The 72089-nt window shown below is 37.0% G+C and overlaps 3 protein-coding genes and 1 long non-coding RNA gene across 5 annotated transcripts; 3 read left to right on the plus strand and 1 right to left on the minus strand.

Annotated features, from left to right (window-relative positions):
- Positions 1–16614: 16614 nt before the first annotated feature.
- On the plus strand, positions 16615–20054 carry LOC133726719 (uncharacterized). The gene is made up of 3 exons (XM_062154328.1): positions 16615–16933; positions 17257–19833; positions 19946–20054. The coding sequence occupies exons 2-3, from the start codon at positions 17258–17260 to the stop codon at positions 20052–20054; spliced, it is 2685 nt and encodes an 894-aa protein (XP_062010312.1). The 5' UTR covers positions 16615–16933; position 17257.
- Positions 20055–20155: 101 nt separating this feature from the next.
- LOC133726728 (uncharacterized) lies at positions 20156–22878 on the plus strand. Its single transcript, XM_062154339.1, has 7 exons — positions 20156–20477; positions 21087–21403; positions 21489–21701; positions 21804–21896; positions 21981–22097; positions 22188–22652; positions 22732–22878. The coding sequence occupies exons 1-7, from the start codon at positions 20336–20338 to the stop codon at positions 22876–22878; spliced, it is 1494 nt and encodes a 497-aa protein (XP_062010323.1). The 5' UTR covers positions 20156–20335.
- A 36-nt stretch (positions 22879–22914) lies between these two features.
- LOC133736053 (uncharacterized) lies at positions 22915–25287 on the plus strand. 2 transcript variants are annotated; one of them, XM_062163495.1, is made up of 7 exons: positions 22915–23159; positions 23255–23499; positions 23595–23765; positions 23853–23960; positions 24056–24122; positions 24715–24810; positions 24981–25287. In XM_062163495.1, exons 1-7 carry the CDS (start codon positions 22959–22961, stop codon positions 25074–25076), a joined length of 984 nt encoding a protein of 327 aa, XP_062019479.1. In that variant the 5' UTR covers positions 22915–22958; the 3' UTR covers positions 25077–25287. The 2 variants fall into 2 exon arrangements, with proteins under 2 accessions (XP_062019479.1, XP_062019485.1); XM_062163501.1 differs by lacking the exon at positions 23853–23960.
- Positions 25288–28960: 3673 nt separating this feature from the next.
- Positions 28961–31163, minus strand: LOC133736070 (uncharacterized). Its single transcript, XR_009859395.1, has 3 exons — positions 30789–31163; positions 30255–30316; positions 28961–29007 (listed from the first exon to the last, which is right to left on the minus strand). It is a non-coding gene; the product is annotated as an uncharacterized LOC133736070 (long non-coding RNA).
- Between the last annotated feature and the right edge of the window lie 40926 nt (positions 31164–72089).

The following is a 72089-nucleotide window of genomic DNA, read 5'->3' on the forward strand; positions in this document are numbered from 1 at the left end:
TGGAAAATGAGAAGGCTTGAAGATGAAGCAACGAGGCCCAAGAACTCTATGGATTTTCGGCAATTGGATCAAAGCCCACTAAAGGCCCAAGGGATTAGGGTTTGTGACGCATGGAACAAACCCTAGGAGACTCTTGCCGTCCAAGCCAAGAGGAAAAGGAGGAAGTTGCCGTGATATTCATGAAGAAACCCTAGAGAATTCGGCAAAAAGATATTCTAGGGAGAGTTTTATGGAAAGAAAAAGTGTGGACATCAAGAAAAAGCACCAAAAGGCGTCTAGATTCATTCCTAGAAACCCTAAGTATATTTTGGCCGAAATTGCAAGAAGAAAATCAGAAAATAATCAAGGGAATTCGGCAAGAATATATTAGGGAATCTCCATGGAGTTTTGTGATTGGTTGGATGACACACTAGGGCTTACTTGGCAATTTCTCATTGGTGGAAGCTATGTGGAATTATTAACTTAATTCCTTGGAAAATAAATCAGAAAATATGTGCTTGGGGACCAAGTTTGCCGTGCTCCTATATATACTCCTTTATTCACAACGTCAGGCTCCTCCTCTCCATACAATTTACAACTTAGAAAAATCAGAAAATCCCTTTAGCATAGCCGTGAGTTTCTCCATCCTCTAGAGCAAGCCACGAGTTCAAGCAAGGCCAAGGAAGAGAAGAAGAAGCCGTGACCTATTCCTCCACCATCCACCATTGAAGACTTGCTTTCAAGCTTCAAGGATCACAACGAAAATCATTCATCCTCATCTTCCATCCACGGTGTAATTCGACCTCTACTTTGTAACCTTTGCTTTGAATTTCGTTGGTTTGTTCTAGTTGACATACATGTTTGAATGAATATTAATTTCTGGAATTTTTATATGATTGAATGAAATTTTCAGATTTATATTATTGTTCTTCGAAAGTTGCTTATGTGAGTTTGGTTAATTAAATTTGCGTTATAGATATCTTTTGTATTTTAATCTTATGTGGTTGCAAACACTTAGGGTTTTGATATGAATGTTGCTAGGTTTAAGAACATAAAATCGACTTTTCGTTTTGTGTAAACTTGAATCAAAGTAGTAAAGGTTTTGTACAAAGATCGAATTTAATTAACGAGGATTGCAATTAGGTGGACTTTTCCATACTAAGTTGTACACTTGAGTTGATAGCCTTTCTAGGTGTTTATTGCGTTGAACATGTCATGCTTGACTAGCTTTCTAGGGCTTGAATGCATGTTTGATAGGATTAGTCTTTGTGCTTTCACTTAGATTAATTAGCATTGAAAAGTAAAATATGGGAAATCATTTGCTTTCGAATGTTTCACATGATCAACTCCTTTCTCATGACTTAGATGAACAATATTAGGGTTTGAATCAATTTTAATCATAGTTTCGGTTTTGATCTTTGTTCTTTCATTCCATCTTTATTTTTATGTTTTTGCATTTTAATTATTTTGTTTATTTAATTTATTTTCGAAAACCAAAAACAAAATCCCCCCTTTTTGTGCAAAATGTTTATACTTGTGAATATCTTTGTGAATATTATACTTTGTTTTTATTTTAATTGTTTTAATTGTTTGACAATGACAGGTGTACCCTCAATCACCGGAATAGAACGATCCCTATTTGCTTATACTACTAACGATATTTCAGGGTTAAATTATGCGCTTGCTCAAAGCGTATCATAAGCCTAATCCTAAACCCTAGAAGCAAGAAGTTTGGAAAATCACAGTTCATGAACTCTATTTGAAACAAAGTGATCAAATTGTCTGAATAAGTGACTAGGGCTTTGAATCTCACTAGAACAATGCATTTAAAGATTTTGAAGCCATTTCACTCAAATCCTAAGCCAAATGATAGGAGCATTTTAATGCGACGTTTTACTTGCCTTTCCCTGCATTTCTTGCGTTATTTCCTTAATAAAACTCTGTTTAGGAAAGTTTCCATTCTTTGATTGGGAAAGTTCCTATTTGTAGAAAGTTTCTATTTTTGTAGTTTCTATTTATCATTTTTAGTAAGTTTCCATTTTTCGGTAGTTTCTATTTTTCATTTTTAGAAAGTTTCCCATTTTCAGTTTAGGAAAGTTGCCATTTTTCATTTTAGGAAAGTTTCTATTTTTCTTACTAGTTTCTATTTTCAGGACCTCCGAGCTAAAAAGTGGAAATGAACTCACAAATGGAAAGAGGAGCTTGCGAAAGACAAGGGGATCAAAAATGAGAAACAATGGACCACAGAAATGAGCAGAAATGAAGAAAAGAAGTTTTCCTGCTTCAACCAGGAAACCCTGCGAAAAGGAGGAAAGCTTACCAATGAAGTTTCCAACGTTACTATGAAAAAGAAATGGAAAAATGAAGTGTCATGACGTTGGAAGATGACAAGGCTTGAAGTTGAAGCAACGAGGCCCAAGAACTCTATGGATTGCATAGGACTTTCGGCAAAATGGATAAAAGCCCATCAAGGCCCATGGAATTAGGGTTTGTGACGCAAAACCTAAACCCTAGAAGAGTTTGCCGTGAAGTATCAAGAGAGAAACAAGGAGTTTGCCGTGAAGAAAATCAGAAATTAAAAGAATATTTCGGTGAGATTTTCTAGGGCAATTTTTATGGAAAGATAAACCCTAGGAGACTCCTTGCCGTCCAAGCCAAGAGGAGAAGAAGGCTTTGCCGTGTGAATCAAAGAGAAAATAAAAGATTTCGGCATAGAGATATTCTCTAGAGAGTTTTAAGGAAAGAAAATATGTGTGGAGACCAAGAAAAGATCAAAAGAAGTCTAGATACATTCCTTAATTCTCTAAAGGAAGTTTGGCCGAATTGAACTATGAAAATCATAAATTATCTCAAGGTATTTCGGCCAAGATATTAGGGAATTAAAATTGGAATTTTGTGATTGGTTGGAACACATCATAGGGCTTACTTGGCACCATACCATTGGTTGAAGTGATGTGGAAATTTCTGATTGCTTTGTGAACCCTAGCCGTGCTCCTATATATACATCTCATTCTCAACGCAAAAAGGGTCCTCTCTTCCATACAATTTACACTTTAGAAAAAAATCAGAAAAGTTCTCTAGAATAGCCGTGAGTTTTTCCATCCTCTAGTCATCTCCACGGAATTCAAGCAAGGCCAAGGGAGAAGAAGAATTGCCGTGAGCATCATCATCCACCACCATCCTTGAAGCTTGCTTTCGAGATTCAAGAGACTACCACATCATTCGTTCATCACCATCTTCATCTCACGTTGTAATTCGACCTCTTCTTTGTAACCTTTGCTTTGAATTTCGTTGGTTATGAACTAGTTGACATATGTGTTTGAACAATTATTAATTTCTGGAATTTTATGATTAATTGAGAAATTTTCAGATTCATATATTGTTCTTCGAAAGTTGCTTATGTGGGTTTGTTTAATTAAATTTGCGTTATAGATAACTTTTGTATTTTAATCTTATGTGGTTGCAAACACTTAGGGTTTCGATATGAATGGTGCTACAATTTAAGAACATGAATCAACTTTTTGGTTTTGTGTTCTTAAATCGAAAAGTAGTAAAGGTTTTGTACAAAAACCGAATTTAATTAAAGAGAATTGCAATTAGGTGGACTTTTTCATACTAAGTTGCACACTTGAGTTGATAGCCTTTCTAGGTGCTTATTGCGTTGAACATGTCATGATTGACTAGCTTTCTAGGGCTTGAATGCATGTTTGATAGGATTAGTCTTTGTGCTTTCACTTAGATTAATTAGCATTGAAAAGTAAAATATGGGAAATTGTTTGCTTTTAACGTTTCACATGATCAACTCCTCTCTCATGACTTAGATGAATAATATTAGGGTTTGAATCAATTTTAATCATAGTTTTCGGTTTTGATCTTTGTTCTCTCATTCCATTTGTATTTTTATGTTTTTGCATTTTAATTGGTTTGTTTACTTTATTTATTTTCGAAAAACCAAAAACAAAATCCCCCTTTTTTCGTGTACAATGTTTATATTTGTGAATATCTTTGTGAATACTATACTTTGTTTTAATTTTAATTGTTTAATTGTTTGACAATGACAGGTGTACCCTCAATCCCCGGAATAGAACGATCCCTATTTGCTTATACTACTAACGATCTTTTCAGGGTTAAATTATGCGCTTGCTTTGAGCGTGTCACCAAATCCTAAACCCTAGAAGCAAGCAGTTTGGAAAATCACTGTTCATAAACTCAAATTGAAACAAAGTGATCAAATTGTTTGAAAAAGTAAGTAGGGCGTTGAATCTCACTAGAACAACGCATTTAAAGATTTAGAAGTCATTTCACTAAAACACAAGCCAAATCCTAAACCATAGAAGTAAGAAGTTTTGAAAATCACTGTTCATAAACTCAAATTGAAACAAGGTGATCGAATTGTTTGAAAAAGTAAGTAGGGCTTTGAATCTCTCTAGTACAACGCATTTAGAGATTTTGAAGCCATTTCACTCCAACCCAAAGCAAATCCTAACCTCCAAAGCAACAAGTTTGGCAAAACACTGTTAGTAAACTCTAATTGAAACAAAGCGATCAAATTGTTCGAAAAAGTAACTAGTGCTTTGAATCTCTCTTGAACAACGCATTTAGAGATTTAGAGGCTATTTCACTCCAACCCAAAGCAAATCCTAACCCCCGAAGAAAGAAGTTTGGAAAATCACTGTTCATAAACTCTAATTAAACAAAGTGATCAAATTTTCTGAATAAGTGACTAGGGCTTTGAATCTCACTAGAACAACGCATTTAAAGATTTAGAAGCCATTTCACTCAAATCCTAAGCCAAATCCTAAACCCTAGAAGCAAGAAGTTTGGAAAATCACTATTCATACACTCAAATTGAAACAAAGTGATAAAATTGTTTGCAAAAGTAAGTAGGGCGTCGAATCTCACTAGAACAACTCATTTAAAGATTTAGAAGTCATTTCACTAAAACACAAGCCAAATCCTAAACCATAGAAGCAAGAAGTTTTGAAAATCACTGTTCATAAACTCAAATTGAAACAAGGTGATCGAATTGTTTGAAAAAGTAAGTTGATAGGAGCATAAAGTGCGACGATATTATTGAGTATATGCCCCATTTTAGCCTTGTTTCTCCCTTAAGTTTCGTGTTTTGAGTCATCGAGTCATTTTAAGAGTATTGTACAGTGTTTGACGTGAAATAAGCAGAAAAAGATAAATTCATGAAAAATCCTAGCTGGATCAGGATTCCTCGTTTTTGCGGTCTTTACATTTTAATTCCCTTTATTTTCTCTAGAAAATTCTGATATTCTCCTGGTTGTTGTAGGAAACCTTGGCTGGTGGAACTCTTGGAAACAACAACGATGGAGTCATAAAATAAAGCATTTAAGACATTTGACCAAGCAATGAACAAGGAGAATAAAGGAGAAAGACGTTTTTCAGTTGTGGAATAAAGGAAAAAGATGTTTCAACTGGAAAATAAATAAAGGAGAAAGACGTTTCAGCTTGTTAAAAGACCCCATAATGAGAGGAATTAAGGCCATAAAGGAGACGTTTCAGTTGGGAAATTAAAGGAATTATGATGCAATCCCATCCGTCTAATGATGAACGGTATGATCGACAAAAGCCAACCAATGCTCCCCTATAAATAGGCAACATCACTTCCTGGCCAAAAGCTATTCCAAGACTCTGCCCAATTCACTCCTTAAACTTCCATCACTTACAAGACCGTGACCACCATCCAGCCATCATTCTACGCAGTTCTTAGGCGCTGAGTCAAGGACGCTCCACCACCATAGTAGAGACGAGTTCATCACCTTGTTGCCAAGCCGCTGAGGAAAGCTTCAAAGTGTAACTATGACTCTACTCACAATTTTTGTTTCGGTTTTGTGTGTTTGGAGTTGCGAGTTGTGTAATTGGAGACATGAGATTTTCAGAATATTTTTATTAATATTTTTGAGATTTTCAGTTTATTATTGAGTTAATTTCGAGAATTCTTTTATGATCACTACTACAAAAATCTTGATTCGGGACACCCGCTTCATTTTTACAATGACACATAATTAAAAAAATGTCTTTATATGTCTATTACGACATGATAGACTGTTTGGCCTTTAATTAAAACAAAGGCCCTCACTCCTTGAACCAAAGGCAACGTCCTTATATATGTATAAGGACAAAGTAATGATTGAGTCTTAAAACATTTAAAATGAGCAAAACACGCTGATATCTCACTTGGCTTGAGGTCTAGAGTTCGATTCCCCTACATTTCTAAAAGTTTTGAAGACTTTTTACTTCTATCCCCGAATCACACACCGATTGAAGAAACAAAAACCTCTCAGCGCCAAAGCGCCAAATCTTTCCTGTTCATCTTAAGTTTCCCTCTACAATTTTTGAGTATCCCCAAATCTTCTCTCTGCAACACTTGAGATTTGTACCCAAATGGCAATATACCAAATTCACTTTCCCCCTAATCCTATTCACTTCATCAAACCTAACATTCATATTTGTGAGCAGAAAAGAAAAAAACTTACCTTCCTCTCTGATCATACGAACACCGATTATCCAAGCCTCCGGGTTACCTCCGCTTTGAGTACGCAAAGTTCTCGTAAGGTACCGAGTTCCCAATTTTCTATTGTTTAAGTAATTGCTTTGAATCTGTTTCTGGGTTGTTTATTTCTTGGATTTATTCATGATTTGGATTGGGTATTTTGAGTTCGTTTTTACTTTTCTGCATGCATCTTCGTTTTAGGTTTTGTTATATTTCATTACTGTTTTGTTTGTTTGGGAATTGATATTGACTCTGCAATTAATATCTACAGATGACTTGATTGTTGAGAACTGGTGAACACGCTTAGAAAGATGAAGTAGTTTGTGAGATCAATGATACGTGCAAAAGCATCGCCAATTTAAACCCTGAAAATGTCGAGCGTTAGTATAGGATAAGCAGGGATCGTTCTAAACCGGGGATTGAGGGTGCTAACATGTGAGAACAAATTAAAGAAAAGAATTTACAAGTCACGAAATTAAAGAACAAACATATACAATTTCACAAAAATATTTTACAAGTTACAAGCATGCTTAGAATTAGAACAACAAAGAAAAGAGAGAGAACATACATACATTCACACGAATCTAGAGAACAATGAACAATAGAGAGCAACGAAAATCACATATATATACACAAAGAATTCGAAGGAAAGAGAGAAAACAAGTTAGAAAAGGTTTTGGAAATCCTACTCCTATTTATACACAATTTACAAGTCCATATCACATAGGGAATCCATATACAACAAGGATTACTAGTTATTATCTACTTAGAATTACTTAATCTACAAGAAAACAAAATCCCTAAAAAACACCAAGAGAATCCCTAAATTTTAGCAATCCCTAAAAAACACAAAACAAATCCCTAAAAAAAACCAAATTAATTCCTAGAAAACACTAACACATATTTACTATTCACGGAGACACTATTCACGAATTTTAAAAACATTTTTTATTTATTTAATTATCTAAGTTAACATGCTACCTAAAAACTCTAAGTTAATTTTAATTATTTACACATATACAAAAACACATAACAAACGAAACAAGGGGGGGTTTTTGAAGATTTAAACTATAATTTTCGAAAACAAATAAAAGATTAAAAACATTTTATTTACATAGGTGGGAAAAGAAGAATTTTTGGAAAACAATTTATCAAGAACCTTTCAAGAACAACATATTCATGCATCCCTTAATCTTGTTAATTACCATGGAAAGATATCAACCAAGAAACAAAGTTACAAGCGCCCAATGTCCCTTATATGACTTCCCTTTACGCAATTGATCGACGAAGCGCCAAACCAACATATTTCAAATGCAAGTATCACACAATCGAAGCGACTCATAATCTCATGCATTCAAATCATTAAGAGCAAGTGAAAGTTTAGTCAATAAACATGCAAATTCAAGTACTCAAAGCGAATCTTTTCATTACATGCATAATCTGATCTCGACCTTTGTACAAAGCCTTTACTACTATATCGAATTAGGGTCCCGAAGCGTTTTACCTAATTACTAGCTCCAATTACATGCAATCATCCTAAGTTGGCCACCAAAGAACAAGAACACATAAAAGTTATCTATAAAACAAAACCAGATTATCATTCCATATTTCGGCAATTAATCAAGATCAAAAACACACAAACACATCAATCATAGAAAAGCATATCAAAATTGCATCCAAAATTCAGAAAGTTAACTCATGGTTTCGGTTTTACACAAAGAAAAACAAAAACAGAATTTCTATCTAACAAGTCACAAAACCGAGAAGAAAACATGATGAAGATGGTAAGAACAACCCTTGACTACGTCCCAAGGTCCAAAGCAGATCCAAGGCAGCAACACAAGATGAAGATCACGGCAAAGGATGGAGGATGGCACGGCAAGAACTTGCAAGATGCGAAAACCTGAAACTCAAGAGCAAACCGGTGAGAAACGAAATTGTGGAGAATATGTGTCAACCTTGAGACGTCTAATACACAAGGTATATATAGGAGAACGTCCCAAGGCACTCCCAATTCGTTTCTACTTGGTTTCTCCAAAGTTGTGTTGATTTAGGACTTGTTTGGCACAAAGTAGATTTCCGGCAGTCTTGACCTCAGTGTACTAAAACGGCCATAACTTCCTCTAGAAAATAGATATCGACGAGCTGTAAAATGTTCTGGAAACTAGACATCTGTAGCTTTCCAACCATATAAAGATCATAATTTTCTGAGCTCTGAGCGATTTTCTATGCTCCGTTGAAGTTGACTGATCTGCACAGGCAGTAATCCGAATCTGTAATGGATTTGACTTTTAAAGCATAACTTAAGTCTAATTCGGTTTTCCTTCACATCACATGCCTCTCACATGTCTTCCACGCCTTATTGAAGAATGAAACGTCAAGAACTCCCTAGAACCTTCAAGAATCTCACGGCAATTCCAATCCATACTCAACTAGAAATCCAAACTCCACATTGCTTTGAAATCCGAATTCCTTGTTGCTTTCTCTTCCATGTGCACGGCATATGATCTTCTTGAGACTTCTAGATACTTCATGAACGTTCCCAGGCTCTCCTAGTATGAGTAGAACTCCATATGCAAGTAGGTTTCCTAGTTGAATACTGCTTCCTTTTCCGAGATGCTTCTACACTCTTCCGGAACCTTCTTGAGTAATAATCCTTATCCAACAGGGACTCCTTGTCATACTAGTATTCCTTATCTGAGTAGAATTGAGTTTCCTTGTCCAAGTAGAACTCCTAGTCCAAGTCAGCTTCAGACTCCTACTTCAACTGGGATTCCTTTTCCTAGTCAAACTGGGAAAACTTCCATTTCTTCATTTCTTTCCATTTCTGCGCCACTTGTGCCTTCCTTAGCCATTTTTGGACTTTGAGACTCCATTTTACCTGCAAAACACTAACTAAGTTAAATTGATCAAGAATAAGGAAATAACTTAGCAAAATATAGGGTTTAAACATTATAAACGTCGCATTTTATGCTCCTATCAAATTCCCCCACACTTAACTTTTGCTAGTCCCTTAGCAAAATCAACATAACAAACCAAAAAGACTAAGAAACAAAACAAAACAAAGAACTAACGAAAATACCAAGTATAGAAAACGAAAAACACAAGGACTCAAGACTCAAGAAAAACGTCAAAAACACTTAAACAAAATCAACACAAAAACATCACAAACAAAGACTCCAACGTTGACACACACAATGACTTCTAAGCCCTTTAACATATTGTCTCAGCAATCTCATACTTTCAAGTCGCCAAGATTAGCACTTAACCAAGCATCACATCTTCAAGATATTCGAGAGTTAATTACAAAATATAATCCACATATAAGCATGTAAGACTTGGGGGTAAACAATGGTGATGGGGGTTCTCAACACATTTCAAACAAGTCATGATTCAACCTCACATAGATATATCACTCTTTCTTCTCTCAGATTCAAGGTTCATGCTTAAAAGCTTATCACTCAAGTATATGTGAAAGATTACGAAGTAGATCACATACAAAAGAAACGAAAGCATATATATTTTTTTCTTTTAAAGATCTCATGAAAGATATCAACCACATGCACGAATGAACCCAAGCCATAAGTTCAACAGTTATAACTCATCTCCACATCAAAGGCTGTCCCATCTTAAGGATCAAAGAGGTCTTACAATTAAGGTTGTAATGGGGCCAAGGCTTAGGGTTAAAAGAAACGAAGGGATAGGAAAATCACAAAGTATCCTAAAAACCTAGCAGAGCACTTGTTGATGTAGAGAGACCACTTCGAAATCCACCAAGCATAGCAAAACGTCATGTCCTCCTTCTTGGGCTTATAAAAGGGCCAAGTGTCATCATGTTGGGCCCAAACTTCATTCTAACCTTCTTTGAACAAGTGTGAATAGGACAAAGACCAAATTCTTCAACAATGGGCCTTCAATTCAAAACAAACTCCAAATCCACAAAGTATAGGGGACTAAAATCCATAGAACTTAAACAAGAATACACATTTTTTTCTTTCATTTAATTGCCGAAACATATTCTTTTTCTTTCGAATTTTTTTATTTTTCTTTTCTTTTTCGGCAATTACATACAATTTTTCTTATGGACAAGTCTACCCCCACACTTGAACTTCTTCATGCCTTCAAAATTCATCCTTGACGCCAAAACTCCAAGCAAAGTCTCAAAATATGCTCCACTAAGTCTTTAGAACAAAGGGTATGGATATAACTATACTAAGGTTAAGGGTTAAGGAATTTTGAGGGTGATGAAAGAAAAGGCTTAATGTAGGCTCAAAGGGGTTAAACTAGGGGGGTCCCACGACGGGCACAAATAGGGACACAAGATATATTTGGCAATGGTGGTAAAAATCCTAAGTAAGTACCTTTATCCTTTCCAGAATCAGGGCCATATATTGATTATAAATGTCTCAACAAGCATAACAGTGAATTCTAGCATTCTATAGTCCATTAAAGAGCTATGGCATGTAGTCAATCAAGATGAAAGAATAATGAGATCAACAAAATCATCGCCAAGAAAATAAGAGTATAATCATTTTTTTCGTTAATCACTCACAAAGAAAGGGCACATGGCTCAAATTCTCACTTAGGGTTGTTATGAATCACAACTTATCTTCCACATGTTCATATTCTGTACCAAAGTTACGCATGCACCATATCTACTACACATTCATATGCTTTTCATAAATCATGATTAACCAAAGAATATCATCAAACATTATCTCAATCTTGTGATCCTCTTTTAGCCTTAATTTCAGAGATATAAGCACATCCTAGACAGTTAAAAGGGCATCCTAAGACTCGATCACAAAACAAAACACCACAAAAAAAAAACAAAAAGATTTTTTTATTTTTTTATTTTTTATTTTTTTTTATTTTTTGAACAGTGACGATTTTTTTTATTATTAATAAAGTGACGAAAATAATTTTTTTTTTTTTTTTTTTTTTTTTTTTTTTTAAGACCACAAAACTAGCTATCTAAAAACAAAGTGAAACGTTAAACCCTTCCCCCACACTTAAATCATACATTGTCCTCAATGTATAAACAATTATAAAGCATGCAAAGCATCAATCAAGCATAGAAGAATAGTTAACGCAACAAATCCTAAAAGAAAAGCAAAGTTGACGAAAATAAAAGAGAAGGGAAGAGTTCAAGAAAGCAAATCTGCGTTGATGGCTCCTCCACAGCTACGGATGAAATGGGTTGCCTCCCATGCAGCGCTTAATGTTTAAAGTCTTTCAGCCTAGACTTGCACCTTCATTTATTCCTCTGGTTGTGGCGCCTCTTGGAGGGGTACATCCTCCACATTGTGCCCCACAAACGCCTCATAGTAAGGCTTAAAACATCATATATATATACATTCATACACATGGGCAACGAAAATTTTAGTGATTAGTTACAATCTTCTACAATTTTCGAAATAATCAACTTCAATAAGAGATCTTGTAAGTCAAAGTTTAGACGTGCGGCCCAGAGATTCTAATGTTAATACAAGTCTCCCCTCCTAAATCTTTTGGTAACTCTTTTCACACAGAGCCAGGTAGTAGAGGAACGATTTTGGCGGAGCTCAGCTCACTTGATTGACAGGGGACGAGACCCTTTGTCAGCACTTCTCGTATCCAATCAACCTAGACACTTTGTGCTACTAAGGTGCGCCTACTTGATAAAGAAGGTTGCTTGACAAGTATTAATAAAAGAACTCTCACCTATTCCGTTATGACTTACTTTCTTCTTACCAAAACCAATTATCTCGAAAATTGTCTAAGTATATGACTTTAATAAAACATCATGGACTATTGTTTTGGACGTGCGGCCCAAGTCCTTGTCTCCACACATATTTCTTCTCAAATCCTTTGGGCAACCTTACTGAAATGGCCAGTGCGGGGGAGGACGAGCACGAGAGGTAGAAACCATTTTGGCACAAGCTACTCCCACATTGTGGTTTACGCTCGTTTGATTGCCTTCTGGATTCAAAACCCGTCATGAACGTTGTCCCCTTCCTAGTCACCATCTCACATAGGCTATACTTACTAGGATAAGGGAAAAATTAAGTGCAAGACATTTTTCAAGTGTTGACAAAAACCGCCCACAACCTTAAGAGACCTAAATTAGGTGCTAATAAGGGGTTAAGGCTAATGTCAACAAAAGAGACTTCACCTATTCCATAATAGTTCATAATCCCTTACCAAAATCATACCTTAGTGGCGTTTTCATCACATGAAGACTTTTCAATCCCCGGCAACGGCGCCAAAAATTGATACGTGCAAAAGCATCGCCAATTTAAACCCTGAAAATGTCGAGCGTTAGTATAGGATAAGCAGGGATCGTTCTAAACCGGGGATTGAGGGTGCTAACATGTGAGAACAAATTAAAGAAAAGAATTTACAAGTCACGAAATTAAAGAACAAACATATACAATTTCACAAAAATATTTTACAAGTTACAAGCATGCTTAGAATTAGAACAACAAAGAAAAGAGAGAGAACATACATACATTCACACGAATCTAGAGAACAATGAACAATAGAGAGCAACGAAAATCACATATATATACACAAAGAATTCGAAGGAAAGAGAGAAAACAAGTTAGAAAAGGTTTTGGAAATCCTACTCCTATTTATACACAATTTACAAGTCCATATCACATAGGGAATCCATATACAACAAGGATTACTAGTTATTATCTACTTAGAATTACTTAATCTACAAGAAAACAAAATCCCTAAAAAACACCAAGAGAATCCCTAAATTTTAGCAATCCCTAAAAAACACAAAACAAATCCCTAAAAAAAACCAAATTAATTCCTAGAAAACACTAACACATATTTACTATTCACGGAGACACTATTCACGAATTTTAAAAACATTTTTTATTTATTTAATTATCTAAGTTAACATGCTACCTAAAAACTCTAAGTTAATTTTAATTATTTACACATATACAAAAACACATAACAAACGAAACAAGGGGGGGTTTTTGAAGATTTAAACTATAATTTTCGAAAACAAATAAAAGATTAAAAACATTTTATTTACATAGGTGGGAAAAGAAGAATTTTTGGAAAACAATTTATCAAGAACCTTTCAAGAACAACATATTCATGCATCCCTTAATCTTGTTAATTACCATGGAAAGATATCAACCAAGAAACAAAGTTACAAGCGCCCAATGTCCCTTATATGACTTCCCTTTACGCAATTGATCGACGAAGCGCCAAACCAACATATTTCAAATGCAAGTATCACACAATCGAAGCGACTCATAATCTCATGCATTCAAATCATTAAGAGCAAGTGAAAGTTTAGTCAATAAACATGCAAATTCAAGTACTCAAAGCGAATCTTTTCATTACATGCATAATCTGATCTCGACCTTTGTACAAAGCCTTTACTACTATATCGAATTAGGGTCCCGAAGCGTTTTACCTAATTACTAGCTCCAATTACATGCAATCATCCTAAGTTGGCCACCAAAGAACAAGAACACATAAAAGTTATCTATAAAACAAAACCAGATTATCATTCCATATTTCGGCAATTAATCAAGATCAAAAACACACAAACACATCAATCATAGAAAAGCATATCAAAATTGCATCCAAAATTCAGAAAGTTAACTCATGGTTTCGGTTTTACACAAAGAAAAACAAAAACAGAATTTCTATCTAACAAGTCACAAAACCGAGAAGAAAACATGATGAAGATGGTAAGAACAACCCTTGACTACGTCCCAAGGTCCAAAGCAGATCCAAGGCAGCAACACAAGATGAAGATCACGGCAAAGGATGGAGGATGGCACGGCAAGAACTTGCAAGATGCGAAAACCTGAAACTCAAGAGCAAACCGGTGAGAAACGAAATTGTGGAGAATATGTGTCAACCTTGAGACGTCTAATACACAAGGTATATATAGGAGAACGTCCCAAGGCACTCCCAATTCGTTTCTACTTGGTTTCTCCAAAGTTGTGTTGATTTAGGACTTGTTTGGCACAAAGTAGATTTCCGGCAGTCTTGACCTCAGTGTACTAAAACGGCCATAACTTCCTCTAGAAAATAGATATCGACGAGCTGTAAAATGTTCTGGAAACTAGACATCTGTAGCTTTCCAACCATATAAAGATCATAATTTTCTGAGCTCTGAGCGATTTTCTATGCTCCGTTGAAGTTGACTGATCTGCACAGGCAGTAATCCGAATCTGTAATGGATTTGACTTTTAAAGCATAACTTAAGTCTAATTCGGTTTTCCTTCACATCACATGCCTCTCACATGTCTTCCACGCCTTATTGAAGAATGAAACGTCAAGAACTCCCTAGAACCTTCAAGAATCTCACGGCAATTCCAATCCATACTCAACTAGAAATCCAAACTCCACATTGCTTTGAAATCCGAATTCCTTGTTGCTTTCTCTTCCATGTGCACGGCATATGATCTTCTTGAGACTTCTAGATACTTCATGAACGTTCCCAGGCTCTCCTAGTATGAGTAGAACTCCATATGCAAGTAGGTTTCCTAGTTGAATACTGCTTCCTTTTCCGAGATGCTTCTACACTCTTCCGGAACCTTCTTGAGTAATAATCCTTATCCAACAGGGACTCCTTGTCATACTAGTATTCCTTATCTGAGTAGAATTGAGTTTCCTTGTCCAAGTAGAACTCCTAGTCCAAGTCAGCTTCAGACTCCTACTTCAACTGGGATTCCTTTTCCTAGTCAAACTGGGAAAACTTCCATTTCTTCATTTCTTTCCATTTCTGCGCCACTTGTGCCTTCCTTAGCCATTTTTGGACTTTGAGACTCCATTTTACCTGCAAAACACTAACTAAGTTAAATTGATCAAGAATAAGGAAATAACTTAGCAAAATATAGGGTTTAAACATTATAAACGTCGCATTTTATGCTCCTATCAATCAATTTTGAAATTGCATCTTGGTAAGTGTCTTCTCTTCTCATGGAAATATGGCAGCTAAAGGCATGTTCTTTTCTTCTTCTATTTTGAGATGATCCATTTAGAAAATGTACAGTCATCGTGTTAAATTTCACTACTTCTAGGACAACATTTCAGTTTCAATATCAATTATAAGATAGCAATCTTATGGAATAGAGTTTAGGAATTTGTTATTTTGTGCAGTTCTAATGGGGTTCCTTGATTTAAAGTAGACATATTCAGCATGGAGTTTTGTGTAAGGTTTGAATTTTGTTATTTTGTTACATAGGTTCCTTTCTTGAATTTGATTGAGGTGTAAATTCTGACTGGGGATACATACTCAAGAAAAACTTTCATTTTATGTACTGTGCATCTCCTGCGAGACGGCCCAAATAGTATGTTGAAAGAGATAGGAGTGTTTCTTCATGCTTTTCTTTTTATTGTTGTAAGCCTGGTTAAGCTACTGGCTCTTATATTTCTTATGGAGTTTGAGATTTGTTTTTTTTTTTTTTCTCTATGAATGGCCCAACTAGTTCGTTGTCTATGACTAAAGAAGTAAGGTTCATGAAAATATGGGAAATAAGAATGCATTCTTAGGTCTTGTTGTGTTTTTAAGTCAAAATGTCATGCTTCACATTTCGATACTGAAAATTTGAGCTAGCTTTTGGCTAAAAATAAACAAGTACAGAGGAAGCAAGTCTTTTGTAGTGACAGCATGGGGTTTCCTTACTAACGTGAGTATTGATTGGTGCATGCAGCTGCCTCATCTTAGATACCTTGCCTCATCGAAGAGATTTCTCCTTACTTAAATCAAGCTCTAGGAGATTTCTCCTCACTAGGATCTATATCGAGGAAATTCCTCCTCATTTGAATCAACCTCAAGAAGATTTCCCCTTCACTCGGATCTGTTTCGAGGAGATTTCTCCTTCAACCTGGAGAAGATTTCCCCTCACTCGGATCTCTCTCAAGAAGATTTCTCCTTAAAGAGTTTCTTTTGAATCCAATAGAACATGATAAGGTCTGAAGAGATTTTTCTCTTCTACTAGGATCAGCCTAGAAGGGATTGCACCTCATCTAGATTTTTCTCGAGGAGGTTTCATCTCACTCGTATCTTTCTCGAAGAGCTTTCTCCTTACTTACATCAAGCTCGAGGAGATTTCTACTTACTCAAATCTTCATCGAGGAGATTCCTCCTCATTTGAATCAACCTCGAGAAGATTTCCTAACTACCCTTGAATCATCAAGTTTTCAGAACACATGTTATTATAGAGAAGGTTTTGAGTTGCTTTTGCCCAAAAAAGGAAGTACCTCCATACATGTAAATTTTACTATTATTTTTGTGAATAGATAAGTTCTGCACACTTGTTTATGGCCTTATTGTTCTTGAATGTAATAGAGTAAGATTATGATTAGTCTTGTTGCTTATGATAACAGGTTGGTGGCATTGAGAGGAATTTAGATTACGAGAATCTTTCCATAAAATTTTCTGGAGCAAACTTTGATTGGATTGGAAAGGTATGCTAATTCTAATTCAATATACTATATATATATACAATTTACCTAATTGACTTATATAAACAATAATATTAGAGGAATTCAATATATATATATATATTGTACATAGTTGATATTGCATCCCTTATTTTTGCCTTACTTGAATGTACTTTCTGCTATTTCATATATGTTGTTTTCTGATATATATATGTAATAGATTATAATCATTCAAAATTTGGTCAAATGAAAAAGTAAAATAGTCATAACTCTGCAGCCCCCTTACTACTAAGAGTTAGAGTTGGTCTTGTTATTACTAATAATTAGTTTGTTATTACTTGTCTTAGAATGGATAGAGCTTGGATCAAAATGGATAGGAGATCACCTGAGTATGAGGTCGGGGTTGATATGTTCTTAGATTTTGTTAGTCGTCATGCGAGTGATCCTAACCAGATTCGTTGTCCGTGCTTGGATTGTGGGAATGTTAAACCTGGTACAATTAGGACGATAAAAGATCATCTGTTTTGCATTGGTATCATTAATACCTATGATGTCTGGTATTATCATGGAGAAGATGTTCCAAGTTCAAGTAGTACAAATGCAAAGAGGGAGAATTATAAGGAAGACCATTTTAGAGACAATACTGTAGAGATGGTTCAAGCTGCACATGAGGATTTTGTTAGTAATCCAGAAAAATTTGAGCAGTTACTTGTTGATGCTGAGAAACCAATCTACCCTGGTTGTGTAAAGTTTTCAAAGTTATCAACTCTTGTGAGATTGTACAACATGAAAGCAAAGGGTGGGTGGCCTGATGTTAGTTTCTCAGAACTATTAACTTTCTTGGAGGAGTTACTTCCAGCCAACAATGAAATGCCATTGAACCTTTATGAAGCGAAGAAAACATTATGTGCATTAGGCTTAGAATATGAGAAGATACATGCATGTCCAAATGATTGCATTCTATACCGAAAGGAATATAAGGATGCAATTGCATGTCCCACTTGTGGTCTATCTAGATGGAAGGTTAAGAAGACTTCAGATGAGACTTTAAGTGAGAAGAAGAAGAAAGCCCAGATTCCTGCAAAGGTTCTTTGGTATTTCCCCCCTATTCCAAGATTTAGAAGAATGTTTCGTACTAAGAAGACAGCAGAGAACTTGATTTGGCATGCTCAAGATAGGGAAGATGATGGTAAATTACGTCATCCAGCAGATTCTCCCCAATGGAAGCTTGTGGACTACATGTGGCCGGAGTTTGGGAGTGAGCCAAGGAACCTTCGACTTGCCATTTCAGCTGATGGGATAAATCCTCATAGTTCTCTTAGCAGTCGTTATAGTTGCTGGCCAGTTATAATGGTGAATTACAACCTTCCACCGTGGTTGTGTATGAAAAGAAAGTTTATGATGTTAACAATGTTGATTTCTGGTCCTAAGCAGCCGGGCAATGATATTGACATTTATTTGGCACCCCTAATTGATGATTTGAAAACTCTTTGGGAGGTTGGTGTAGAAGCTTATGATGCATATGCTCAAGAGAGGTTTGTATTAAAAGCTGTTCTTTTGTGGACCATCAATGACTTTCCGGCATATGGGAATTTGTGTGGATGTAGTGTAAAGGGGTACTATGCGTGCCCAATATGCAGTGAAAAAACACATTCCAAATGGCTAAATTCTAGTAAGAAAGTGTCATATACTGGTCATAGAAGATTTCTTCCCCGCAATCATAGGTTTCGAGCAGAAAGCAATACTTTTTATGGTGAGCAAGAGTTTGGATCAGCACCTGAGCCATTAACAGGAGAGGAAATCTTACAAAAAGTTGAGGGGATCAAATATGAATGGGGTAAGAAGACCGTAAAACTACATCAGGAAAAAAAAGCAGCCAAGGAAACAGTGAAGCTAGGAAAAAGGAAAATTAGAGATGGAAAGAAATTGGCAGGAACTAAGAATAAGGTGAAAAAAAAGAAAGATGATCTTAAATCTGCTTGGAAGAAAAAATCAATTTTCTTTGATTTACCATATTGGAAAGAGTTGTATGTTCGTCATTGTTTGGATGTTATGCATATAGAAAAAAATGTATGTGAGAGTATTATTGGCACATTGCTCAATATCCCTGGAAAAACAAAGGATGGTGTGGCAGCTCGTGAAGATCTCATTTCTTGTGGTGTACGGGCTGGGTTGGCACCTAAACCGGGGAAAAGAAAGGCTTATCTTCCACCTGCTCCTTATACATTATCTAAGGACGAGAAATTATCAGTTTGTGATTGCTTGGCTGAAGCTAGGTTTGCAAAAGGATGCTGCTCCAATTTCAAAAACCTTGTGTCAATGCAAGATTTGAAACTCTTAGGCCTTAAATCTCACGACTGTCATATGCTGATGCAACAACTTTTTCCTGTTGCAATTCGTGCTGTTCTGCCTAATCATGTTAGATATGCCATTACAAGGTTTTGCCTCTTCTTCAATGCCTTGTGCAGCAAAACAATGGATATCATCAAATTGGATGCAATGCAAGATGAAATTGTGGTGACTTTGTGTTTGCTTGAAAAAATTTTTCCACCTTCTTTCTTTGACATAATGGTCCATGTTACGGTACATCTTGTTAGGGAAGTACGCTTATGTGGACCTGTTTACCTGCGATGGATGTACCCATTTGAACGGTACATGAAGTTTTTAAAGGATTACGTTAGAAATCGTAATCGTCCGGAAGGATGCATGGCAGAATGTTATATTGCAGAGGAAGCCATTGAGTTTTGCGCAGATTTCTTATCAGATGTTAGTACTGTTGGAATCCCGTTAAAGACCTATACTCTTCAGAAAGGAATTGATACACCACTATCAGTTGGACGTGTTCATAAGCCTGGCAGAAAGCTATTGCGTCAAGCACATCTATGTGTTTTGATTAATACACCTGAAGTTATGCCTTATCTCATGTAAGAGTTCCTGCATATGTGTATTTTTTACTTAACATGTTTGATATTTCTACTCCTTCAATATAGTTATAAGTAAAAAGGAACTAACTGACATGCCTTCATAATTTTTTAGTGAGCATGAGGAGTTGTTGAAGATTCAGCATCCTAAAAAGTCAAAAAGTGAGAAGTGGCTTCGAGATGAACAAAACAGAACTTTTCAAGATTGGTTAAACAAAGAGTAAGGACTTTCCTTCAAAGCTAAGATGCTCAGATTTTTTTTATTTGTTATTATTATTTTTTATTTAAACATAAAAAATAATCATTCAATTATGTACAGGTTGAGAATGAGCTTGCTGATCCCAATAATGACATATCTAATACTTTGAAGTGGATAGCAGAAGGGCCTCGGGAGACAGTGAAAAAGTATGCTGGATATTCTGTAGATGGCTGCCATTTTCACACAAAATCTCATGATAGTTCTCATGTCCAACAAAACAGTGGAGTGACTTTGGTAGCAAAGACAATGCAAATATCCAGTTCTAAAGATAAGAATCCTAAGGAAGATGATATGACTTTCTATGGAACGATTCATGAGATATGGGAGGTCAATTATAATGATTTCACACACACAATATTTAAGTGTGATTGGGTGAAAAGTACAACAGGTATCAAAACAGATGAGTTTGGGTTTATATTAGTTAACCTTGGTAGCATTGGACATAAGAATGATACCTTTGCAGTAGCTAGTCATGTGAAAAAGGTATTTTACATTAAAGATTCAAGGTGGTCAGTAGTACTTGCAGCTCCTCATACGGATTGGCTAAATGAAGATGATTTGGGGGACACAGCAATTGATCATCCATGTTTTACTCAAGCATTGCCACCTTTTGAATCATTTGATGCAATGCCTGAGAATGAGTTAGTTTATGTACGAGATGACTGTGAGGGCACATGGGTCGAACACTATGCTTCGTAATCTGACTTATTTACTACTTGAATGGACTTTTGTCTATAATGGTGGTATATGTAAAAGTTTTTCATATTATTATCTGCATATTAATTGTTTTGCATTTGCCCATCTCAGTATTAATGTTTGAGGAGTAAGGCTTAATATGTCCCCTCCTATGTGTAAAATTGATGTTTTATTAAATGGAAATGTTATAAAGTTGTTGAATTTATTTTATGTGCTCATGTAGCAGTGAGTTATTTATTTATTTATGAATTATATGTTTGTACATTGTCTTTAATGTGTTATTGTTTGTAGAATCTTGCAGTTCTAGCCAAGATGAAACACTTCGAAGACAATCCTTTAGAAGATGATGATGAATATACAGATGAGGATGCAGATGACCAGGCCACAAACAAGAGGAAAGGGAGAGGTCCAACTTTGATGTCAGACTTGGTCCATCGTAGGGGCCATAAGGGTCGTATAGAAGTTGGATATAACACAAAGGGACAGCCAGAAGGCAAGCATGGATCAAATTTAGCTAGTTTCATTGGAGTAATGGCGCGAAGCACTGTTCCAATTATATATGAAGATTGGAAAGTGGTACCAGCTTCTTTAAAGGATAAGATATGGGACATGGTTCTGGTCAGTATCTTTACCATCTTTTTTTTATGCTTGTATTTCATTATTTGATAAAAAAATGTGAACTTTTTTATCTGCCAATTACCAGAAAGCATTCATCGTGGATATGAATAGTAGGAAGCATGTCATAAGCAATGCTGGAAAGGCATGGAAATCATTCAAGAGCACTTTAACAACATCATATATACTGAAATTCAAACATCAGCCTCTCAAGCTGAAGACTCCACCGTCTGGCTATGATTTCATCCTTCAAGCACATTGGGATGCCTTTGTGAAGTCTCGATTAACAGAAGAATTTGCGGTATGTATAAATAAATGAATTAGAGTCAAAATGTTTTATTTTATTTATGTTACTTATACAATATGAATGATTCAATTATTGGTGTGGGTGTGACTTTGATAGGAAATTAGAGAAGCTGCATCAAGGAGGCGAGCTCTCCATGTATACAATCATCGAATGTCTAGAAAAGGCTATGCCAATTTGGAAGAAGAACTAGTAAGCTCTGATTTTGTTTGTAGAATTTTGGCATGTAACTTTGTGGCAATACTATAATCTGAGCATTATTTTAATATTGAGCAGAAATTGGCGTTGGGTGACCAAACTGATATTGATCGATCAGTTCTGTGGAAGAAAGCACGTGTTGATAAAAATGGAAACTATTCAAATGAGGCAGTGAAACAACGTGTTGATAAAATTGTAAGTCCTTATTATTTAGATTATTAGTATTCCAATAATCTAATTACAGATGTATACATAACCTCAACAATGAGAACTTTATGCTTACAGGATGAAGTGACTAAACATGTTAAGGATGGTATTATATCAACAGCTGGTAGTAATGACATACTGACAATGGCTTTGGAAAAGCCTGAATATTCCGGTCGTGTAAGAGGTGTTGGAAGCAATGTCACACCTATTTTGTACTTCAATACTCCAAGGTGTCGATCTCAATCCACCCAAAATCAGTTGTTGCAACAAATGGAGCAAATGCAGAACCAGCTTTTAATGTTTACTCAATTGCTACAACCTGATCAATTGTTAATGATGCAACACATGGTCCAAGGTAGCCGTGTGTCTGAGAAATCTAGTTGCTCAGTTCAGAAGGACAAAGTTGAGACATTATCTAAGGAGGAGGAGTCTAGGGTGGAAATGATGAAACGAAAAGAGAAGAAGTCTAAGAAAGCTACATTTAAAGTCAATGTACAAGAGGCTTTGAAGACTAGTACTAAAATTCCAGAAGAAATCGAGCAGGTATGCTACTTTTGTATATTTCATTTATTTGAATAAAATTTCATGATTGATTTAACAAATTCATTAATTTTTTTCCAAGGTAAAGCAACACAATAAAGAAGAATCAGCTTTGAAACCTGGAAAAAACAAACAAGATGGCTATACAGAGGTTCCCAAAGACAAGCCACAAGATATTGAAAAAGTACATATAATCTTTCAGATGCTTAACTACATTTATAATAATTAATAAAAATGATGTAAACACTTTTTCTTGGCCAGTCAAAGAAGTGCAAGTTAGCTGTGGGGAATATCAACAATGTTGTTGCAATGGGAATGGTGATTCCGTTAGATGGACCAATTCATGGAGTGCCATTAGGGGATGGTAACGTACGAGTTTCTGTTGAAGTACCTATTAAGGGTGAGGCTCTTCTGCCAATACCTATTGGCGATGAAATTGTGACTCTTAGACAAGCAATTGGGACTCATGTGGCTTGGCCTCGGAATCTTGTTATAGTGACCAATGAAAAGGTATGACGTACATTATGGGATTTTGTTTTCTATAAATAGTAGCGATTTTCTATGACCATCATATATATTAATCTATTTCTTTGTGTCACTGTTAGCCCAAGCTAAAGACTCCAAATGCATCATTTAAACCCATGTTGCCACAAAACTTGTACAAGATGCCTCTATCTGTACGATTTCTATTGCAATTTGCTAGGACAATGCGAGAAGAAAAACCATTGAAGGTGGCCATTGATTCTGGTGTCTTTGGATATGAACAAGAAACTTACCTTAACAAAGATGACATCATTGAATTTTGTTCGATGGAACCACTGTCTACTGTTTGCATGACAATCTACATGAGGTTAGGCTATAACCATGATTTTTAAGTATCTACTTCATTCAAAATTGTTAGTATTATCTATTAAGATGTTAATTGTTGGCTTTGTTTTGCTTAAGACATCTATGGTCATCATTAAAGAAAGATCATAAGGATAACTTGTATGGATTTGCGGATCCATCTTCCTTCTCTCATGATTCTGGAAAACGAGATGAAAGATCGTTTGCGTTGTCAGTAAGATTAGAGAAAAGCAAGGAACAACAATTGATTTTTGCTCCTTACAATTTTGGGTAAGTTAATCTAAAATTTCCATGTTTAATTTCATTTAGTTTTGTGTGTGACAATAAAGAGCTGTATAATTCATTTGTTTCATGTAGGTTTCACTGGGTTATGGTTGTAATTAATCCTTATAGTGATATGGTGTATTACTTGGACTCTCTTAATCCTGTTGACATAGATCATGGATTAAAAGGTGTTATAGACGTGTACGTAATTCTCTTACTTTGTTATGTGAGATTTCATTTGGTTTTGACACATTATTCTTAGTGTATAATGTGTTCATATACACGTGTACGTGCAGTGCTCTAAGAATGTTTAATGCCCAAAAAGGAAGGAATCGGAAAAATGCTATTTGGAAAATCATACAGGTTATAATCTGTTCAAATTATGATCTCCATATTGACTGCTGTAGTTTTAGTTCAGTTCAGTTTTAAAGCCGAAGTGCCTTAGACTAATACACCTCTTCGTTTCTCTATCTCTCTTTTTCCAAGTGTTTGTTTCTTTCAGTTTCAGATGTGTTGTTGTAGCACCTGACTGTTGAATCTATTATTGTTATTGTTAACAAATGCAAATGTGAGATGGACAATAAATGCCAAAATATGCATGGACCATATTATATAATTGATCTATATAGCTTGTTGCTTATATGTTGAATGATAAATTGACAGGAGATGTTCTATGAATGATGTTTGGAAAGTGTTTATACAAGTATACACACCTTACAAGAGAATCTTCTTTTTGAATTCATATTTATCTTACTTGTTTGTGATTAGGAGTATGCCTTCTATTATGATGATTTGTCAAATTCAATGACTGATCATCATCTCTAAGCATGTCTATCTTTAACTCATTATTAGGAAAGAGGGAAAAAAAAAAAAAAATCTGCCTTCTTATTGGTATTCCATCTTTCTATATATCTATAGTGATATGCTTACCAATTTACTTAACTGAACTTTGTAGTGTCCTACTCAAGCGGGAAAAGTGGAATGTGGATATTACGTAATGAGGTTCATGAAAGCAATCATTGAAGATCCAACCATATTAACAAGAAGCAAGGTTAGCTCTTAAATGATCAGACTAGCTAGCATAATTACTATTGCAATTAAAAATTGTTTCTATGTTGGTTTTGGTAAAAATAACAAGACTATTGTACATGGTTGCTGGTATTACTTGTGGAAACAAAGAATAAAAGGACATTTATTGCTTTATATTGATTGTTGTTGCAGTTCAACAACCAAAGTTACAATCAAGAAGAGATAGATGATGTTCGAGTAGAGTGGGCTGATCTTGTTGAAACATTACTCCAAGATGATGTAGAATAGTTTGGTTAGTATATTTTGAAATGTATATATTAAGCTGAGTTTTTGTGCATGCCCATGTAAAGTTTAGATCAGCTAGCTTTTTGTAAGCACTAGAAGTACATGTAATGTGATCTCACCGAGACTTGTGGTTGGCATGTGTATTTTGGATGCCACGAGGCTTGGGATAATTTGTACACATTGCTTGGAATCTCCATGACAAAAATAGTGCGTCCTAATAGTTAATAGAGGACATTTATTTGTCCTTTTTTTTTTAAATCATATAATGTCTACAATGACGTTTTTTTTTAATTTAAGGACACACACTGCGTGTCCTCGTATATAATATATGACAGTTTTTTTTACCTTATAAAGACATCTTTTGCTAGTCCTTCAATATATACAATGACATCTTTTTTGGCTAAGAGGACATTTTGAAAATGTCCTAGTAAATATTTCAGGACATTTTTTTGAAGATTTAAGGACACTTTAAATGTGTCCTAATAAACTTTACATGACGTTTTTTTAAGTTTTAAGGACGCTTTTATCACGTCTTAGTAGACATTAGACAACATTCTTTCAAAGCTACAAGGACGTTTTTTAAGTGTCCTAATAGATATTTTAGGACGTTTTTCAAACGTCTTAAAAAATGACTTACAATGACTCCTTGATAGATGACGTTTTTTTTGCGTGTCATCTAAAGTTTTCAAAGACGTTTTTCGAACGTCCTTAAATGCTTTTTTTGTAGTAGTGGATGCATGTTACAATATTGTGCCCTTTTATGTGTTTAGGTAATTTTCAGAGTTAGGTTCATAAGTTTGCATGCTAGAATAATGGTGAGAGTTCTTGTGTGTTTGCTTAATTTGCCAAGAGTAATTATTATTTGTTAAGGCGCTGAGTTAAACAAGTAGCAATTAGTTCTAAAAAGTGGTAAAAATCATGTCTTAATGATTAAACGATTCTGGAAATTACGTGTTAAATTCTATTTGTAATGGTTAATTTGCACGTGTGAGTTGATTCGAGGGTTAGATAATACTACTAGTTAAGAGAATTACGCTGAGTGTTTTCGAAAATTAGTAGTATTAGGCTTGGTAAGGACTTTTCCGATCCAAGCCTACATTAGAACAAATCAGATAAATGGATTGATCCGCTGAGGCTTTTCATTTGGGCTCTTATCTATGCATTCAAGATGGGCACAGTTTTGTAGCATGTTGAAATGAACTTCTGAGTGGTATTGGTCAAGGTTAGGGAAGTCGATCATTGTATATAGTTTTATTTGTTTTGTTTTTATTTTAAGTAGATTAGGAACCAAATCTCAAAACCCCCATTTTATTCTTTTATTTGTTAATTGACCTTTTTGTGTAGGTGTACCCTACAATCCCCGGACTGAACGATCCCTGCTTATCCTATACTGACAACTACATTTTGCAGGGTTAAATTGTGAGGCTATTTTAGCCGCATCAATTTTTGGCGCCGTTGCCGGGGATTGTTAAAATCCCTAGTACTTAAAGTGTCATCGATTTTGTTGTTTATATAGAATGCATGCTCAATTTTTGTACTATACTTGTGGAATGGTGACAAATTGCGATTTATGTTAGGCCAAGCTATAATTGTGATTTAGTTTAAGTTTTATGAGTGTTACAAAATTAAGCATGTCTTTTATAATTGTTGTACAATTTGTAGAAGTTTTTAAGCATGTTGTAAATTGTATATTGTAAATTGTAGAATGAGTTTTTTTTTTTTAAGCATGTTGTAAATTGTATGTGTTTCACTTAGATTAATATACTTAATTGTTGTAAATTGTATGTTGTCATGAATTTAGTTAAATACTTAATTGTTGTAAGTGTGTACAATCGTATGAGTAGATAAGGGCCCTTTTGTTAATATTGGCCTAAACCCTTCATTAGTACCTTGCTAAGGTCTCTTGAGGTTGAGGGCGGCCTTTATTAGCACTTGGAGAACGGTCTAACACATAAGTTAATTTCCCAGCTGAGTAAGGGGCGCATGCGGATGGTGTCTTAGATTGGGACCCTGGGTGATGGGTTCAATTGGATCTCAGAGATACTATAGAATGAGCGTAAACCACTATGTGGGAGTAGCCGATAGGGGCCTAAACCTCAATGAGGGAGTAGCCTCCGTAGTATCACCAAAATGAGTCCTCCCTCTCACTTACCTCTTAATCTGGCCATCCAGCCTTCTGAAACAAAGGAAAGAGACTTATGTCTAGGCGACTATCCCTATATCGTATCTCACCAATAGTAGTGGTTTCTATTGGGCTCGACTTACAACTTGGAATCAATTGAGATATTAACTATGTTTATAACAAACTCAAAAAAAAAACAAAAACAAAAAAAACAAAAAAAAAAAACAAAAATTGTTGTGTGGCATGCTTAAGGTATATTGGATCCTCTGTTCCAGTACCTAAGTATGTAAATGTAAAAGTAACTTAGAAAGTTAAGGAAGGGCATAATGTTTGTATCTGAACCTTGTATATGTTACTAACACTTGATTGCCAGAAAGTTCTGTTATTCCAGTCCAGACTCAAGCTATTCCCAGGTAAACTTCGTTCTCGTTGGATTGGCCCATTTGTAGTTACTAATGTGTTTGTTCATGGTGCTGTAGAGATCAAGAGTGAGAAGACGGGGAAGGAGTTCAAGGTTAATGGGCATCGTCTCATGCCCTACTATGAGTCCCTGGTGGAGCACACATTGGAAGAGATACCCCTCCAGGAGACACCCCAGGACATGTGAATAAGGAGAAGAGTCTAGGCTGAAGGACTATAAATATTAAGCGCTGCATGGGAGGCAACCCATTTCAACCGAAGCTATGGAGGAGCCATCAACGAGAGTTTGACATTTCTATCCCTTCACTTGCTTAGGCTGAATTGTACTTGTGTCTTTGTTTGTTTATTTTACCCTTCCCTTATTTTCGTAGCCCCCCATATTTAGATATACCATATTTCTTGCCTACATTGAGGACAATATAGATTCTAAGTGTGGGGTGGGTTTACACCTTTATTTTAGTTTAGTTTATTTTAGTTTATACCATTATTTTAGTTAAAAAAAAAATTAAAAAACAAAATGTTGGTCTTATAGAGTCTTTTTGTTTGTTTGAGTCTTAGGATGCTCCTAACGTCTAGGATGAACATGTCTCTGAATTCATGGCTGAAGGTTTTCACAATCGAAATAGGACTTAATTGAATTCTGTGGTTAATCGACATTGTGATACTTGTATGAAGATTTGAGATAGGATTGTAACTTGGTTCATTAAGCATGCTAGGATTAAGTCTAATTCATTTGACCCTAAGTGAGCTGTTGAGCTAAACTACTTTCTTTTCGAGTGCTTTATTGATAAATTCAGAATTTCATGGCTGTATTTGCAAAACCTCATCATTCTTTGAAAATCCAATGATCATGTGCCATAGATTTTAATGGACGAGAGAATACTAGAACTCGACTGTTGTGACTGTCAAAACTTGTATGCCATAATATGCACTGATCCTGGATAGGATAGAAGGCATTAGGGTAACCACCATAGCCAAACAAGCATGTGTCCCCAATTGTGCCCGTCGTGGGTGACAGGACCCGCCCTAGATTTCACCCTGAAATCCGAAGAGGCCCTGCGGGGCCCACTTTAGAAGAAATTCTACCAACAATTTGACAGAAGTTCCACTAAAAATGGACAACCCAAAACCTGTAGAAAAATATCCACACTTCTAAATCATCCATCCTTATTCTCCTGGAGCCACCCTGCTCCCTATATCACAACATCTCACATCTCTCATTTCATAAACAATTCTGAATTTAAGAATATTAATCTCATAGGTTATCAGAGCAATCTAATGTACAGGCGAACAAGAGAATAGAAAGCAAGATAAATGACCGATACTTTTATAATGCGGAAGCTATGCCTCAACCCCAAGTACGCTCGACCTCAAGCTAAACTGGCCTGCAAACTGGGCATTTAAAACCGAAGGGCCCAGGGGAAAACATTTAAAATCCGTTAGAGTGAGTGGACGAAAAATAAGTAATTTCGAATGAATAAGTAAAACTTAATGTTTTCCCAAGTTATTCTCTAAAATCTCGCATGCAGTAACAATCTTGAAAAATACTTTTAATCATCATCTTTACTGCAATCTAATCGCGTAGAAATAAAACATCTTAAAATCTCATCCTCAATCCTTATAAAAACATCCTTTTCAAGAGGCTTGCTTGATAACTCGAAAGGACTGCTGTCTAGTCATCCATGCCATCTGGGAGGGACTGCCACCCAGATGACGCATCGGAAGGGACTGCCAACCGGAATAGGAGGCGGTGGTAGAAGGGACTGCCAACTAACCACAGGTAGTAGACGGGACTGCCGACTAACTACCTCATGTCATCTGGAAGGGACTGCCACCCAGATAACGCATCGGAAGGGACTGCCAACCGGAATAGGAGGCGGTGGATAGAAGGGACTGCCAACTAACAATCTCATGCCATTTGGGAGGGACTGCCACCCAAATGACGCATCGGAAGGGACTGCCAACCGGAATATAGTCTGGAAGGGACTGCCAACCAGATTATTACCTAGAAGGGACTGCCAACTAGGTAATATGCGCATGCGCCGTAAATAACCTCCTCAATAAACTGGAAACAGCCTCTTACAATTACCTGCTTTCGGAAATAAACTCGATAATACTTCAATAAATCATTAATAATCCACTGAAAGCATAACTCAGGATTATCCCGCTAACTCATACCTCAATATCTCAATAAATCCTCGAAAGCATAAATCAAATACTCTGTAAATCAATAAATGTTTTCGGAAAGAAAACTCAATCTTACTTCAAGGCTGAAAAGCTCAAAACTCAATAAATCTCGATAATTCAACTATGCTCAAATATTTACTAAATCCTTCGTACTCGTATATCATCGTATCAACTGATATTCGAAATCAATAATTCTCATAATATTTTCTTAATCAGTCACTTCCCGAAAATCATTTCTCAACTCAATAACTCTTGAATAACTATCTCAAAAATCTACTAAAAGCCCTCGGGAAGGAATTTCAATACTAATCTCGTAATTCATGAATAAATCCCGATAAATCAACGCTCAATAAACCATAAAACCCAATAATTCAAAACATAATTTAAATCTCAATTGGAAGGAAATAATAATACTGCATGCATAATTAATTTAAAAACAAATGTCCACTCACAGTACTATTTAGGCGATCACGCATACGAGTTCCTTCATCGAGCAATAGTTCGGTATATCGCCCTGTACACAATTATAATTCGTGAATAACTATTCAACAATTAAATACGATTCTCAAAATCAAATCCTCATAAATCATCTCGCCACTTCTTCTCTGATTCAACCCAAATTTTACCACTAATACCATTTCGTTAATTTAAAGGTTCCAAGGCAGAACCGAGAGATATCCGACGGCCGGATTCTCGTAATTCGATAATCGAAACCCTAAACTTCAAAAATTCATAATTAATTCCAAGCTTCTCCAAAATTCACCAAATTTCATATACAAGCTCTACAATATTTATAGGATTTAACTAGCTAAAAAAAAACAGAATATAAATCACTGTTCATACACCGCACTATTCACCGTCGCACTATTCATGCAGCTACACTGTTCATGCGGCGGCCAACTCCTCCTCCGGCCACCAAATTTCAACCACAGAATCATCTCAACATTCTAAGCACTTTTCATAACTGTGACCAAGTGAGAAAATACCTTGAAATGCTCCAATTTTGCCGATGAACACAAACCCGGAAATCTCCAAACCCACAAATTTGGAAATCCTTCAAATTCACCTTCCAAACGTGGAATTTCCAACTAGAAGTCTTGAGGGAAGATGATCAGTGACCCGAGGCGCTCCTAATAGAGCCAATTTCACCGCCGAAGATAGCCGGAAACTGGAGAATTTCGCCGGAGAAGCAAACAGCTACAGTAACAATGCTTGCATAAATTCGGGGTTTGCCGGCCAAATCGCCGATACCCACTGGTACCATCGTGTAGAGGAGGAAGAGACGGTCCAAGGACAACTGGAATCACGTTAATCGGACGCCGGACGGTGAAGAAATCGGAAGAAGAAGGAGAGAGGGCGACGCGGGGGAAGAGGGAGAGAAAATCGGGGAGAGAGAAAATGACGAGTTACCACAGTAACTCGTCCTATTTATAGAAAGTTACCATGAACAGTAATTTACCTTTTCGCTTATAACTTTCGCATACGAACTCCGATTTTTACGTACCACATATGCACGCGCTCGGTTTAACGTCCTCTACAACTTTCATGAAGAACATTTTCTCAAATTTTGACCCGAACAAAAAGCCAACTTTTAGGGCCTCTAAAATGTCGAAACGGAGCCAAAAAAGTAAATGTAAATGTCGTTTACCCATCGAAAGACTCGTAAACTGGTAAATTTAGGTTCGGGACGTCACAATCTCCCCTCCTTATAAAAATTTCGCCCTCGAAATTCCATACTGTTGAAGTAGAGATGGGTGCACACGTTAATCCATAATAAACAGTCACGAAGATGAATAGCACATCAATCCTACAGCAGTGGCGAAGATAAGGCACAGAAAAGATGTGCAAATGTGCTCAAATCATGTAGAAATTACCTTCAAAACTGATCCAAGACTTGACCAATTAGGACAGGGAGATCAACCCTTATAAGAAACAACCCTCTAGCTGAAATCTAGTCAATTATTGTGATCTGAATAATTCTCATAGTGTTCTTACTAAATTCAGTGTCATAGTAGGTAGATTTACTTCCATTCATTACTGACAGTCCTAACAACTGAGGAAGAACATCGTCAAAGCATTATGTTTGTAGCAACCTGTAAACTGTTCAACTATGTGAGCAGAAACGCCTACTAAAATTTCCAGAATAAAGACTCAAGGCTAAATCAAGGTCGGTTACTTGAACGAACTACACATTGAAACTGCATAACGAAAATCAAATCTTCTTTGGGTTAAGTTTTCCCTTTGCAATCTTAAGTCAACGACTGGAGCAACTGATAATTTCAACAATCTCAATTACACAAGCAACTAAAAACATATACTTAAAACCCCAAATTTATCAATGTTCCAAGTCGGATACCCTTGTCTTACCTAACTATGTAGTAGTACATACTCACAAGTACACAACTCCGGCGTCAAGAAATTTAGGTCAAATACTAGTCCAGATAACTCATGGTATCAATATCACAAACTATTCAATTTGAATAGTAGCATTCATATCTTTTTCATATAACTCGTGCAGTGAAGATCCACTTGTTCACCAACAACATGATGATAATACATCTACCCACACTTAATACAATTTCAATTCGTACACGGGTTTATGGAAAGTCCAACAGTTAATAAAACACCACAAGATGTTCACTGATAACCCACATGTCTGAAACAACCAATTTTCTTAGCAACCACAAAACTGTACTTGCTTTTTGTCTGTTTGTGCTTAAATTTCTGATCGAATGTCGTGCACGTAGAGATCCCATAGTTGTCAAGCATATCAAAGAGTAGCCTCGAATCAATCTATAAATTCTTAATCATGAAGGTTATGGGGCCACTACACTTCATTTGCGCTACTTTGATACCTAACTAAAACATTGATCAAAGCCTTGGGATGACATCTAAGTCAACTAGAGAAACTTCTTTGATATATACCCCGCTGGCCATAAGGCGACACATTTCACACACCTACTCATGTTCAAAATTGCTGTACCAGACTGCTAGCAAAGTAGTCCATTCTTTCTTCTCCGCGTTTCCAAACCATAATATTCCAATAATCAACGTCAAACTTGCAAGTACTTGAGTATAGCCAACTCTCCTTGCATGGCTCAATGCCGATACCCCCAAGCCACACTGTCTTCGCTGAATTGAGGATAAAGTAGCTGAAGATCCACCCTCTAACAACACTTATTCAATAATATTCCAGCTACAACAACAATTTCAAAAACTAATCTGCGCTAACTAAGATTGCACCAAAATTTCTCAATCCTCATCTCGCTAAGCATTAATCCAACAACACATCTCAACCATAGTAGCTCAACAGTTAATACTTCAAGTGTCGGTTAAAACCTTTGATAAAACCCAAGTCCAAACAATTAATTTTCAAACTCAACTCCAACATCCTGCTAAGTCATCGTACCTATAAACCCGTGATGGTGACCGAATATCAATCGTACCAACAACTTTCTATACTTCTCCAATCAAGGCCACCATACGGTAGAAAGATCGATCAAAGTAAAAATTAAATTTCAAACTGTTTAACCCATTACCACCAACAACGGTACCAAGGTAGTAAAACTCACTTAATTCCTCAAAAGCAAACTGTTAATATACGTATTCAACTCAAGCAACAACCAATTTTCCTAGATGATAAAACACCGTTCACAGAATTTTTCCTCGAACAACAACCTTGATGCAAAACAGACACCCGTCCAACATCTCGTATCACACCAAGCAGTACCTGGATCTGAAATTTAATCCAACCACATGGTGATCCAATTCCTCCATTTAATCATTGTTGAAATACGTCACTGCCAAGACAAACCGCATTACGTTTGACCCACATATAACAAGAATTCTGGTCAAACCTTAATTAGAAGTATTTCCGGAGCCAACTAGGAAACTTATTTCCTCAAAGTTATTCCACTAACCACTCTTACAATATCACAATCCAACTGTCTAGCAAAAACTTCACCAAGAATCTATCACAATTAATCTTCAAGGCTCCACAATTTATAACTCGAATCATACTCAATATCACAAGTAAATTCCACTTGCACTATTATGAATACCCAACGATATCACTACCACTATTCTCCGATTTTAGGTACAACCATTACAGCCAAAAACGGATAACCAAGTACACACATCGGTACAATCTCATACACAAAAGTTGTTTCTAATCTTCTCAATTAAATACTGGCAAAGATCGTAACTCGATTGTAAAGCTCTATGCGTCCAACTAAATACTCAAGTTTCAAACATAAAACTATATCAAACTTAAATTCTGTCTATCTTCTTACTCAATACGATCCAAAACTTCAAAAGGATCAATTATAAGTCAATGTATCTAAAATCAATTTCTTCCAATCCGGACAAAACGAAATCCAAATATCATGGTTAGGTCAAAGGCCCAAGATAACAGTCATGATTACCAAGTAATCTCCAACAACTGTCAATGATATTCCAAATGTCGCTTATATAACATATCATCTCATGTAACATAACTCCTGAAACCTTGGTTCAACGTCAGAACCACTAATATTACTAGTTCCATTTCCATCAACAATTCTGATTCCAAAGCAATTTATAGCAAACAGAGACAGCCCAAAGATATGTCCACTCATCTCTAACAATCAAACACAAAATCGAACTCCAGTCTTGCACCTTAAACCTTGCCCCAACAAACTTGTTGGCATCGAGGGAGAGATAACCACCACATTCCCTCGGATCACATTTCGGAGCATAACTCAAACCTGTAAGGTAATCTAACATCACAATCACCAGGAAAAGGTGCAAGACACATAATCAACATGATACGCAGAGAAATCCCTATGAGGTCGGCGTATAAGAGGCATAGCACCTGAAGGAAAATCACTAACCATGTACCTTACACACTTGATGAATACTTCAGCACCGAAGAGTAAACGATGGGGAACCGCTGCAGTCGGGCCATCACTCGGGAGGTACTGAGCAACATCAAGCATATAAGGTAACTAGATCGAAACAAGTCTACATAATCTTACAACCTAATGCTCTGATACCAACTGACAAGACCCGCCCCAGATTTCACCCTGAAATCCGAAAAGGCCCTGCGGGGCCCACTTTAGAAGAAATTCTACCAACAATTTGACAGAACTTCCCCTAAAAATGGACAACCCAAAACCTGTAGAAAAATATCCACACTTCTAAATCATCCATCCTTATTCTCCTGGAGCCACCCTGCTCCCTATATCACAACATCTCACATCTCTCATTTCATAAACAATTCTGAATTTAAGAATATTAATCTCATAGGTTATCAGAGCAATCTAATGTACAGGCGAACAAGAGAATAGAAAGCAAGATAAATGACCGATACTTTTATAATGCGGAAGCTATGCCTCAACCCCTGATAGGAGCATTTTAATGCTACGTTTTAACTGCTATTTCCCTACATTTCCTGCGTTATTTCCTTAATAAAACTCTGTTTAGGAAAGTTTCCATTCTTTGATTGGGAAAGTTCCTAATTGTAGAAAGTTTCCGTTTTGTAGTTTCTATTTTCCATTTTTAGAAAGTTTCCATTTTAGTTTAGGAAAGTTTCCATTTCTTATTTTAGAAAGCTTCTATTTTCAGGTCTTTGGAATAAATAAGCTGAATTGAGTTCATAAATGGAAAGAGAAGCTTCATGAAGATGACATGGCAAGGAAATGACGTGGAAAATCAGAAAATATAATGCCAAGAGGAAATCAAGGAAGAGTTTTTAAAAAGGAAAATATATTTTCCTTGGGGATTAAATTTGCCGTGTAATACTTAAGGAAAAACAAGGTGACAACATGGGAATTAAAGATGATTGATTGAGGATTTCAAGGAGAGATTTTCTTGGGAGACTTTTATGGGAAGGAAATATTGTTGGAGGAATAATTTGGTGTGATTGCCAACGTGAAAATCAGAAATAATCAAGGAGATGACGCCAAGAGAGATTCAAGGGAGAAATAAAAGGAAAGAGAAAAAGGTGGAGACCAAGAAAAGCTGAAAACGTGTCTAGGTGCATCCCTAAATTCCCTAAAGGAATATTAGCCGAAATTCATGAAGAAAATCAGAATAATTCCAAGGAAATTCGGCAATTAAATATTAGGGAGGTATTTTAGAGAATTTTGATTGGTTGGAACACATCACACGGATTACTTGGCATTCTATGATTGGTTGGACTACATCACAAAGCTTACTTGGCGAATTCTCATTGGTGGAAGCTATGTGGAAATTTCTGATTGCTTTGTGAACCCTAGCCGTGCTCCTATATATACCCACCTCTTTGACGTTGAAAAAGGGGTTCCACATCCCTTAGAAAAATTCAGAAAAATTATATTGTTGCCGTGAGCTTCTCTCATTTTCTCTCCATCCTCTAAAGCAAGCCATGGAGTTCAAGCAAGGCCGAAGGGAGAAGAAGGAGCCGTGACTATTCCTCCACCATCCACCATTGAAGACTTGCTTTCAAGCTTCAAGGATCACAACGAAAATCATTCATCCTCATCTTCCATCCACGGTGTAATTCGACCTCTACTTTGTAACCTTTGTTTGAATTTCGTTGGTTTGTTTTAGTTGACATTCATGATTGAACAAAGTTATTAATTTCTGGAATTTTATATGATTGAATGAAATTTTCAGATTCATATTATTGTTCTTCGAGAGTTGCTTATGTGGGTTTGTTTAATTAAATTTGCGTTATAGATAACTTTTGTGTTTTAATCTTATGTGGTTGCAAACACTTAGGGTTTTGATATGAATGGTGCTACAATTTAAGAACATGAATCAACTTTTTGGTTTTGTGTTCTTGAATCGAAAAGTAGTAAAGGTTTTGTACAAAAACCGAATTTAATTAAAGAGAATTGCAATTAGGTGGACTTTTCCATACTAAGTTGCACACTTGAGTTGATAGCCTTTCTAGGTGTTTATTGCGTTGAACATGTCATGATTTACTAGCTTTCTAGGGATTGAATGCATGTTTGATAGGATTAGTCTTTGTGCTTTCACTTAGATTAATTAGCATTGAAAAGTAAAATATGGGAAATTGTTTGCTTTCTAACATTTCACATGATCAACTCCTTTCTCATGACTTAGATGAACAATATTAGGGTTTGAATCGATTTTAATCATATGTTTCGGTTTTGATCTTTGTTCTCTCATTCCATTCTTATTTTTATGTTTTTGCATTTTAATTGTTTTGTTAACTTAGTTTATTTTCGGAAAAACCAAAATCAAAAGCCCCCTTTTTCGTGTACAATGTTTATAATTGTGAATATCTTTGTGAATATTATACTTTGTTTTAATTTTAATTGTTTAATTGTTTGACAATGACAGGTGTACCCTCAATCCCCGGAATAGAACGATCCCTATTTACTTTATACTACTAATGACATTTCAGGGTTAAATTGCGCGCTTGCAAAAAGCGTATCAACCCCAAGTACGCTCGACCTCAAGCTAAACTGGCCTGCAAACTGGGCATTTAAAACCGAAGGGCCCAGGGGAAAACATTTAAAATCCGTTAGAGTGAGTGGACGAAAAATAAGTAATTTCGAATGAATAAGTAAAACTTAATGTTTTCCCAAGTTATTCTCTAAAATCTCGCATACAGTAACAATCTTGAAAAATACTTTTAATCATCATCTTTACTGCAATCTAATCGCGTAGAAATAAAACATCTTAAAATCTCATCCTCAATCCTTATAAAAACATCCTTTTCAAGAGGCTTGCTTGATAACTCGAAAGGACTGCTGTCTAGTCATCTCATGCCATCTGGGAGGGACTGCCACCCAGATGACGCATCGGAAGGGACTGCCAACCGGAATAGGAGGCGGTGGTAGAAGGGACTGCCAACTAACCACAGGTAGTAGACGGGACTGCCGACTAACTACCTCATGTCATCTGGAAGGGACTACCACCCAGATAACGCATCGGAAGGGACTGTCAACCGGAATAGGAGGCGGTGGATAGAAGGGACTGCCAACTAACCATCTCATGTCATTTGGGAGGGACTGCCACCCAAATGACGCATCGGAAGGGACTGCCAACCGGAATATAGTCTGGAAGGGACTGCCAACCAGATTATTACCTAGAAGGGACTGCCAACTAGGTAATATGCGCATGCGCCGTAAATAACCTCCTCAATAAACTGGAAACAGCCTCTTACAATTACCTGCTTTCGGAAATAAACTCGATAATACTTCAATAAATCATTAATAATCCACTGAAAGCATAACTCAGGATTATCCCGCTAACTCATACCTCAATATCTCAATAAATCCTCGAAAGCATAAATCAAATACTCTGTAAATCAATAAATGCTTTCGGAAAGAAAACTCAATCTTACTTCAAGGCTGAAAAGCTCAAAACTCAATAAATCTCGATAATTCAACTATGCTCAAATATTTACTAAATCCTTCGTACTCGTATATCATCGTATCAACTGATATTCGAAATCAATAATTCTCATAATATTTTCTTAATCAGTCACTTCCCGAAAATCATTTCTCAACTCAATAACTCTTGAATAACTATCTCAAAAATCTACTAAAAGCCCTCGGGAAGGAATTTCAATACTAATCTCGTAATTCATGAATAAATCCCGATAAATCAACGCTCAATAAACCATAAAACCCAATAATTCAAAACATAATTTAAATCTCAATTGGAAGGAAATAATAATACTGCATGCATAATTAATTTAAAAACAAATGTCCACTCACAGTACTTGATGAGCTTAAAGCAAGCGCATAATTTAACCCTGAAATGTCATTAGTAGTATAAAGTAAATAGGGATCGTTCTATTCCGGGGATTGAGGGTACACCTGTCATTGTCAAACAATTAAACAATTAAAATTAAAACAAAGTATAATATTTACATATATGCACATTATTTACGAATTAAAAGGGGGTTTTTGATTTTGGTTTTTCTGAAAATAAAACTAAGTTAACAAAATAATTAAAATGCTAAAACATAAAAAATACAAATGGAATGCAAGAACAAAGATCAAAATCGAAACATATGATTAAAATTAATTCAAGTTCATCATCGTTCATCATAGTCATGCAAGAGGAATTGATCATGTGAAACGTTCAAAGCAAACAATTTCCCATATTTTACTTTCAACGCTAATTAATCTAAGTGAAAGCACATAGACTAATCCTATCAAACATGCATTCAAGCCCTAGAAAGCTAGTCAATCATACATGTCTAACGCATTAAGCATCTAGAAAGGCTATCAATTCAAATGTGCAACTTAGTATGAAAAAGTCCACCTAATTGCAATCTTCTTTGATTAAATTCGGTTTTTGTACAAAACCTTTACTACTTATTGATTCAAGAACACAAAACCAAAAAGTTGATTCATGTTCTTAAATTCGTAGCAACATTCACATAAAAACCCTAAATGTTTCGAACCATTCAAGATTATCATACAAAAGATTTCTATCATGCAAATTTAATCAAACACTCACACAAAAGCAACCATAAATCGCAATATATGAATCTGAAAATTAACAATTAATCATAAAATTTCAGAAACCAAAACTTGTTCAAACATATGTGTCAACTAAGGCAAAACCAACGAAAATACAAACAAAGTTACAAGGAGAATCGGATTACACCGTGAAGAAGGTGAGATGAATGAAGTGATGATGTGGTCTCTTGAATTTCGAAAGCAATCTTCAAGGTGGAGGATGGATAATGTTCACGGCTTGTCTTCTTCTTCCTTGGCCTTGCTTGCACTTCGTGGTTACCCTAGAGGATGGAGAGGAGCACGGCTAGGCTAGAGAGTTTTCTGATTTTTTTCTAAGTTGTAACTTGTATCAAGAGAGGAACCTCTAACGTTGAGAAGAGGGGAGTATATATAGGAGACGCATCCTTGCTCTCCAAGCCGTGTAAACCTCTTAATATCCCATGGAATTAATCTAAAAATGCCACATAATTTCCTCCAATAATAGCTTGCCAAATAAGCCCTATGACATGGTTCAACCAATCACAAAATTCCATTTTAATTCCCTAATATTTTGGCCGAAATATATAGAGATATATTCTGATTTTGTAGTTCAATTTCGGCCAAACTTCCTTAGAGAATTTAGGGAACGAACCTAGACTCCTTTTTGGCCGTTTCTTGGTCTTCACACTTTGGCTTTCCTTAAAACTCTCCCCTAGAATCTCTCTTTGCCGAATTCTCTAGGGTTTCTTCATGAATATCACGGCAATTCCTCCTTTTCCTCTTGGCTTGGACGGCAAAAGATATTCTAGGGTTTATCTCTTGATGTATTTCCATAAAAATAACCCTAGAAAATCTCCCTAGAATATCTCCTTTTAATTTCTGATTTTTGGACGCCAACTCCTTGTTTCTCTTTTTATTTTGGACGGCAAAACTCTCCTAGGGTTTATTCCATGCGTCACAAACCCTAATCTCTTGGGCCATGATGGGCCATGATCCATTTTGCCGAAAATTCAAAGTGCTCTTGGGCTTCGTTGCTTCATCTTCAAGCCTTCTTCTTTTCCAACGCAAAACACTTCATTTTCTTCATTTCTTTTCATAGTTGCGTCGGAAACTTCATTGGTAAGCTCTCCTCCATTTCGCAGGGTTTCCTGGTTGCACTAGGAAACCCTCTAGGCGTCATCCTCTAGGGTTTCACGTTAATCCCCCTCTTTTCTCTCTTAATTCTTCACGGCAACAACACAAAATAATTCTCCAAGAATATTTCATTCCAAGAAAATCTCCCTAGAAAATCTCCACCGAAATCTTCTTTTATATTTCTGATTTTCCACGCCAACTTCCTTGTTTCTCTCTTACTTTGGACGGCAACAACATCCTAGGGTTTATTCCATGCGTCACAAACCCTAATCCCTTGGGCCTTGTTGGGCCTTGATCCATTTTGCCGAAAATCCACTTCATTCTTAAGAGTTCTTGGGCTTTGTTGCTTCATCTTCAAGCCTTCTTATTTTCCAACGCAAAACACTTCATTTCTTTCATTTCTTTTCATAGTTGCATTGGAAACTTCATTGGTAAGCTCTCCTCCATTTCGCAGGGTTTCCTGGTTGCACTAGGAAAGCTTGTTTCTTCATTTCAGCTCAAATGTGTGGACCGTTTTCTCTCATATTCGTTCGTCTTGATGTTCGCAAGCTCCTCTTTCCATTTGTGCGTTCATTTCCACTTTTTAGCTCGGAGGTCCTGAAAATAGAAACTAGTATGAAAAATAGAAACTTACTAAAAATGAAAAATAGAAAGTTACTAAAAATGAAAAATAGAAACTTGCCAGAAATGAGAAATGAAAACTACAAAAATAGAAACTTCCTAAAAATGGAAAATAGAAACTAAGAAAAATGGAAACTTTCTACAAATAGGAACTTTCCCAATCAAAGAATGGAAACTTTCCTAAACAGAGTTTTACTAAGGAAATGACGCAAGAAATGTAAGGAAATGCAGTTAAAACGTCGCATTAAAATGCTCCTATCAAGTGACTAGGGCTTTGAATCTCACTAGAACAACGCATTTAAAGATTTAGAAGCCATTTCACTCAAATCCTAAGCCAAATCTTGAACCCTAGAAGCAAGAAGTTTCCAAAACCACTGTTCATAAACTCAAATTGAAACAAAGTGATCAAATTGTTTGAAAAAGTAAGTAGGGCGTTGAATCTCACTAGAACAACGCATTTAAAGATTCTAGCCATTTTACTCACACCCAAAGCAAATCCTAAACCCTAGAAGCAAGAAGTTTTGAAAATCACTATTCATAAACACAAATTGAAACAAGGTGATCGAATTGTTTGAAAAAGTAAGTAGGGCGTCGAATCTCACTAGAACAACTCATTTAAAGATTTAGAAGTCATTTCACTAAGGGAAATTCGTCCAAACAGTGTCTGAACTTTTCCAGACTATTAATTTTCATACCTATACTTTGAAAAATGTCATAATGGTACCTGAAGTTTTGGCCCCGACCTAATTTCCGTACCTAGCAACAGTAAAGTCGTCAAGGGCGTTAAATTTTGAGGGGTAAATCTGGAACTTTAGGTATTCTCAAGGGAAAATCTTCTAAACAGTATCTGAACTTTTCCAGACTATTAATTTTCATACCTATACTTTGAAAAATATCAAAATGGTACCTGACGATTTAAGCCCGACCCAATATTCATACCTAGGAACAGTAAAATGGTTGACTCCGTTGAACAGTACCAGAAAAGTATGCCAATAACTACCATGCCCAATACGAGATTCAAATACCAATATCAACATGGTATACCTAGATCTAAATATTCATATACCCGTATCCAGAAGAACTCAGGAAGATCGGCGTACGATGCCAGACCACCGCCAACAGCCGTACTCAGACCCATACTTGATCGGAACCCGACCTTCATCTACATCGACGACCTGAATTCGGAATCGTCCTCCGACACCCCAGAACCTGACTTAGGGTCTCGCGTCAAGGCTGTCTAGCAGATTGCCCAAACTACGACATCTCGTTTTGACAGAGATCGGAATCGCTTCGCCATTCCATTTCCGACAGAGATCGGACCCAGACTTGACCCAAAGTGGAATTACCAAAATTTCAGATTCCTTTGCTATCAGACTCGTCGGATTCCAACCTAAAGCATTGAAATTTCCTTGTGCATCCACCCGAATAATCTCCATGATTCCAATTATCTGGTGAACTAGGCTTAAAACCGAGCAAACCCTTGCAAACCAAACCATTTTTGCTGTTATAGCTACCAAAATTTCCACATGCATCTACCTAATCACGACTTTTCTTTCCTTCTTCTCTGTTGTCTTCTCCCAAACCCATCAAAAAAAGAAAAATTGAAATTGATTTCAGCTGCAAATAATTGAATTTGATTTTTTGGATTGTGGGTTTTGGGATTTTTGATTGAAATCGAAGCAGAGAAGATGCTGGAGAAGATCGCGTTGCCGGCGAAGCCATCACTGAGAGGGAATAATTGGGTGGTTGACGCCTCACATTGTGGATTCGATCTGTAATAGCGAATTCCAACATATCTTCTAGTACCAGAGCTTCTGTTAGGAGTAAAGAACCCGAGTTCAATTTTTTCTCCTGATAGAAAACTGAGGTAGGTAGCTGAGTTCTGCGGCTCTCAACTGAGGTAAGACGAAGACCTTTGACTTCGAGGTCTGGGGGGCAATGTTTGAACCCAACGGTAGTTATTGGCATACTTTTCTGGTACTGTTCAACGGAGTCAACGGTTTTACTGTTCCTAGGTATGAATATTGGGTCGGGCTTAAATCGTCAGGTACCATTTTGATATTTTTCAAAGTATAGGTATGAAAATTAATAGTCTGGAAAAGTTCAGACACTGTTTGGAAGATTTTCTCTTGAGAATACCTGAAGTTCCAGATTTACCCCTCAAAATTTAACGCCGTTGACGACTTTACTGTTGCTAGGTACGGAAATTGGGTCGGGGCCAAAACTTCAGGTACCATTATGACATTTTTCAAAGTATAGGTATGAAAATTAATAGTCTGGAAAAGTTCAGACACTGTTTGGACGAATTTCCCTTTCACTAAAACACAAGCCAAATCCTAAACCATAGAAGCAAGAAGTTTTGAAAATCACTGTTCATAAACTCAAATTGAAACAAGGTGATCGAATTGTTTGAAAAAGTAAGTAGGGCTTTGAATCTCTCTAGAACAACGCATTTAGAGATTTAGAAGCCATTTCACTCCAACCCAAAGCAAATCCTAACCCCGGAAGAAAGAAGTTTGGAAAATCACTGTTCATAAACTCTAATTAAACAAAGTGATCAAATTATCTGAATAAGTGACTAGGGCTTTGAATCTCACTAGAACAACGCATTTAAAGATTTAGAAGCCATTTCACTCAAATCCTAAGCCAAATCCTGAACCCTAGAAGCAAGAAGTTTGCAAAATCACTGTTCATAAACTCAAATTGAAACAAAGTGATCAAATTGTTTGAAAAAGTAAGTAGGGCGTTGAATCTCACTAGAACAACGCATTTAAAGATTTAGAAGCCATTTTACTCACACCCAAAGCAAATCCTAAACCCTAGAAGCAAGAAGTTTTGAAAATCACTGTTCATAAACACAAATTGAAACAAGGTGATCGAATTGTTTGAAAAAGTAAGTAGGGCGTCGAATCTCACTAGAACAACTCATTTAAAGATTTAGAAGTCATTTCACTAAAACACAAGCCAAATCCTAAACCATAGAAGCAAGAAGTTTTGAAAATCACTGTTCATAAACTCAAATTGAAACAAGGTGATCGAATTGTTTGAAAAAGTAAGTAGGGCTTTGAATCTCTCTAGAACAACGCATTTAGAGATTTAAAAGCCATTTCACTCCAACCCAAAGCAAATCCTAACCCCGGAAGAAAGAAGTTTGGAAAATCACTGTTCATAAACTCTAATTAAACAAAGTGATCAAATTATCTGAATAAGTGACTAGGGCTTTGAATCTCACTAGAACAACGCATTTAAAGATTTAGAAGCCATTTCACTCAAATCCTAAGCCAAATCCTGAACCCTAGAAGCAAGAAGTTTGCAAAATCACTGTTCATAAACTCAAATTGAAACAAAGTGATCAAATTGTTTGAAAAAGTAAGTAGGGCGTTGAATCTCACTAGAACAACGCATTTAAAGATTTAGAAGCCATTTTACTCACACCCAAAGCAAATCCTAAACCCTAGAAGCAAGAAGTTTTGAAAATCACTGTTCATAAACACAAATTGAAACAAGGTGATCGAATTGTTTGAAAAAGTAAGTAGGGCTTTGTGATAGGAGCATTTTAATGCGACGTTTTAACTGTTATTACCTCATATTTACTTAGTTATTTCCTTAAATAAATCCTTCTTGATTAGGAAAGTTTCCATCTTTAGAAAGTTTCTATTTTTAGTAATTTTAATAAAAGTTTCTATTTTCTAGGTACATTGGAATAAATGACAAGGAAATAAAGCTGAAATGAAAAAATGGAGTTTTCCTGGTCCGACTAGGAATCCCAGTCAACGCAGGAATCCTGATGATGTGATGCGGCTAAAATAGCCTCACAATTTAACCCTGCAAAAATGTAGTTGTCAGTATAGGATAAGCAGGGATCGTTCAGTCCGGGGATTGTAGGGTACACCTACACAAAAAGGTCAATTAACAAATAAAAGAATAAAATGGGGTTTTTGAGATTTGGTTCCTAATCTATTTAAAATAAAAACAAAACAAATAAAACTATATACAATGATCGACTTCCCTAACCTAGACCAATACCACTCAGAAATTACTAAGTGTAAAAACAGAAAATCCATTTCAACATGCTACAAAAATGTGCCCATCTTAAACGCTTAGATAAGAGCCCAAATGAAAAGCCTTAGCGGATCAATCCATTTATCTGATTCGTTCTAATGTAGGCTTGGATCAGAAAAGTCCTTACCAAGCCTAATACTACTAATTTTCGAAAACACTCAGCGTAATTCTCTTAACTAGTAGTATTATCTAACCCTCGAATCAACTCACACGTGCAAATTAACCATTACACATAGAATTTAACACGTAATTTCCAGAATCGTTTAATCATTAAAGCATGATTTTTACCACTTTTTAGAACTAATTGCTACTTGTTTAACTCAGCGCCTTAACAAATAACAATTACCCTTGGCAAATTAAGCAAACACACAAGAATACTCAGCGTGATTCTAGCATGCAAACTTTTTAACCTAACTCTGAAAATTACCTAAACACGTAAAAGGGCACAAGATTACAACATGCATCATAAAAGAATTCTCGAAATTAACTCAATAATAAACTGAAAATCTCAAAAATATTAATAAAAATATTCTGAAAATCTCATGTCTCCAATTACACAACTCACAAATCCAAACCCACAAAACCGAAACAAAAATTGTAAATAGAGTCATAGTTACACTTTGAAGCTTTCCTCAGCGGCTTGGCAACAAGGTGATAAACTCGTCTCTGCTATGGTGGTGGAGCGTCCTTGACTCAGCGCCTAAGAACTTCGTAGATTGATGGATGGATGGTGGTCACGGTCTTGTAGGTGTTGGAGGTTTGAGGAGTGAATTGGGCAGAGTCTTGGAATAGTTTTTGGCCAGGAAGTGATGGAAATTCTGTTCTGGACGTTGCCTATTTATAGGGGAGCATTGGTTGGCTTTTGTCGATCATACCCTTCATCATTGTACGGATGGGATTGCATCATAATTCCTTTAATTTTCCAACTGAAAACGTCTCCTTTATGGCCTTAACTCCTCTCATAATGGGGTCTTTTAACAGCTGAAACGTCTTTCTCCTTTATTCCCGAACTAAAAACGTCTTTCTCCTTTATTTATTTTCCAGCTGAAACGTCTTTCTCCTTTATTTCCCTTCTTCATTGCTTGGTCAAACGTCTTAAATTTCCTACAAAAAGGTGGAGAATATCAGATTTTTTTAAGAGAAAATAAAGGGAATTAATGTAAAGACCGCAAAAACGTCGACGGTAAGGAATCCTGATCCCGTTAGGATTTTTTTTCATAAATTTCGCATTTTGCGCCTATTTTACGCCAAACACTGTACAAGACTCTTAAACTGACTCGATAACTCAAAACACGAAACTTAAGGGAGAAACAAGTCTAAAATGGGGCATATACTCAATAATATCGTCGCACTTTATGCTCCTATCATGATGCTAGGAAACCTGAAGGCATTAGGAGACCACATGGCTTGAAGATGACGTGGGAGATATTATGGGAGATTAAATCTGATTTTTGCATGGGAAATCAAGGAGATTATGTTGAGAAAATCAAGGGAGAGTTTCAAGGGATTGTGCAACAAGAAAAAGCTCAAAACAAGTCCAGATTCGTTCCTTAATTCCCTCAAGATATGTTGGCTGAAATTAGAGAATAAAATCTGCAATTTTAATGTGAAAATCAAGAGAAAATCAAGGGGAGGATGTTAAGGATAAAGCCCTGGAGAGATTTAAGGGAGAAAAGGTCCAAAATGAGTCCGGATACATTGTCTAGGTTCATGCCTAGATATTTGGCCGAAAATTAAGAGAAAAATCAGAAATAATCTTGGGAAAATCAGCAACAATATATTAGGGATTAATTTTGGAGCTTTTTGATTGGTTGGATGACACACAGAGCTGACGTGGCGCTACGTGATTGGTCGAAGCTGTGTGGCAAAGCTTGGTCGTTCCCCTATATAAACCCCCCTATGCTAGACGTTTAACACACACATTTCATTCAGAAAATCCTCCATAACGTCATAAGCTCTCTCTCTCTCTCCATTCTCTAGTTGCAAAGTTCTGCGTTTTCAAGCAAGGAGAGGAAGAAGAAGAAGGAGCCGTGAAGATCACATCCTCCATCATCCAACTTGAAGGCTTGCTTCCAAGATTCAAGATCCAACCATCTAGCTCTCCATCTCCATCTCCACTCACGGTGTAATTCGTTCCTTTTCCTTGTAACCTTTTTGGTTTCCTTGTTTGATTTCGTATGAACTTGTTTCTAGTTAACCTAACGTTTAGGGCGAAGTTTAAGCCCAATTTCTATGTTTAAATAAAGTTTTTTAATTCTATAATTGTGATTCGAAATTGCTTATGTGAGTTTGTTTAATTAAATTTGCTTTATAGATAACTTTTGTATTTTAATCTTATGTGGTTGCAAACACTTAGGGTTTCGATATAATTGGTGCTAGGTTTAAGAACATGAAATCGACTTTTCGTTTTGTGTAAACTTGAATCAAAGTAGTAAAGGTTTTGAGCAAAGATCGAATTTAATTAACGAGGATTGCAATTAGGTGGACTTTTCCATACTAAGTTGTACACTTGAGTTGATAGCCTTTCTTTATGTGTAATGCATTAAACATGACATGATTGACTAGCTTTCTAGGGTTTGATTGCATGTTTGATAGGATTAATCTAGGTGCTTTCACTTAGGTTAATTAGCATTGAAAAGTAAAATATGGGAAATCATTTGCTTTCGAATGTTTCACATGATCAACTCCTTTCTCATGACTTAGATGAACAATTATAGGGTTTGAATCGAATTTGATTACATGGAATTGGTTTTGATCTTTGTTCCTTGCGTTCCACCCTTGTATATATGTTTTTACGTTTTCTTTATTTGATTTAACTTTTGATTTTATAATTCTTAAACCCCCCTTTTATTTCGTTATTTGTATATATTCTTTTTGTAAATAATACTTTTTACTTTTACTAATTAATTAATTGTTTTTTGCAATTACAGGTGTACCCTCAATCCCCGGTTAGAACGATCCCTACTTATTCTATACTAACAACTACATGCAGGGTTAAATTGCGCGCTTACTTTTAGCGTGTCAATTTTTGGCGCCGTTGCCGGGGATTGAAAAATCACTTGTTTTTGTTTATAATTTTTGTATATAAATTGTTTGAATTTAGTATAAATTAACTAGGATGTTTTTTATATTGTTGAACACGAATTTTAATTGTAAGTTGTAAATTGAATGGAATAGGTGAAGTCTCTTTTGTTAATATTGGCCTAAACCCCTTATTGGTACCCCTTAAGGTTGAGGGCGGCTTTTATTAACATTTGTTGAACTGTCTTCACACTTATGATCTTTTTCATCCTAGTAAGTATAGCCTATGTGGAATGGTGTCTAGGAAGGGGACAACGTTCATAACGGGTTTTGAATCCAGAAGTGCTTACAAATGGGCTTAGCTCATGCCAAAATGGATTCTGCCTCTTGTGGTCGTCCTCCCCTACCTGGCCATTTCAGTAAGGTTGCCCAAAGGATGTAGGAGGGAGTTTGTGTCTAGGCGACTATACTTGGGCCGCACGTCCACTTGATTTACCGCTTGGAATTAGATTTAATATCAATAATATTTATGACAAAAGATAATGTAACAAAATGTTGTGATACACTAAGGTAAAAAAAAAAACATTTGTGTAAATATTTTTCATGTTTTTTTTTTTTTTTTTTTTTTTTGTTTTTTTTTTTACTCACTTGTGTACCTAACTTGTGTCTTATGTACAATGTACTTGCTAATTATACTTGTACTTTGTAATTCTTAGTTAAAATTGTTTATATCTTTTGTATTTCTTTGTTAATTATAGACACTAACTTTATTTAATGGAGGTACCGTTTGGCTGAAAAACGTTAAACTCAAGCGCTGCTTGGGAGGCAACCCAATTCAGAAGTAGCTGTGAAGGAGTCTACAAACACAGATTTGCTTTCTCTTTCCCTATCTCTTTTTATTTTTTAATTTTTTCTCTTTTGTTTTTATTTTTAGGATTTGTTTTCATAAATGTCTTCTATCTATGCTTATTTGTTTCATTGCATGCTTTTGATTGATTACATTGAGGACAATGCAATATTTAAGTGTGGGGGAAGGGATTTATATTTAAGTATTTTATTTTGAGTCATATATATTGAAAAATACAAAAAAATCAAAAAATGTCAAAAATAAAAAAAATTTCGTTATTTATTTTTTTTTTTTTTTTTTTTGAGTCATAGGATGCCTTTCAACTGTCTGGGATGATTCTATATCTCTGAAATTATGGCTAAAAGAGGATCACAATATTGAGATGATTTTAGAATGGTATTCTTTGGTTAATTGAGATATATGAAAAACGTATGCATGAGTAGTGGATATGGATTTCGTAACCTTGGTACAGAATATGAGCATGTTAGGATGAGTTTTGATTCATAAAAACCCATGGGAGATATTTGAGCCATGTCCCTTTTTCTTGGAGTGAAATGAAAAATATATTCTTAATTTCTTGGCGATGTTTTGATGATCTCATTATTCTTCATTTGATTGACTGCTTGCCATAGATTAAGTTTAATGGACTAGAGAATGCTAGAATTCGCTCTTGTGCTTGTTGAGACGTGATATCAATACATGGCCCTGATTCTGGAAAGGATAGAGGCACCTTAGGAATTACCACCATTGCCAAATAAACTTGTGTCCCCATTTGTGCCCGTCGTGGGACCCCCCTAGATAAGCCCCTTTGAGCCTACATTAAGCCTTTTCGTTCATCACCCTTAAAATCCTTAACCATGAAGCTTAGTATAGTTACAACCTTACCCTTTGTTCTAAGAACTTAGTGGAGCTATCTTTTGAGACATACTACATGGGTTTGGGGCTAAGGATGAAGATTGAGAAGAGGTGAAAGTTCAAGTGTGGGGGTAGACTTGTCCATGAAAAGAAAAATTATGAGAAAGCCGAAAAAATGAAAAGAAAAGAAAAAAAAATGTACACGGCTAGAAAAGAAAAGAAAGAATATTTATGGATTTTAGTCCCCCATACTTAGTGATTTTGGAGTTTGCTTTGAATTGAAGGCCCACTTAAGAAAATTTGGCCTTTGTCCATTTCACTAGAGTCAAGGGAAGTTTACAATGAAGATTGGGCCCAACATGTAGACATTAGGCCCTTTTATGTTACCTCTAGGGGAAAGTGACGTTTTTGCAATGCCTTGGTGGATTTCTTGAGGTCTCTACACTTATATGAGCTCTGCTAGGTTTTTAGGACACATTGTTAAATTCCTTATCCCTTTGTTTCTTAAAACCTTGAGCCTTAGCCCCATTACAACCTTTGAGAAGACCTTCTTGATCCTTAAGATGGGACAGCCTTTGATGTGGAGATGAGTTACAAGAGTTGAACCTATGGCTTGGGTCCATTCGTGCAAGTAGTTGATATCCTTCATGAGATCTTTTGAAAAAAAAATTATATTCACAAAGTGCTTTTCGTTTCTTATATATGTGAGCTATTTGATTGCCTCAAAATATTTTCTCTCACATATAATTGAGTGATTATAAGCTTTTAAGCATTGCCTTGATCTGAGAGAAGAAAGAGTGGATATACCTTGTGAGGATATGAATCATACTTGTCTGAAACATGCTGAGCTTAACCCCATCACCATTGTTACAACCAAGTCCTACTTGTGTATATGTGGATTATTTGTTTCAATTAACTCTCGAATGCCTAAACATTGATTCTTGGTTGAGTGCTAATCTTAATGCTATGAAAGTAAGAGATTTATGAGACAAATTGTTGGAAGGCATAGTAGTTTTTGAGTTAAGTGTCCTTGAGTCTTTTACATTTTCTATTCTTAGTGTTTTTGATGAGTCATTGAGTCTTTGTTTTAGTTTCTTTGTTTTGATTTTGCTAAGGGACTAGCAAAAGCTAAGTGTGGGGGAATTTGATAGGAGCATTTTAATGCGACGTTTTAACTGTTATTACCTCATATTTACTTAGTTATTTCCTTAAATAAATCCTTCTTGATTAGGAAAGTTTCCATCTTTAGAAAGTTTCTATTTTTAGTAATTTTAATAAAAGTTTCTATTTTCTAGGTACATTGGAATAAATGACAAGGAAATAAATGATAGGAGCATTTTAATGTGGTATTTTAATAGTTAATTCCTCACATTTTGCTTAGTTAATTCCTTAACGAATCGATTTTTAATTCAATTTTTATTTTTAGGTACATTGGAGTAGATGATGATGAAATAAGTGTTAGGTCCATAAAATGATGGAGAAAAATGGAAATGCACTAAAAAGGTCAACTTTACACATTTTCCTACTCCGGCTAGGAGAAACCAAGCCAAGCAAGGAAGAAGGAGCGACCACCTGACCAAATGAACTTCAAATGAGCTGAAACCTTCCAGATCCATTCTAGACATCCTAAGAAACATTTCTTATGAAGAGTGCAAGAGCCAAAAAGAAGTGGAAGGCCTTCAAACAGTCAGCCCAATTTTCTGCAGAAGCAAAACTGGAAAACTGGACCTGTAAGGAGTCCAGCAGAAATTCCGGCCCAAACACATGGAGATAAATTCTGAAAATTTTACAGAATGATCTACACTCATGATGGATCATTTCATATGAAGAAGTCACGGGCAAAATCTGAAGTCTTGGTGGAGAATTAATTGAAGGAAAAATGAGTAGAAAGTGACTCAAACCTAACAAATTCCATTAGTGTTTAAATATTCAAACCTAACAAATTCCATTAGTGTTTAAATATTCAAACCTAATAAATTCCATTAATGTTTAAATGCTCAAACCTAACATATCATCATTTGTTTAAATCCAAATAGTTTTGCTTGGTAGCCTATAAATAGAGGCTACAACAAAGAAGAAAGAACATTCCTTCATCCATTCCATCTTCTTTGTCTCTCCATTTCCTTTCCATTTTCCTTTCCATCCTCTAGTTTCAAGTTTAGTCATCTCCACGAGTTCAAGCAAGGCCAAAGAAGAAGAAGAGAAGCCGTGAGCACTTCCATCCATAGCCATCCTTGAAGCTTGCTTTCGAGTTTCAAGAATCCACAACGTGAATCATCCATCTCATCTTCATCCACGGTGTAATCCTATTCTCCTTTGTAACCTTTGCTTTGAATTTCGTTGGTTATGAACTAGTTGACATATATGTTTGAACAAAGTATTATTTCTGGAATTTTTATGATTAATTGAGAATTTTCAGATTCATATATTGTGATTCGAGAGTTGCTTATGTGGGTTTGTTTAATTAAATTTGCGTTATAGATAACTTTTGTATTTTAATCTTATGTGGTTGCAAACACTTAGGGTTTCGATATGAATGGTGCTAGGTTTAAGAACATGAAATCGACTTTTCGTTTTGTGTAAACTTGAATCAAAGTAGTAAAGGTTTTGTACAAAGATCGAATTTAATTAAAGAGAATTGCAATTAGGTGGACTTTTCCATACTAAGTTGTACACTTGAGTTGATAGCCTTTCTCTATGTGTAATGCGTTAAACATGACATGATTGACTAGCTTTCTAGGGTTTGATTGCATGTTTGATAGGATTAATCTAGGTGCTTTCGCTTAGGTTAATTAGCATTGAAAAGTAAAAAATGGGAATTCATTTGCTTTCGAATGTTTCACATGATCAACTCCTTTCTCATGACTTAGATGAACAATATTAGGGTTTGAATCAATTTTAATCATAAGTTTCGGTTTTGATCTTTGTTCCTTCATTCCATTCGTATTTTTATGTTTTTGCATTTTAATTGTTTTTGTTAACTTAGTTTCATTTTCGAAAAAACCAAAAACAAAATCCCCCCTTTTCGTGTAAAATGTTTATATTTTGTGAATACATTTGTGAATATTATACTTTGTTTTAATTTTAATTGTTTAATTGTTTGACAATGACAGGTGTACCCTCAATCCCCGGAATAGAACGATCCCTATTTGCTTATACTACTAACGATCTTTTCAGGGTTAAATTATGCGCTTGCTTTGAGCGTATCAATAAAGCTGAAATGAAGAAATGGAGTTTTCCTGGTCCGACTAGGAATCCCAGTCAACGCAGGAATCCTGATGATGCTAGGAAACCTGAAGGCATTAGGAGACCACATGGCTTGAAGATGACGTGGGAGATATTATGGGAGATTAAATCTGATTTTTGCATGGGAAATCAAGGAGATTATGTTGAGAAAATCAAGGGAGAGTTTCAAGGGATTGTGCAACAAGAAAAAGCTCAAAACAAGTCCAGATTCGTTCCTTAATTCCCTCAAGATATGTTGGCTGAAATTAGAGAATAAAATCTGCAATTTTAATGTGAAAATCAAGAGAAAATCAAGGGGAGGTTGTTAAGGATAAAGCCCTGGAGAGATTTAAGGGAGAAAAGGTCCAAAATGAGTCCGGATACATTGTCTAGGTGCATGCCTAGATATTTGGCCGAAAATTAAGAGAAAAATCAGAAATAATCTTGGGAAAATCAGCAACAATATATTAGGGATTAATTTTGGAGCTTTTTGATTGGTTGGATGACACATGATAGGAGCATAAAGTGCGACGATATTATTGAGTATATGCCCCATTTTAGACTTGTTTCTCCCTTAAGTTTCGTGTTTTGAGTCATCGAGTCAGTTTAAGAGTCTTGTACAGTGTTTGACGTAAAATAGGCGCAAAATGGAAAATTTATGAAAAAAATCCTAACGGGATCAGGATTCCTTACCGTCGACGTTTTTGCGGTCTTTACATTAATTCCCTTTATTTTCTCTTAAAAAAAATCTGATATTCTCCACCTTTTTGTAGGAAATTTAAGACGTTTGACCAAGCAATGAAGAAGGGAAATAAAGGAGAAAGACGTTTCAGCTGGAAAATAAATAAAGGAGAAAGACGTTTCAGCTGTTAAAAGACCCCATTATGAGAGGAGTTAAGGCCATAAAGGAGACGTTTTCAGTTGGAAAATTAAAGGAATTATGATGCAATCCCATCCGTCCAATGATGAAGGGTATGATCGACAAAAGCCAACCAATGCTCCCCTATAAATAGGCAACGTCCAGAACAGAATTTCTATCACTTCCCGGCCTATCACTTCCCCGGCCTATCACTTCCTGGCCAAAAGCTATTCCAAGACTTTGCCCAATTCACTTCTCAAACTTCCATCACTTACAAGACCGTGACCACCATCCATCCATCATTCTACGAAGTTCTTAGGCGCTGAGTCAAGGACGCTCCACCACCATAGCAGAGACGAGTTCATCACCTTGTTGCCAAGCCGCTGAGGAAAGCTTCAAAGTGTAATTATGACTCTACTTACAATTTTTATTTCGGTTTTGTGTGTTTGGATTTGCGAGTTGTGTAATTGGAGACATGAAATTTTCAGAATATTTTTATTAATATTTTTGAGATTTTCAGTTTATTATTGAGTTAATTTCGAGAATTCTTTGATGATGCATGTCACAATCTTGTGCCCTTTTATGTGTTTAGGTAATTTTCAGAGTTAGGTTCATAAGTTTGCATGCAAGAATAATGGTGAGAGTTCTTGTGTGTTTGCTTAATTTGCCAAGGGTAATTGTTATTTGTTAAGACGCTGAGTTAAACAAGTAGCAATTAGTTCTAAAAAGTGGTAAAAATCATGCTTTAATGATTAAACGATTCTGGAAATTATGTGTTAAATTCTATGTGTAATGGTTAATTTGCACGTGTGAGTTGATTCGAGGGTTAGATAATACTACTAGTTAAGAGAATTACGCTGAGTGTTTTCGAAAATTAGTAGTATTAGGCTTGGTAAGGACTTTTCCGATCCAAGCCTACATTAGAACGAATCAGATAAATGGATTGATCCGCTGAGGCTTTTCATTTGGGCTCTTATCTATGCATTTAAGATGGGCACAGTTTTGTAGCATGTTGAAATGAATTTCTGAGTGGTATTGGTCTAGGTTAGGGAAGTCGATCATTGTATATAGTTTTATTTGTTTTGTTTTTATTTTAAGTAGATTAGGAACCAAATTTCAAAACCCCCATTTTATTCTTTTATTTGTTAATTGACCTTTTTGTGTAGGTGTACCCTACAATCCCCGGACTGAACGATCCCTGCTTATCCTATACTGACAACTACATTTTGCAGGGTTAAATTGTGAGGCTATTTCAGCCGCATCAATTTTTGGCGCCGTTGCCGGGGACTGTTAAAATCTCCAATGTTTAAAGTGTCATCGATTTTGTTGTATATAGACTGCATGCTCAATTTTTGTTCTACACTTGTGGAATGGTGACAAATTGCAATTTATGTTTGGCCAAGCTATAATTGTGATTTAGTTTAAGTTTTATGAGTGTTACGAAATTAAGCATGTCTTTTATAATTGTTGTACAATTTGTAGAAGTTTTTAAGCATGTTGTAAATTGTAGAATGAGTTTTTTTTTTTTTTTTTTTTTTTTTTCATGTTGTAAATTGTATGTGTTTCACTTAGATTAATATACTTAATTGTTGTAAATTGTATGTTGTCATGAATTTAGTTAAATACTTAATTGTTGTCAGTGTGTAAAATCGTATGAGTAGACAAGGGCCCTTTTGTTAATATTGGCCTAAACCCTTCATTAGTACCTTGCTAAGGTCTCTTGAGGTTGAGGGCGGCCTTTATTAGCACTTGGAGAACGGTCTAACACATAAGTTAATTTCCCAGCTGAGTAAGGGGCGAATACGGATGGTGTCTTAGGTTGGGACCCTGGGTGATGGGTTCAATTGGATCTCAGAGATACTATAGAATGAGCGTAAACCACTATGTGGGAGTAGCCGAAAGGGGCGTAAACCTCAATGAGGGAGTAGCCTCCGTAGTATCACCAAAATGAGTCCTCCCTCTCACTTAACTCTTAATCTGGCCATCCGGCCTTCTGAAACCACGGAAAGAGACTTATGTCTAGGCGACTATCCCTATATCGTATCTCACCAATAGTAGTGGTTTCTATTGGGCTCGACTTACAACTTGAAATCAATTGAGATATTAACTAAGTTTATAACAAACTTAAACTTAAAAAAAAAAAAAAAAAAGATAAAAAAAAAATAAAAAATGTTATGTGACATGCTTAAGGTATATTGGATTAAACATGACCTTGTCGAGGGTAGCTGTTCTATAGTCCCATTGCACAAACGAGGTCCTCTGTTCCAATACCTAAGTATGTAAATGTAAAAGTAACTTAGAAAGTAGGAAAGACATAATGTTTGTATTTCGAACCTTGTATATGTTACTAACACTTGATTTGGTCTTAAAGGTCCATGAATGTCCACTGTCTCTGATAAGACTAAGGAGCTCTTTGAGAAATTGGAACGTGCTAAGCAAAGGGCAGAACTCACTTTTTCAGACCGCCCTCTTCTAGAAAGGAGGGATTCTCAGGACTCTAACTATTCAGGTTATAACTCCTCAACTAGATCAACCGAGGAGATCAACAAACCTGACCATTCTGAAGAAGGAGAAGAACAAGTCTTTGAAGAGGAGGAAGAGGAGGTCACTGAAGAGGACGTTGCGAATACAGAAGAGGAAGAAGAGGAAGAGCACGCCCGTGTTGAGCAAGTACAAGCACCAATGGCTGAGACTATTAGGCAACTGTCTAATCCTACAGGTGGGGGTGCTGCGCCCTTATGCATTGCCTATCCAGAACCAGGAGAGGGGCTTAATGATGATTTTGAGTTAAAGAGTGGGTTTCTGCATCACCTACCCAAGTTTCATGGGATGAGTAGTGAAGACACCAATAAGCATCTCAAGGAGTTCGAGTTTGTCTGTGGGAGTATGTGCCCTAAAGGAGCTGATATCAATATCTTGAAGATGAAGGCATTCCCCTTTACTTTGGAGGACAAGGCCAAGACTTGGCTATTTGAGCTGCCTGCTGGGACTATCAACACTTGGGATAGGATGAAGGGCGAGTTCCTTACGAAGTACTTTCCTGCCTCAAAGGTCACTGTTTTGAGGAAGCAGATTAGTGGAATCACGCAAGGACATGAGGAGAATTTCTGCAATTATTGGGACAGGTTTAAGAGCCTTGTAGCATCATGCCCTAACCATGGGATGAGTGAGGGGTCCCTCCTTACCTATTTTTATGAAGGACTCACCGCTAATGAGCGTGGTCTGTTAGATGCTGCTGCTGGAGGGTCCTTTATGGATAAGACACCTGCTGATGCAAGGGAGCTACTTACTAATCGTGCACTAAACTATCAGCAATATGAGGGGGTGCTTTCCACTCAACGGAGGGTACATGAGGTGTCCACTAACTCTGCTCTTGAAGACAAGGTCAACAAGATGTCTACTCTGCTGTCTCAAGTCTTAAACGGTAATGGAGGAGGAGCAATGGCTCAAGTGTGTGGGATGTGCTCGACTCAAGGGCACCCCACTGATAAATGTCCCCAGCTTGCCTCTCCAGAAGGATGGGAATCTGTTAACGCCCTAGGGTATCATGGAGGTCAAGGCGGCCCGAGGTACAACCCTTACTCCAATACGTACAATCCTGGGCTCAGAGATCACCCCAACTTTCGTTGGGCCAACAATGATAACACCTTGAGACCACCTCAAGGCCCAGGTCAGAATTCTCAGCGCCCACCAGGTTTGTTTTTGAGGCCTCAGGTACCTCAAACTTTTGGTATTCCCAATTCTGTCCCTCCACCTCCTATTTCTAATACTTTGAGTGCCCCTAATTATGATGAACTGTTGAAGTCCCTTGCTGCGGGGCAACAACAACTTAACACGGCTACTCAAGCTTTGGTTGTAGGACAGGCGACCCATTCAAAGGATATTGCAGAGCTCAAGAATCAAATGGGCCAAGTGGTGGATTTCATGGGTCGGATTGCTGAAACAGGGAAGCTACCAAGCAACACAGTGCCTAACCCAAGGAATGAGCACGCCCAAGCCATCATCACTAGGAGTGGATGCGTACTAGTTGACCCTCCCAGAGCCCACAAGAAGATCCAAGCGGCCCATAATGAAGAAGAAGACGTTGTGGAGGTGTCTAAGGAGGATGTTGAGAAGGACCTAGCTACATCAAGGGTGGAAGTTAACGTGCCCCAAGCTGAGGCACCCAAAGGTACAATTCCTAACTCTAGTGGTTTAATTAAGACTAACCCAGTTGTTTCTATACCTTTCCCAAGCAGGTTTGCCAAGACGAAGAAAGATAAATCTGATCAAGAGATCTTGGAAATCTTCAAGAAGGTTCAAGTGAATATGCCCCTGATTGAGTGCATCAAACAAGTGCCTAAATACGCCAAGTTCTTGAAGGAGTTATGCACCACAAGGAGGCAGACAAGAGAGAAAGAGGTGGTGAAAATGAGCGAGACGGTATCAGCCGTTATCCAGAGGAAACTACCCCCAAAGTTGAAGGACCCAGGGAGTTTTTCTGTTCCCTGTATCATTGGTGACACCAGGTTTGAAAATGTGATGTTAGACTTAGGGGCATCCATAAATGTTATGCCTTATAATTTGTATGTGTCCCTAGGTCTAGGCCCTCTTAAAAGGGATAATGTTGTCATTCAACTTGCTGATAGGTCTAACAAATACCCTCAAGGGTATGTTGAGGATGTTCTTGTGCAGGTAAACCATCTGATATTCCCTGCGGATTTCTACGTATTGGACATGGAGGAATCACCCCTAAATACCACTCCATTACTTTTAGGGCGTCCCTTTATGAGGACTGCAAGAACGAAGATCGACGTGTACAAAGGGACTCTCACCATGGAGTTTGATGGTGATGTTATACGCTTCAACATTCTTGAAGCCATGAGGTACCCTGTTTCTGACTTGAAACCGTGCTTTGCTATTGATGTAGTTGATTCACTCGCGCAGGTTTTTTCTGAAGCAATGGTTGAGGATGAATTGGCTCTGACCCTAGAGGAGGGGGTCAGATATGATGCAAATGGGGTACCTATCCCCAAGGTTGAGTGGGACGTTGAGGAGCCTAGAGTGATCAAGACTGTGGCCTCACTGGAGGCTCAGCCTATAAAGAGGTCAATTTCCTATTTGTCAATTCCGGTTTCTACTAATAAAATGCTACGCTCTATTGTTCAGGCACCCAAGTTGGAATTGAAGGTACTCCCTGAGCATTTGAAGTACGCGTACCTAGGAGAAAAGGAGACCCTCCCAGTGATCATATCGTCAACGCTGGAGGTAGAGCAAGAAAGGAAGTTGGTGGACGTGTTGAAGAAGCACAAGACTGCCATTGGTTGGACTCTAGCAGATATCAAGGGGATCAGCCCAACCACGTGTGTCCACCGGATCCTGTTAGAAGATGGCGCCAAGCCCACAAGAGAAGCCCAAAGGCGTCTACATCCGCCCATGATGAAGGTGGTCCAAGACGAGGTGATCAAGTTGCTAGATTGTGGGGTGATCTACCCCATTTCTGATAGTAAGTGGGTCTCTCCAGTGCAAGTGGTGCCCAAGAAGTCTGGGGTGACAGTGGTACAGAACGAGGATAATGAGCTAGTGCCCCAGAGATTAGTGACTGGTCATAGGGTATGTATCGACTACCGGAAGCTGAATGCCACAACGAGGAAGGATCATATGCCCTTGCCTTTTATTGACCAGATGTTGGAGCGCTTAGCGGGCCATTCCTACTATTGCTTCTTGGACGGATATAGTGGGTACAACCAGATCTGCATAGCCCACGAGGATCAGGAGAAGACGACCTTCACGTGCCCCTTTGGGACCTTTGCTTATAGGCGCATGCCCTTCGGCTTATGCAACGCACCAGGTACTTTCCAAAGATGTATGCTTTCCATTTTCTCAGAATACATTGAAAATATTATTGAAGTCTTTATGGACGACTTTAGTGTCTTCGGTAAAGATTTTGATACTTGTTTAGAGAATCTAGGATTGATACTTGAGAGGTGTGTAGAAACTAACCTTGTGCTGAATTGGGAGAAGTGTCACTTCATGGTGACACAAGGGATAGTGTTAGGACACATAATATCTGCTAGGGGCATTGAGGTAGATAAGGCTAAGGTTGATCTTGTACGTCACTTACCCTCCCCCACAACTGTGAGGGAGGTACGCTCTTTTCTTGGCCATGCAGGATTTTACAGGCGGTTCATCAAAGACTTCTCCAAGGTGGCTAGACCTATGTGTGCCCTATTGCAAAAGGACGTGCCCTTTGTGTTCAATGAGGATTGCAAGAAGGCGTTTGAAAAGCTCAAGGAGTTGTTGACCACGGCCCCCATTATCTGTCCTCCGGATTGGAGTCTACCCTTCGAGCTTATGTGTGATGCATCAGACTATGCTGTTGGAGCTGTGTTGGGCCAGAGGAAGGATAAGAAGCCCTATGCTATTTACTATGCTTCTCGGACCCTCAACGACGCCCAGCTCAACTACTCCACCACTGAAAAAGAACTCTTGGCTGTAGTCTTTGCTTTAGATAAGTTTCGTTCTTATTTATTGCACTCTAAAGTAATTGTTTACTCTGACCATGCAGCCTTGAGATATCTGATGATCAAGAAGGAGGCCAAGCCCAGATTGATTAGATGGATCTTGCTGCTGCAGGAGTTTGACCTAGAGATCAAGGACAAGAAGGGAAGCGAGAATGTGGTGGCGGACCATTTGAGCAGGATAGTACATGAGGAGGACATCCAGCCCCTACAGGAAACTTTCCCAGATGAGCAGCTCTTTGGGATAGAGGTTAGTGTGCCCTGGTATGCGGATATAGTTAACTATTTAGTCACTAGGACATTTCCTGACACACTTTCCAAAGCTAGTAAGGATAAATTGAAGAAAATGGCTAGGCACTTTATTTGGGATGAGCCCTATTTATGGAAACATTGTAGTGACCAAGTCATTAGGAGATGTGTCCCAGAGTCTGAGCATAGGTCAATTCTGTCATTTTGCCATAGTGAGGCTTGTGGAGGCCACTTTGGGCCTCGTAGAACGGCCTTGAAGGTCTTAGACTGTGGATTTTATTGGCCCACTATCTTCAAGGATGCAAACTTGTTTTGTATTTCTTGTGATAGATGCCAACGGACTGGTAATCTTGGCCCAAAAGATCAAATGCCCATGAGCCCAATAATAACTGTAGAAATTTTCGATGTTTGGGGCATTGACTTTATGGGCCCATTTCTTTCGTCTAATGGCTGTTTATATATACTATTGGCTGTGGACTATGTATCAAAGTGGGTGGAAGCAAAAGCCACCAGGACTAACGATTCAAAAGTGGTTGCAGGTTTCTTGAAAACTAACATATTTTCCAGGTTTGGTGTGCCACGTGTGCTGATCAGTGATGGAGGTTCTCATTTTTGCAACCGGACAATCGAGGCTTTGCTGAAGAAGTATGGGGTAACCCATAAGGTGTCCACGCCCTACCACCCTCAGACCAGTGGCCAAGCAGAGGTGTCTAACAGGGAGATCAAGAGGATACTCGAGAAGACAGTGGGCCCAACAAGGAAGGATTGGAGCCAGAGATTAGATGATGCATTGTGGGCCTACAGAACAGCCTACAAGACGCCTATTGGGATGTCTCCCTTTAGGTTGGCCTACGGAAAGGCATGCCACCTTCCAGTGGAGCTAGAGCACAAGGCTTGGTGGGCTGTCCAGAAGTTCAACATGGATTATGATGAAGCGGGCCTACATAGGAAGCTACAGCTAAATGAGCTTGAGGAGATAAGGAATGAGGCCTACGATGCTTCATGGAGCTACAAGGAGAAGACAAAGGCCTACCATGACAAAATGATCCGCGGAAAAAGCTTCCAAGTGGGCCAGAAAGTTCTGTTATTCCATTCCAGACTTAAGCTATTCCCAGGTAAACTTCGTTCTCGTTGGGTTGGCCCATTTATAGTTACAAATGTGTTTGCTCATGGTGCTGTAGAGATCAAGAGTGAGCAGACGGGGAAGGAGTTCAAGGTAAATGGGCATCGTCTCAAGCCCTACTATGAGTCCTTCGTGGGGCACACATTGGAAGAGATACCCCTCCAGGAGGCACCCCATGACGTGTGAACAAGGAGAAGAGTCCCGGCTGAAGGACTATAAATATTAAGCGCTGCATGGGAGGCAACCCATTTCAACAGAAGCTGTGGAGGAGCCATCAACGAGAGTTTGACATTTCTATCACTTCACTTGCTTAGGTTGAATTGTACTTGTGTCTTTGTTTGTTTGTTTGTTTATTTTACCCTTCCCATATTTAGGGTCTATATACCATATTTTATTATTATTATTATTTTTTTTTTTGCCTACATTGAGGACAATGTAGATTCTAAGTATGGGGTGGGTTTACACCTTTATTTTCAGAATTTTTTCAGTTTAAAAAAAAAAAAAATAATAATAATTATTTTGTTGGTTTTATAGTCTTTTTGTTTGTTTGAGTCTTAGGATGCTCCTAACGTCTAGGATGAACATGTCTCTGAATTCATGGCTGAAGGTTTTCACAATCGAAATAGGACTTAATTGAATTCTGTGGTTAATCGACGTTGTGATACTTGTATGAAGATTTGAGATAGGATTGTAACTTGGTTCATTAAGCATGCTAGGATTAAGTCTGATTCATTTGACCCTAAGTGAGCTTTTGAGCTAAAATACTTTCTTTTCGAGTGCTTAATTGATAATTCTAGAATTTCGTGGCTGTATTTGCAAAACCTCATCATTCTTTGAAAATCCAATGATCATGTGCCATAGATTTTAATGGACTAGAGAGTACTAGAACTCGGCTGTTGTGACTGTCAAAACTTGTATGCCATAATATGCACTGATCCTGGATAGGATAGAAGGCATTAGGGTAACCACCATAGCCAAACAAGCATGTGTCCCCAATTGTGCCCGTCGTGGGACTCCTTAGAGTGAACCCCTTTGAGCCTACGTTTAAAACCTTTGTTTCATCACCCTCACTACCCTACCATGAGCTTAGTACAGGATATCTCTACCCTTGTCCTAGGGACTTAGTAGAGCATGACATAATGTGTAGGGGTGACGATGAAAGACAAGTGTGGGGTGGGGAAAATCCAAGAAAAAAAAAGAAGAGAAAAAAAAAAATTTTCCATAAAAAAAAATTGAAAGAAAATGAAAATGAAAAAGAAAGAAAGAAAGAAAAGTGGCAAAAGAGAAGAAAAATTGAAAAGAAAACTCTTGGGAAATTGTTGAAGTGTGGTTTTGGACTTTCATATTTGTAGAAGGCTCAAAGTTGAAAATTAGGCCTTTGTCCGTTTCCATGTTGGTTAGAGTGAAGGTTGGGTTCAAAACAATGATAATTGGCCCACAAAAATGGTGACATAAGGTGGTCCATATATGCTCTGCTAGGTCTTTAGGATTTTTGTATCCTTAATCTTCATTTCAAAAACCCTAGCTTAGCCCCATTGCAACCAGTTTTAAGTCCTTACTTGATCCTTGAGATGGGCAGTCTTTGGTTAGTGGAGTCAGGTACGCAGTCGAGCTTATGGTTTAGGTCCATTTGTGCACTTAGTCATTTCTTGAGGTCTTTAATAATTCTTCACAAAATGCGTTTATTGATGAAATATGCAAGTTGTTTGTTGCCTTACAATTTGTTCTCTTGCATATACTTGAGTGTGAAGCTTTTAAGCATAGCCATTTCTGAGAGAAAAATTGAGAGTATGCCTTGTGAGTTTGGATTGGACTTGTTCGAAACATGCTATCATTCACTGTATAACTTAAGTTCTCCACATCTTACTTAGTCATATGAGCGTTACATGTTTATTAACCATGGAATTATCTATGCGATTTTGATTAAGTGTTTAACGTGAAAGCCATGAGTTTGGAGTCTCTGAGACAACAGTTAGGGGTAGTAGAGTCATTTACTTGCTTTTTGTCGAGTCTTTGTTTTGTTTTGTATTTCTGTTTTGCTAAGGGACTAGCAAAAGCTAAGTGTGGGGTATTTGATAGGAGCATAAAGTGCGACGATATTATTGAGTATATGCCCCATTTTAGACTTGTTTCTCCCTTAAGTTTCGTGTTTTGAGTCATCGAGTCAGTTTAAGAGTCTTGTACAGTGTTTGGCGTAAAATAGGCGCAAAATGGAAAATTTATGAAAAAAATCCTAACGGGATCAGGATTCCTTACCGTCGACGTTTTTGCGGTCTTTACATTAATTCCCTTTATTTTCTCTTAAAAAAAATCTGATATTCTCCACCTTTTTGTAGGAAATTTAAGACGTTTGACCAAGCAATGAAGAAGGGAAATAAAGGAGAAAGACGTTTCAGCTGGAAAATAAATAAAGGAGAAAGACGTTTCAGCTGTTAAAAGACCCCATTATGAGAGGAGTTAAGGCCATAAAGGAGACGTTTTCAGTTGGAAAATTAAAGGAATTATGATGCAATCCCATCCGTCCAATGATGAAGGGTATGATCGACAAAAGCCAACCAATGCTCCCCTATAAATAGGCAACGTCCAGAACAGAATTTCTATCACTTCCCGGCCTATCACTTCCCCGGCCTATCACTTCCTGGCCAAAAGCTATTCCAAGACTTTGCCCAATTCACTTCTCAAACTTCCATCACTTACAAGACCGTGACCACCATCCATCCATCATTCTACGAAGTTCTTAGGCGCTGAGTCAAGGACGCTCCACCACCATAGCAGAGACGAGTTCATCACCTTGTTGCCAAGCCGCTGAGGAAAGCTTCAAAGTGTAATTATGACTCTACTTACAATTTTTATTTCGGTTTTGTGTGTTTGGATTTGCGAGTTGTGTAATTGGAGACATGAAATTTTCAGAATATTTTTATTAATATTTTTGAGATTTTCAGTTTATTATTGAGTTAATTTCGAGAATTCTTTGATGATGCATGTCACAATCTTGTGCCCTTTTATGTGTTTAGGTAATTTTCAGAGTTAGGTTCATAAGTTTGCATGCAAGAATAATGGTGAGAGTTCTTGTGTGTTTGCTTAATTTGCCAAGGGTAATTGTTATTTGTTAAGACGCTGAGTTAAACAAGTAGCAATTAGTTCTAAAAAGTGGTAAAAATCATGCTTTAATGATTAAACGATTCTGGAAATTATGTGTTAAATTCTATGTGTAATGGTTAATTTGCACGTGTGAGTTGATTCGAGGGTTAGATAATACTACTAGTTAAGAGAATTACGCTGAGTGTTTTCGAAAATTAGTAGTATTAGGCTTGGTAAGGACTTTTCCGATCCAAGCCTACATTAGAACGAATCAGATAAATGGATTGATCCGCTGAGGCTTTTCATTTGGGCTCTTATCTATGCATTTAAGATGGGCACAGTTTTGTAGCATGTTGAAATGAATTTCTGAGTGGTATTGGTCTAGGTTAGGGAAGTCGATCATTGTATATAGTTTTATTTGTTTTGTTTTTATTTTAAGTAGATTAGGAACCAAATTTCAAAACCCCCATTTTATTCTTTTATTTGTTAATTGACCTTTTTGTGTAGGTGTACCCTACAATCCCCGGACTGAACGATCCCTGCTTATCCTATACTGACAACTACATTTTGCAGGGTTAAATTGTGAGGCTATTTCAGCCGCATCAACACACAGAGCTGACGTGGCGCTACGTGATTGGTCGAAGCTGTGTGGCAAAGCTTGGTCGTTCCCCTATATAAACCCCCCTATGCTAGACGTTTAACACACACATTTCATTCAGAAAATCCTCCATAACGTCATAAGCTCTCTCTCTCTCTCCATTCTCTAGTTGCAAAGTTCTGCGTTTTCAAGCAAGGAGAGGAAGAAGAAGAAGGAGCCGTGAAGATCACATCCTCCATCATCCAACTTGAAGGCTTGCTTCCAAGATTCAAGATCCAACCATCTAGCTCTCCATCTCCATCTCCACTCACGGTGTAATTCGTTCCTTTTCCTTGTAACCTTTTTGGTTTCCTTGTTTGATTTCGTATGAACTTGTTTCTAGTTAACCTAACGTTTATGATAGGAGCATTTTAATGTGACGTTTTAACTGCATTTCCTTACATTTCTTGCGCCATTTCCTTAGTAAAACTCTGTTTAGGAAAGTTTCCATTCTTTGATTGGGAAAGTTCCTATTTGTAGAAAGTTTCCATTTTTCTTAGTTTCTATTTTCCATTTTTAGAAAGTTTCTATTCTTGTAGTTTTCATTTCTCATTTCTGGCAAGTTTCTATTTTTCATTTTTAGTAACTTTCTATTTTTCATTTTTTAGTAAGTTTCTATTTTTCATTTTAGAAAGTTTCTATTTTTCTTACTAGTTTCTATTTTCAGGACCTCCGAGCTAGAAAGTGGAAATGAACTCACAAATGGAAAGAGGAGCTTGCGATCACCAAGGGGAGCAAAAATGAAGAACATTGAACCACACATTTGAGCAGAAATGAAGAAACAAGCTTTCCTAGTGCAACCAGGAAATCCTGCGAACTGGAGGAGAGCTTACCAATGAAGTTTCCAACGCAACTATGAAGAGAAATGAAAGAAATGAAGTGTTTTGCGTTGGAAAATAAGAAGGCTTGAAGATGAAGCAAAGAAGCCCAAGAATACTTTGAATTTTCGGCAAAATGGATCAAGGCCCATCAAGGCCCAAGCAATTAGGGTTTGTGACGCATGGAAGAAACCCTAGAAAGGTTTGCCGTCCAAAGCAAGAGAGAAAGAAGGAGTCTTGCCGTGAAAATCAGAAAATAATAAGAAGATTTCGTGGAGATTTTATTGGGAGACTTTTAAGGGAAGAGAATATGTGTTGAACACAAAGAGCTCTCAAAGGAAGTCTAGATACATTCCTATATTCTCTAAAGGAGTTGTTGCCGAATTTCAAGAGATAAAATCAGAAAATTATCATGGTATTTCGGCAAGAAAATCAAGGGAAATATTCTAGAAAATTATGTGATTGGTTGATACATGTCATAGGGCTTACTTGGCAAGATTCTATTGGAGGAAATTATGTGGAGTTAGACATTGTTGCCGTGAGTTTCTCTAGGGTTTTGCACGGCCTTGGAGACCAAGTTGCCGTTCCCTATATAGTCTCCCCTCTTCTCAACGTCAAGGGTTCCTCTCCCCATACAATTTACACTTTGAGAAAAATTCAGAAAACTCTCTAGCCTAGCAGTGCTCTTCTCCATCCTCTAGGGCAACCACGAAGTGCAAGCAAGGCCAACGAAGAAGAAGACAAGCCGTGAACACCATCCATCCTCCACCTTGAAGATTGCTTTCGAAATTCAAGAGACCACATCACCTTTTCGTTCATCACCATCTCCATCTCTTGGTGTAATCCGATTCTCCTTGTAACTTTGTTTGTATTTTCGTTGGTTTTGCCTTAGTTGACACATATGTTTGAACAAGTTTTGGTTTCTGAAATTTTATGATTAATTGTTAATTTTCAGATTCATATATTGCGATTTATGGTTGCTTTTGTGTGAGTGTTTGATTAAATTTGCATGATAGAAATCTTTTGTATGATAATCTTGAATGGTTCGAAACATTTAGGGTTCTTATGTGAATGTTGCTACGAATTTAAGAACATGGATCAACTTTTTGGTTTTGTGTTCTTGAATCGAATAAGTAGTAAAGGTTTTGTACAAAAACCGAATTTAATAAAAGAAGATTGCAATTAGGTGGACTTTTTCATACTAATTTGCACATTTGAATTGATAGCCTTTCTAGATGCTTAATGCGTTAGACATGTATGATTGACTAGCTTTCTAGGGCTTGAATGCATGTTTGATAGGATTAGTCTATGTGCTTTCACTTAGATTAATTAGCGTTGAAAGTAAAATTTGGGAAATTGTTTGCTTTGAACGTTTCACATGATCAATTCCTCTTGCATGACTATGATGAACAATGATGAACTTGGATTAATTTTAATCATATGTTTCGATTTTGATCTTTGTTCTTGCATTCCATTTATATTTTTATGTTTTAGCATTTTAATTATTTTGTTAACTTAGTTTAATTTTCAGAAAAAACCAAAATCAAAAACCCCCTTTTAATTCGTAAATAATGTGCATATGTGTAAATATTATACTTTGTTTTAATTTTAATTGTTTAATTGTTTGACAATGACAGGTGTACCCTCAATCCCCGGAATAGAACGATCCCTACTTACTTATACTACTAATGACATTTCAGGGTTAAATTATGCGCTTGCTTTGAGCGCATCAATTTTTGGCGCCGTTGCCGGGGATTGAAAAATCATTTGTTATTTTGTTAAATGTTTTGTTTATATTGTGACCGAAAAAAAAAAAAAAAATATTACTTGTTAATTATTTTAATTGTCGAAAATTAGTTAATTAATTATTTAGGTTGTTATTTATATTGTTGAATACTAGTTTAATTGTGAGTTGTAAATTAAAGAAGGAATAGGTGAAGTCGTGTTTATTAATATTGGCCTAAACCCCTTATTGGTACCTAGTTCAGGTCCCTTAAGGTTGAGGGCGGCCTTTATTAACATTCATTGAACTGTCTAACACACTTAGGACCTTTTACATCCTAGTAAGAATATCCTATGTGAGATGGTGTCTAGGCTGGGGACAACGTTCATGACGGGTTCTGGATTCAGAAGTGCTACAAATGGGCGTAAACCTCAATGAGGGAGTAGCCTATGCCAAAATGGATCCTACCTCTTGTGTTCGCCCTCCCCTACCTGGCCATTTCAGTAAGGTTGCCCAACGGATGTAGGAGGGACTTTGTGTCTAGACGATTATACTTGGGCCGCACGTCCACTTGATTTACCGCTTGGAATTAAATTCGATATCAATAGTATTTATAGCAAAAAGAAAATGTAAGAAATTGTTGTGGCACTTAAGGTATATTGGATTAAACATAATCTTGGAAGGGTAGCTGTTTCAGCCCCATTGCACAACGAGATTCCCTGTTCCCGTACCTAAGTGTTGAAAATAATTGTAAATAAAAGAAAAAAAAAAAAAAAAAAAAAAAAAATGAAAAAAAAAAAATAATTGTGAATAGTGACGTTTTGTACATGTGTTTTGTGTGAAAGTTTTGTGTGTAATTTGTCTAATATACTTGTAAAGGAAAAGAAAGAAAAAGAAGAAATTGATTTATAAATGTTGTTAATTATTTGATTGTTATAAGTGTGTAAAATCGTATGAGTAGACAAGGGCCCTTTTGTTAATATTGGCCTTAACCCTTCATTGGTACCTTTCTAAGGTCTTATGAGGTTGAGGGCGGCCTTTATTAGCATTAGGAGAACAGTCTAACACATGAGTACTTTCCAAACTGAGTAAGGGGCATTACAGATGGTGTCTTAGGTTGAGACCCTGGGTGATGGGTTCAAATTGGATCTCAGAGATACTATAGACTGTGCGTAACCCACAATGTGGAAGTAGCCAATAGGGGCGTAAACCTCAATGAGGGAGTAGCCTCCGTAGTATCACCAAAATGAGTCCTCCCTCTCACTTACCTCTTAATCTGGCTATCTGGCCTTCTGAAACCACGGAAAGAGACTTATGTCTAGGCGACTATCCCTATATCGTAGCTCACCAATAGTAGTGGTTTCTATTGGGCTCGACTTACAACTTGGAATCAATTGAGTTATTAACGATGTTTATAAGTTCTAAAAAAAAATAGTAATAAAATACTTGTACATACCCTTCACATATAAAGTGTTTTGTTTTTACTTCTCTTACTTGTACAAAATGTAAGTCTCTTTTGTTGCATTGTGAATAGTGACGTTTTTGTATGAAAATATTAACTTGTTTTTTTTTTGTTTATTTTCGTAAGTTACTCACTTTTGTACATCTTAATGTTGTTCAGGAATTCCATGAATGTCCGAGTCCTCTAAACTCCCTACCATACGAGAGATTGAAGAAAGACTTGCTCGTTTGAAGAATCCTCCACAACTTGAGTACAGAAGACCTTCTCCCTTGCAATTCAAGCCTTATACATTCAACGAGCAAGGGAAAAGAATCTTAGATCCTTCAGAGGAATCCACATCACCTACACCAACTCCATCTCCACCACTTTCACCATCACCTTTGATTTCGCCTAACTTACCATCACCACAAATTACTTCCCCTCTTTCACCTTCACCACCACTTACACCACCACCTGAAGAAGTTCAAGAAGAGAGAATGGCATCCATTAGGGAACTATCCACAGCAACAGTTGAGGGAGGACCCCCTACAGGCATTGTGTACCCTGCCCCTGCAGCAGGAAGACAAGCAGAGTTTGAACTGAAGAGTGGACTATTGCACCAACTCCCTATTTTCCATGGACTTCCTATGGAGGACGCCCACAAGCACCTTAGGGCATTCCAGGTTGTGTGTTCTAACATGCAACCACAAGGAGCAGATGAGAACATTCTGAAGATGAAGGCATTTCCATTTTGCTTAGCTGATAGAGCCAAAGATTGGCTATATGAGATTCCTGCTGGACGTATCACCTCTTGGGAAACAATGAGGAAGGCCTTCTTGGAAAAATACTTCCCAGCTTCAAAGGTCATCACACTTAGGAAGAAGCTCAGTGGAATTGAACAAGCCCCAGATGAGTCCTATTCTGCCTATTTTGAGAGGTTCAATTCCTTACTTGCGCAATGTCCTCAACATCAGATGAAGGATGAGACCCTCCTTACTTGCTTTTATGAAGGACTCCTACCTTTGGAAAGGCAAATGCTTGATGCTGCAGCTGGAGGAGCTTTTGTGGATAAGTCACCTGCTGCTGGGAAAGAACTTATTGAAAATCGTGCCCTCAACACTCAACAGTATGAGGGTGTGAGACAGACCACTCGTAGGGTCAATGAGGTGAGCACCAGTCCTGCCATTGCGGATCAATTGAGCAAACTCACCCTTCTTGTGAACAAGGTAGCGACTACTCAAGGCCATGGAGGATCTTCTGCTTGTGGGGTATGCTTTACCCAAGGACATCCTACGGATCAATGTCCTCAACTAAGTGAGAATGGTGGTTGGGAGTCTGTGAATGCTCTAGGAGGATATCAAGGGAACCAAGGGGGTTCCCAACGTCCAAGGTATGATCCATATTCGAATACCTATAACCCTGGATGGAGGGATCACCCCAACTTCAAGTGGACCAACAATGAGAATGTTCAGAATCCTCTTGGTGGGAGTTTCCAACGTCCTCAAGGACCTTCTTTTCAAAGGCCTTACATGCCTCCTCAACACAACTCAGGGAATTCAAATTCCCACTATGATAAGACTATTGAGGCATTGACTAATTCCACTCAGGCATTGACTAGTGCCACACAGACTTTGATGCAAGGACAACAGACCCACACCAAGGACATTGCTGAACTCAAAAAGCAGATGGGACAAGTGGTGGACTTCATGACCAAGTTTCATGAAACTGGTAGGCTTCCGAGCAACACAATTCCAAACCCAAAAGGAGGCTCTGAAGGCCCACCCAACTGAGGACGAGAGGAAACCAAGTCTAGGCTGAAAGACTATAAACATTAAGCGCTGCTTGGGAGGCAACCCAATTCAGAAGTAGCTGTGGAGGAGCCTTCAACGCAGATTTTCGTCTTCTTCCCTACTTCTTTATTTTTGTAGCTTTTTGTTTGTCTTTGAACTTTATTTTCGTAAATTTCATCCCTATATGCTTAAGTGTTTCATTGCATGCTTATGATTAATTACATTGAGGACAATGCAATATTTAAGTGTGGGGGAAGGGATTTATATTTTGTCTTTTATTGTTTTGAGTCATATATATTGAAAAATACAAAAAAAAAAAATCGAAAAATGTCATAAAAATAAAAATTTCGTTGCTTTTGTTTTTGTTTTGAGTCTTAGGATGCCCTTTCAACTGTCTAGGATGATTCTACATCTCTGAAATCATGACTAAAAGAGGATCACGAAATTGAGATAACTTAAAATGGTATTCTTTGGTTAATTGAGATATATGAAAAATATGTGCCTTGTAGTGGATATGGATTTCGAAACTTTGGTACAGAATATGAGCATGTTAAGATGAGTTTTGATTTAATAAACCCATGTGAGATAATTGTGCCCATGTCCCTTTTCTTGGAGTGAAATGAAAAATATATTCTTAATTTCTTGGCGATGTTTTGATGATCTCATTATTCTTTCATCTTGATTGACTACTTGCCATAGATTAAATTTGATGGACTAGAGAATGCTAGAATTCGCTCTTGTGCTTGTTGAGACGTTATATCAATACATGGCCCTGATTCTGGAAAGGATAGAGGCACCCTAGGAATTACCACCATTGCCAAATGAACCTGTGTCCCTAATTGTGCCCGTCGTGGG

The sequence above is a fragment of the Rosa rugosa genome, chromosome 1, assembly GCF_958449725.1.
Source record: "Rosa rugosa chromosome 1, drRosRugo1.1, whole genome shotgun sequence".
In the NCBI taxonomy this organism is placed as follows: domain Eukaryota; kingdom Viridiplantae; phylum Streptophyta; class Magnoliopsida; order Rosales; family Rosaceae; genus Rosa; species Rosa rugosa.

What these genes read in the sequence shown, in the direction of transcription:
- LOC133726719 (XM_062154328.1), top strand. Translation starts at nt 17,258, where the DNA reads ATGGATAGAGCTTGGATCAAAATGGATAGGAGATCACCTGAGTATGAG. An exon ending in GAAGTTATGCCTTATCTCAT is followed by an intron (nt 19,834 to 19,945) that starts GTAAGAGTTCCT and finishes ATAATTTTTTAG; the next exon opens with TGAGCATGAGGAGTTGTTGA.
- LOC133726728 (XM_062154339.1), top strand. Translation starts at nt 20,336, where the DNA reads ATGCAAATATCCAGTTCTAAAGATAAGAATCCTAAGGAAGATGATATG. An exon ending in TTGGGTGAAAAGTACAACAG is followed by an intron (nt 20,478 to 21,086) that starts GTATCAAAACAG and finishes AGAATCTTGCAG; the next exon opens with TTCTAGCCAAGATGAAACAC. An exon ending in GATTAACAGAAGAATTTGCG is followed by an intron (nt 21,702 to 21,803) that starts GTATGTATAAAT and finishes TGACTTTGATAG; the next exon opens with GAAATTAGAGAAGCTGCATC.
- LOC133736053 (XM_062163495.1), top strand. Translation starts at nt 22,959, where the DNA reads ATGGGAATGGTGATTCCGTTAGATGGACCAATTCATGGAGTGCCATTA. An exon ending in CTATTTGGAAAATCATACAG is followed by an intron (nt 24,123 to 24,714) that starts GTTATAATCTGT and finishes TGAACTTTGTAG; the next exon opens with TGTCCTACTCAAGCGGGAAA. An exon ending in CCATATTAACAAGAAGCAAG is followed by an intron (nt 24,811 to 24,980) that starts GTTAGCTCTTAA and finishes TTGTTGTTGCAG; the next exon opens with TTCAACAACCAAAGTTACAA.